The following is a 72,089-nucleotide window of genomic DNA, read 5'->3' as shown; positions in this document are numbered from 1 at the left end:
GGAGAATACATTAAGCAGTAGATCTATTAACTTATAAAACAAACAAAGAGTTTTGAGTAAGATTTCACCTTGTTTGGCATGGTTGAACTTTTTGCAATCACTTCTCTTTTGAGTTTACAGGGTTTATATGCTAAGAAGGGATGGATGGTAAACAAGTTTACACGAGGGAATCGATACTATACCAAGAGGGGTGATAGAAGAGCTTCTAAACTAGATAAAAGATGGCTTTTGTGGGGAATGATCTTGAAAAGGATTGAGATCTGGGTTAATTACAGCTTTTAGATGCAAATCTGGCTTGAGAGCAGAGTTTGTATGTTTGTTTGTTTGATTGGTTGAGTGTCCTTGTCTCTGGGGCCTCTTCTTCTTATTATAGGCAGATTAGCCCGACTGCTGTAGCTTTGCTCTTGGCCGAAAGCATTTGAAGGGTAGTGAGTCATTAGCTTTTTACTTGTATTGCCACTAAAAAAATGCTTTTTGGCTGATTGTGAGTTAGTCCCCATCACTTGACATTTAAATCATAGGCACATGGCCTATGCATTAATGGGAATGCGCCAATTTGTCTTTGGGCTTGATGTTGGGCTTCGGGCAAGTCTTCCTTTAATTGGTGTTTTTGGGCTTCCACACACTTGCAGCCCAAAATTCAAATATTAACCCAAACAGTATACCCAAGATTCTAAGAAATTTGATGCCATGTTGCTCAAACTAAAAATAGAAGAAGACTGTAAAACTTCAATCTTGATGTCTTCTTCTTTCTTCATATGTTAACTTTCATATGTTATTATGGTATTGAGCCAACAATTCTACTATGGTTCGTTGTTTTTTTGGGCTCTCTGATTGATTTCTGGGATTTGTTCTTAGAGTCTGAAAGCTACAATTTGCATCAATGGTGATTGGCGATTAACGATTTGAGTTATGTTTCTGGAGAATTAAAGCTTGGATCAGGTGATATGGCTCTTATATTTCTCGGCTCATTCGTTTCTCTAGTATTTCTCTGTGCTATATGAAATTTTGGTTGTGGGTTTATCCTGAATCTTGTAGTGTAGTCTATGATTTTTGTATCGTTCAATAGTTAAAGATTGAGGCACGAAGCCATTAATAGTTAAAGATTTGTGGGCATAAAGTCATTGATTGATAATCTTGAATTTCTTGTAATTGTTTGGTTGACAAAGCCATTTTGTGAGTTGTCTGTTTGAAGGCACGAAGCCATTTCTGTGATTTTCTGTTCATTGTGAAGATTTGTTGGCACAAAGCCGTTTTTGAGTATTTCTTGATAGTTTGAGTTTTTTGTATAAAGATGGCATCATCATCATCAATGAAAATAGAAGGGCTGTTAGGAATGTTAACTATAAAGTTGACTGATAAGAATTTTTCTAAGTGGGAAATTCAAGTTTGTTGTAAAAGGATACAAACTATTTGATCACTTTGATGGCACTGCTGTTTGTCCACCAAAGTTTGTTATACACACTGAGCATGGGGTTACAAGTGAAGTTACAAATGCTTATCTTGAGTGGGAGTCAACTGATTTGGCACTGTTAAGTTTGCTTATTGCAACATTATCTAATGAAGTTATAGAGCATGTTTTGGGATGTAAAACTGCACATGAGGCATGGACTAGTTTACAAGATAGATATGTTTCCATTTCAAAAGCAAGAGTGAACACACTAAAGGTAGAATTTCAAACTATACAAAAATGAGCTGATTCAATTGAACAATATTTGTCTAGGCTCAAGAATATTAAAGAACAGTTGCTTGTTGCTGGAGAATTTGTGTCAGACAATGACTTTGTTGTTACTGCTTTGTCTGGTTTGCTAAGGGAGTATTCAATTGACCATAAGGACTATCATACTTACAAGGGATACTTCAATTTCCTTAAGAGAGTTTAGGGAACAGTGACTCTGTGCAGAAAGCGAGAATGAGTCTATGGTTAATAGTCTGTCAAATAATTTCTCTGGTTTGTATATGCAAGGGTCTGTTGGTTCATCATTATCATAGGGTTCTAGTATGTCATAAGACTCTGGTATGTCCCATGGATCTTCAAGTCACTCTAATGGTGTACCATTCTCTACTGGTGGTACAATTACAAGAGTTCAAAATGGTATTCCTACCTTTGGGATGTCATCTGTGCCTTATCCACAGCAAGGTCTATATCCTGCTATTCCAAATGTTGCTCCTTAAGCGTATCTTCATATGCCATTTCCATAACAGGGTTATTCTCCATACTTGGGAAATCAATACATGGATGCTCCACCATTTCTTATACCATCAATACCAGATTTTTCAAATAACTATGGCTTTGTTGGACATGCTAGACCACCAAGGCAGTTTCCAAATTCTAATAATGTGAGTTTGAATACTGGATTAAGATAATATTATGGTCCAAAGTCAAATAAGAATGGAACTTACAAGCCACCAAATGGGAGAGGTCAGACTTTTGGCAACAGGCAGTCAACTGGATCATGGTAGACTTGGGGTGGAAATATAGAAGCAAGGGCAAACATTGTACCTGAATGTCAAATATGTTCAAAGATGGGACATACATCACCAAATTGCTAGAAGAGGTCAACTAATCCTAGCTCTATGAGACATGTATTGGAGTGTCAAATTTGTGGAAAAAGAGGTCATAGTGCTCTAGACTGTCATCATAGAAACAATTTTGCGTATCAAGGTTCTGCACCCTAAACCCTAAATGTTCAAAGAGGGGACATACAACACCAAATTCCTAGAAGAGGTAAACTAATCCTAACTCTATGGGACATGTACTAGAGTGTCAAATCTGTGGAAAAAGAGGTTATAGTGCTCTAGACTATCATCATAGAAACAATTTTGTGTATCAAGGTTCTGCACCTGCTCTTTCCTTAAATGCTATGCAAGCTCAAGCTCCATAGTTTCTTCAAGCACCACAAACATTTCAAGCATCACAGTCAGTTCTTCCCAATGATTCTCAGATAGTAGATACTGGAGCATTTCATTACATGATAGCTAATGTACATTCACTGCAAAATGTCACACCTTTTGAAGGCAATGATAAAATCATTATTGGCAATGGTGAAGGTTTGACAATTACACATATTGTTTCTGCAAAATTATACATTATACCAAATTCATTAGTTTTGAGAAATGTTCTACATGTTCTAACCATTGTTGCCAGTTTACTATCAGTAAAACAATTGTGTAAAGACAATTATTGTTGGTTCATCTATGATGAAACTAATTTTTTTGTGCAGGACAAGGTAACCAAAAGTGTAATCTACCAAGGAATGAGTAATGATGGTGAGTTGTTTCAGATACCAACAAAGCTACTTACAAAGGGTCCAGTGTCTACAGCAAAGGATTATATGAGGTTGCTTGGTCAAAAAGGGAAGTCTACATTATGGCATCAAAGGTGTGGTCATTCTAGCAATGTTGAAGAATTCTGATATAGTTAGTTTTGTTGATGATAAACAACATCTGTGTTCAGCTTGTATTTCTAGGAAAATGTCAAGATTACCATTTGTAGATAGAAAAGAGTCTTGTATTTTTCCTTTTCAAAAGATCCATTCTAATCTTTAGGGTCTTTCACCTACAAAGTTCATAGAGGGTTACAAATACAATGTGAGTTTTGTTGATTAGTTTATCAGATATGTATGGATATACGCATTGATCAATAAATCAGAAGTGTTTGATGTCTTTCAGAAATTTTATAATCTTGTTCTTAATCAGTTTGGTACTGGTATTAAATGCCTGCAAACAGATGGTGGGGGAGAATATGTTAGTCACAGATTTGATGAATTTCTCAAAAATAGAGGCATTGTACATATGGTATCATGTCCATATACCCCTAAGCAAAATGGAATAGCTGAGAGGAAGCACATATACATTGTGGAAACTGCAATAACATTGTTAACCACTGCACATATGCCTCAAGAGCTATGGTTTCATGCATATGCTCATTCTGTTTTCGTCATAAATAAAATGCCATATAAGGTTTTAGGAATGCAATCACCCTATCAACAATTATTTGGATGTAAACCACAATTGCAGGGTCTAAAAGTCTTTAGTACTGCAGTATATCCATATATTAGATCTTATATAGAAAACAAATTCCAACCAAAAGCCTCCTTGTGTGTATTTGTTGGATATGTTATAGGTTACAAGGGAGTAGTGTGTTATCACATACCATTTCACAAATTCATTACTTCTCAACATGTAATACATGATGAAGATGCGTTCCCATAGAAGACTCCAATATCTAGTTAAGTTTCAGGTCATGTTCAAGCATCCAAATTATCAAATGATCCATTTATAGTCACTTTACCAGAAGAATCTGTGTCTAGAAGATCAAAATCTCAATCTTTGAATTTGAATCATAGTAGCATGGCTATTACTCCCTCAAACTCTTCAATGGATTCTGATAGAAACTTGTCTGCAACAAGGGGTTCTTCTGCCACATAAGCATCTGAAACAACTCACTCATCAAACTCACCTTCAATTACAGCTCCAATGTTACCTATCCTAGATCCTGCACAATTAGAGGTAATTTTTCCCTTTGATCCTCCTATATCTAGTGATCATGTACATTCTAATATACATACATAGAAGATACAAAAAATGTTGCAGACTGGCACTATCTCAAGAAGAAATTATGCAACTTTCTTAGTAACTTTACCTGAATTGCAATCTCTCAAGCTTGACGCTCAAGATGTCTGTTATAATGGTTTCTGATTCCTGGCATAAGGTAATAATGTAGCAGAACCAACTTCATTTTCAAGTGCAGCAACAAATAGTAATTGGCAAAATACCTTGCAAGAAGAATTTGATGCATTGAAAAATCAAGGTACTTAGGTGTTGGTCCCTCCACCAACTCATAGGTCTGTTATTGGCAGCAAATGTGTGTATAAATTGAAGAAAAATCCTGATGGAACAATTTCAAGGTACAAAGCTCGGTTGGTAGCCCAAGGGTATACTCAAGAACTTGGCTTGGACTATTTTGAAACATTTAGTCCAGTTGTAAGACATACAACTGTCAAGCTTATCATTTCACTTTCAGCAACTCACAATTGGGAATTAAGGTAACTTGATATTAAAAATGCGTTTCTGGATGAAGAGTTAGAAGAAGAGGTGTACATGAAGCAACCTCAGGGGTTTGTGGATCCCATACTTCCAGATTATGTTTGCAAGTTAGTAAAGTCCTTACATGGATTGAAGCAGACACCAAGAGCCTGGAATGTAAAATTCACAGGCTATTTACCTGCTATGGGATTTCAAATGCCACGGTCTAATAATAGTTTGTTTGTGAAGCATGATGGAGTGGATGTGATTGCCCTTTTATTGTATGTGGATGACATTATCTCGACAGGTTCCAATTTTGTGAAAGTTCAAGCTGTTATTCAAGAACTCAATGAAGTTTTTGAACTCAAAGATATGGGAATGTTGTCTTATTTTTTGGGATTATAGATACAATATAAGGAGAACGGCAATATATTCGTCAACCAATCCAAGTATGCACATGACTTAATACATAAAGCTGGAATGAATAGTTGTAAGCCAACTACAATTCCGTGTAAACCACACACTCAAGTCTTAGCATCTGAAGGGACACCTTTATCATATCCAACTATGTCTAGAAGTTTAGTTGGTGCACTTCAATACTTAACCTTTACTCGACCAGATTTGGCTTATGTTGTTAATCTAGCATGTCAATACATGATTACATTTTGGTCTTGTTAAAAGGATCTTGAAATATGTTTAGGGTGCCATTCAATGTGGTTTAACTTTTTCAGCATCAACAGATCAGTCCATAACTACCTTCTCAAGTTCTGATTGGGCAGCTGATCCAAATACAAAGAGATCAGTCACTGGTTTTGTAGTCTATATGGGGAACAATCCAATTTTTTGGCAATCAATGAAACAAGCATCAGTCTCTTGAAGACCTACTGAAGCAGAATACAAAGCATTAGCTTATTGTGTTGCAGATATGGTGTGGATAAGACTTCTGTTGAAAGACTTGCATCAATTCATTCCAGATCCACCATTGTTACATTGCGATAACCTATCAGCTTTAGCCTTGTGTTTAAATATAATGTTTCACACTAGGATCAAGCACCTTGACACATACTTTCACTTTGTAAGAGAGAAAACATAAAGGAAATATCTTATGGTTCAGTACATTTCAACAGAGGACTAAACATTAGATATTTTAACCAAATGATTACAGGACCAACATTTGTCAAACATTGTTGCAATCTCAAACTTGGTTTCCCTAGTTGAGATTGAGGGGGGATGATAAGTGAAGGAATATGAGTGTACAAATGTCACAATTGTATTAGACATTGTCCATGTCAGCTAAAAGCTGTTAGATTGGCTAAAGTTTGTTAGGAGTCAATTAGTTTTGTTAGTTGGTTGTAACGGCTAATAAGCCCTGGGTTTGCTGCTATATATAGCAATGTGTAATCTCTCTCAATGAATCGAAAGCTCAACAGTTTCTTCTTCATTTCTCTCTCTAGTGTTATAGTTCTTTCTCTAAAACTTCAATCTTGACGCCTTCTTTTTCCTTCATCTGTTAACTTTCATTTGTTAATAAGATCATCCATGTTTCTAGATAGCAAAATGTGGCAGCCGATGTCCCTCATGTTGTAGTAACTTGTAAGCCTTGTGGCTGAGGACACTTTGGGTTTGTTAGGCCGAAAAAGGATCCTTTCCGGATCCCTTCCTCTTAATCCACCAAGTCCGAGGATCTAGGCCGTTGAAATTTGATAATAGGGGCCCACTTTAAAAGCTATAATAACTTTAGCCATTAGATCAAATTTCAATGGCCCGGATCCTTGGACTTGGTGGATTAAGAGGAAGGGATCCAGAGAAGATCCCTTTTCTATTTAGGCCTAGGGATATGTCTTCGTACGTGATTTTCTTCCAATACCATTAAGGGTACGCACTTCTCCCTAGTCATTTTCTGTAGTATTTAATTACATTTAAGTAGTGTTTTACAAAGCGTGCCTTGGATACACCTAGGCGGCTTTAGAGGCAGGGCAGTGATGGAAACGCTATGCTTAGTGGGAGAAGGCTTAAACTCACCTAGACGTGATCGAGGAGCGCTAAGGCTTTCAGCTTGGGTTTTTTTTTTTTTTTTTTGTTTTAAAGAAAAAAACTAATAAGAAATTATCCTTTGTTTTCAAACTCCAAGAGAAAAGAATGCATAGCTGCTTTTTGTCGTTCTTGGTTCCAAGGAAGAAGAGAGAAACTCATTTCTCCCTCCAACTTCCATGTGACAAAGTCACATCAACTCCAACTCTTTTTTATTTCCTTTTTTTTTTTTTTTTTTTTTTTTTTTTCACTTGTTGGGCATTCAGATTGCGCCACCTAGTATTTTGATTAACAGAGCTAGTGTGGTGCCTAATTGCCTTCCATGTGGCCCACTCAACCAATACATTTTACACAACATGTTTGATAACTCTTATTTCTCTTGAAATTCCCTTTAATTGCTTACAATCAACCATTTCAGGACCATATGACAATGTGACATAGTCTCCAAGTTCAACTAGACTAGGCAATGAAGAAAATGATATTATCTTTGATTTAGATATACTTACATGTATTGTCATGCCCTAATCCCGAGATACGTCTAAGATCGACACTTGACGTCACCAAATACCTGTTCATGTGTCATGTTCACGCCTCCGAGACATGGTCAAAACACAAATCAATATTTTAACCACGCAGTAACTTTTTTTTATTTTTTAGGCTACATCTAACCTTTGTGTTAGGCTGTCTATGTACCCTAGACAAGATCAAGTCGTTTGTAGTTTACCTTTCATTCAACTCCAATATTTATCAAAGTACGTTCTAACATAAAAGCATTTAATTCCATAATCATTCATTGGTACCCAAAGAGCATTCATTAAGTTGCAGACTACTCAATGCAACCATTTCACGACCAAGATTGTCATTTCGTCATTCACATATATCACAATGTTTTCCAACACAAATTCACAATGACTATAAGTAATCGATTCCATAACTCAAAAATGCATACTATTACGCTAATCAACCAATAGGATCAAGTATCAACTCACAACCTATAATAAAGCAAATCTCTCTAATTCCATACCTGAATTCCAAGTAATAACATTGCAAACACTAGTGTCTTTCCTAAGTAATTTATGTTCACAAGAATCTAGGGTTCTTGAGTAACTCAATGAAACAATACAAGAGCTGGAATTCCAGACCACTCAACGAAATCCAACTAAAAAATGGTCGCCTATCAAAATATACCAAGTGCAACTAATCCTCATAACCCTAGGTAGGCAGTGATCACCTATCGTGGATATACCAAGTAGGACCATATCCTAACTCTAGGTACTGATCACCCATCGCAGATATACCAAGCATGATCACTTCGAGAATGCGTATGGTCTCCCATTGTGGATATACCAAGCAGAACCATATGCATAGTCTAATTGTGCAAGCAGTGGTCATCCATCGATGATATACCAAGCATGATCACCCATGAAAACCATACGCCCCCCATCGCGAATATACCAAGCAAGACCATCCATGGTGAACTCTCAAATGAGGTTGACAAGACCCCTTGTGACTTTTCTTGTGGTTAATCTAATAAGTAAACTGTCCATACCAACCCCAATTTCTGTTGTAGTTTAACCTAACATACTATAAGCAAAAGCCTCGGCTTCACAATTAATTCTACTTCAACTATATCTCAACACACTAGTTCGACAAGAGTTCAAAACAGTCACAATATATCATTTCTTATTAAACATAAGTGTAATAATTGGAAAATGGAACATATATATATATATATATATATATATATATATATATATATATATATATATATATATATCCCCATAAGTACCATTATTACAGTGGAAAAGAATTCACTCATCATGACAATACTTAATATGCATTCCCAAGTTTTGGACCCATATACAAAAAAAGAAGAATGATTCATTTGCTATCTAGACATACATGTAATAATGCCAGCATAATTGAATGTTGCCAACAAGACTACACCCAAACCAATTTAATTCCATTAAAGATATATTTACACACACACACACACACACACACACACACACACACTTAAGTCTACTCTTATGCTTTTCATGTGCACATCGATAAAATGGACATATGGCCTCGAACAATACAAAGGAGCTAATGCAAGTTCTATATTAAAGATGCAAACACATGCTTCATAAAATTCAGTTATCTTTCTTTTGTCAATTAACATAAAATAAGCCAAATAAAATAAATCAACATTCATATAAATAGGCAAATTGAATTGTTCTCATTCATATATTGAACAATCCAAAAACCTAGTATAATGAAAACTGACCAGCATATGTCCAAAACATTTTGCGCGATGGAAAGCTTCGTCCCTTAATGGCCCATCGCACAAAACATCATTGCGTGATGCTTCTTTGTCAACGTCGCGTGAAACGTTTTGGGGGCAAAGTAATATGCTTCGTCGTGCAATTTTCCGTTGGGCAAGTGTGTTTTTGTACTAGTGACCAAGGCCCTAGTGCCTGAGGGGGGAAATAACGTCAGTCTTACGTTAGCCATGTTCTAAACAAATTTGTGTCAAGCGCGTGGGCAACGGGCGTAGGGGCACGTATCCGACATATTTTCAGACAATGGGGCCCACGTGTCAACCCCACTTAGTTACAATTGAATATGGACCATTTGAGTTCTAGATGAACGCTCCAGGTTTTTTGGCTTTAAAAAAATTTAAAAAAAAAGAGAAAAAAATCAGAAATGTTACGGTGGGCCACGTGTCACAATCTAATTTGTTAGATTTCAATTTTTTGTAATATACCGGTTCAAATTAATTAAGTTAATAAAAATTAAAAATCAGAAAAAATTTGAATTAAAAAAAAAAAATTATAATTTTTTTTCTTCTATAAATACCTTACCATTTTCTCCCACCTTATACCACATTTCAATATTTTCAACAATTCTAAACAGGTAAGGACGTCGTGCGATGGAATTGGTTAAAAATCTTATCAAAATCTATCCACAAAAATTGTACTTTCAGATAATGACACGTGACGTGAAGACATCAGTTCAAAATCCTATTCGAAATTAAAAATAAAATTATTTTAAAAATCCTATTCAAAATTAAAAATAAAATTATTTTTATTATTTTATAATAAAAATACTAATATTTTAGTACGAATTGTTTGGGCTATTCAGTAGAGGGGTGGAGATGCAATAGGCAATTACTATTCATTAAAGGTAGTTGCTATTCAGTTGGGGGGATTTAATTGCCTATTGCTAAGGGGAGCCTTTACACATTGGAAGTGCTTTTATAGCACTTCTAACCCTATCATATTCCCTAGAGGAGAGTAGATTAAATCCCCTCCTTCGCCCGCCACACCCCTCACCCCCCTCCCCGAGGGGTGGAGATGCAATAGGCAATTACTATTCATTAAAGGTAGTTGCTATTCAGTTGGGGGGATTTAATTGCCTATTGCTAAGGGGAGCCTTTACACATTGGAAGTGCTCTTATAGCACTTCTAACCTTATCATATTCCCTACAGGAGAGTAGATTAAATCCCCTCATTCGCCCGCCACACCCCCCCCCCCCCCCCACCCCCCCCAAAACACAAAAAAAAACAAGAACTCTTACACCCCATTCCAATCCATTGGGCTCTAGGGGAGCCCAGTTACTCACCAAGGCTAAAATCGACTAGCCAAACCCCTAGGCCTTATGATGCAAAACTGACGTCAGCTGCAATTAATAATACAAAAACTTATAAAAAAATCATAAAAATTAATTGAAAATACAAAAAATATATAAAAAATTTATTTTCTATAATACCTGACCATGTTTTTCCACCTTACACCACATTTCAATATTTTCAAATACTTTCAACCAGTCTTTTATTGTCATCCAAAATTAAAAATAAATTATCTTTTATTATTTTATTAAAAAAAATTAATAATATTTTAATACGAATTGTCTGGGCTATCTAGTTTAGGGGTGGATATGCACTTGGACAATTACTGTTTACTAAAGACAATTAGCATTCACTTTGGGGATTGAATTGCCCATTGTCCGAAGGGCTTTTTAGGGGTGGAAGTGCTCTTAGAGCAACCCCACCCCTAAAAAAATGTGACAGTACTTAGCCCATTTAATCTACTTAGTGAACAATTTTAGACCCAATGAACAGTAATTGGCCAAAAGTATCTCCACCCCTAAAAAATGTGTTGGCACAAACGATCTCCACCCCTACAAAATGTGCTGGCACCCAGCCCATTTAAAATATTATTAATTTTTTTATAAAATAATAAATAAAGAAATTTAGTTTTAATTTTAGATAGGATTTTTAACCAATCTTGTCACGCCACGTGTCATTATTCGAAAGTACTATTTTGTAGATGGATGTTCGATAAGATTTTCAACCAATCTTGACGTGCCACGTGTCACTATTTGTTTACAATAATTTAGCCAAGATTTCGATCAAATTTTCAACTAATCTTGTCATGCCACGTGTTATTATTTGAACGTACTATTTTATGAAAAGATTTTCGATAAGATTTTCAACCAATCCCGACGTGCCACGTGTCACTATCTGTTTACAATAATTTAGCCAAGATTTCAATCAGATTCCCAACAAATCACGTAGTGCCACATGGCATTGTCCAGAACCTCATCCTTTCTTTTTTTTTTGTCCATATAAACCCTACATCCATCCTTATTCATACACCAAACTCAATCCTTCTTTTTTAGCTTAGAATCCTTCTTCATCGTTTTTAAATCTTGAGTTCTTACAATGTCTTCTTCAAGGATATTGTATGAAATCGATGAGCACCAGAAAAAATTGTTGGCATAATAGGAAGAATTGTTCAATGTGGAGGAAGGTGGAGATAAGGCTTTCGCAATGGAAAAGGATGAGGATGATGAAGATAGAACGTGGAGATGAGGTTTTCCCGTCGTGTCATGGAACCTGTGGGTCAGATAGCCAAACCCAGACGTGCCGCAAACTTCTATAGAATGAGGGAAATATGAGCTAAAGATCTCTTGGAAGATTATTTTATCCCCAACAGTGTATTCTCTGATCATATTTTTAGACATCATTTTAGAATGCAACAAAGTTTGTTCGATCATGAGTGCTATTTGCAACCATGATCCATACTTTGTGCAAAAAAAAGATGTTTTTCATGTTCTAGGTCTTTTTTCTGAACAAAAAATTACGGCTACTTTGCGGATGCTTGCATATGGAGCATCTACAGATCAAGTGGATGAGATAACGAGGATGGGAAAAACAATTGTTATGGAGTTCCTGATGCGGTTTTGCTCTGCAATCGAAGCCCTATACACAAATGAGTACCTCCGGAGACCCACGCCAAAGGACATGCAAAGGCTTTTGAAGAATGGTGAGATGCGAGGCTTTCCTGTCATAATTGGAAATATCGACTGCATGCACTAGACTTGGAAAAACTGTCCAAGTGCGTGGCAAGGAGCTTATGGCGACAAAAAATGAGCCAAAAGTATCAATTTGGAAGCAATGGCTTCAGTTGATATATGGATTTGGCATGCTTTTTTTGGTGTTCTAGGAGCTCAAAATGACCTCAATGTCCTGGCCTAATCTCCAATGTTCGACGAGGTTCTGCAAGAAAAAGCACCAAGGGTCGCATATTGGGTGAATGGCCATGCATACGAATGAACATACTACCTAGCAAACATCATTTACCTAAGGTGGTAAACGTTTGTCAAAATAATGCCACATCCACAAGGTAAAATAAAAAAAATAAAAAAAAAACACTTCACAAAATGTCAAGAGAGGTGTAGGAAGGATATGGAGCCTTGTTTTGGTATCCTACAAGCTCGTTGGGCATGACACGCCCCGATCCTGATATTCCACGAACACCAGGATAGGCACATGTTGGCCGACACCTGAGACTTTCCGGAGCCGAAATCCAGCTATCTCCAGCCTTTTCATGGTGTTTGGAAGGTACCACTCTCTTCCCTTTACTTTACACTACTTTTTGGTACTAAGTAAACGCCCTAGATTGTTAGTTTGATGCCCTAGATTGTTAGTTTGATGGTGACTGGAGCTAGGAAGCTCCGACTTCCTTCCCTGGTGATCACAAGCAAAACAAGCCCTTCAAGCCGTTGGTGACTCGGACCCTTAACCCAATACTTAGGCCGGGCCTTAAGCATTAAACCTTCAAACCTAACCCAAAACCCTTTTCTTGTAAGCCTTCAGGCCAGTTGTACCACGGGCCCTTGGCCTTTGGGGTCGGGCCCTAAGCCCAATTCTTTGGGCCCATTTCCTAAAGCCCTAAACCCTTAGACCCAAGAACCTCGGGTCGGGCTTTCAAGCCCAAATCCCTTTGACCTACCAACCCAGGTCCAACCCAAACTCTAACCCAGTTTGACACATTGACCCGATCCGTTGACTTTGACTTTGACAGTTGATTTTTTGACCAGCTTTCGGGTTTTCATCTGGAACCCCTCCTAAGCTAATGTCGACGTCCTGGACCCGTTTCTGATGTTTGTTTTCCCAAATTAAATCATTTGAGTATAGTTTTATTAATTGAACCCTTTATGTGCTTAAGTGCATATCTTACGGCGTTTTGTCTTCGCTAATCTGCGCAGCTTTTCAACGGCGAAGTATTGTGAGTGGACCCTTTCAAAAATGCATGTTTTAATAGTAGAAATGCATACATGAAAAACATGATTTACTAAATATGTTTGTGAATGTTTTATGAGAAATTGATTATCATGTTATACTGAGCTTATTTTCGAATGCCATATTTTCTATCGAACCCATGTTCTTTGTAAGATATCTGATGGATGTCGATATACTATTTAGAACATGTTTTTACACACTTCTTTATAGTATAGATAATGGATGATTTTATACTATGAAGATGCTTTTGAGATATATGTACCTATGTTTGAAAAGTATGTTCAATGATTTTGTGCATATCCAGTGGTCATTGTTCTACCTACGGGCGAGGTATGAAATAAGGCTGAGGGAGATATATGGTTGGTAGGAGGTATATGTGTATATATGGTTGGCAGGAGGTATATGTGTATATGTGTATATGTTTTTACACACTTATACTGATACCACTAGTTAGCACACTTTATATGAGATATGATTTATGATAGTTTTTATGGCATGCTAGGATTTTCGGAAAACCTACTACATATTATGCTATGAGTTTTCATAAAACTTTGGGGGTTAGTATGTTGATAACTGTTTCAGTATTTTATATATATATATATATATATATATATATATATATATATATATATATATATATATATATATCAACTTGGTCCACTCATGTTTGTTTTGTGCCCCCTCAAGATTTAGATTCGAGGTGTACGATCTCAGCGTCAAGGCATTTCCACATCGGCATCTTCGAGTCCTCTCAGTGTAGGACCCATTCCTTTGTTCATTCAATTTTATATCATTTCTTTTTCTAGTGTATAGAATTAGTTGTATGCTCTGAACACATTCCTCATTTGCACATTAATTATATTTAAATTTATAAGTCTTATGTATTCCTTGTTCTCAGCATTTGCATTCAATAAATGGGTTTCGTCACCCTCGTGTGTTGGCTAGCACGTGCCTATCATGGTGTTCGTGGAATATTAGGATTGGGGCGTGTCAGGGCGATTGTCAAGGCTGCTGCCAGAACGTTTACTGTCAAGGATTTTCAATCCATCATGATGACGCGTATCATCCTCCACAACATGACTGTGGAAGATGAGTATGATTATGATGTCGTCGATGAATATGAGCTGGACACGATGAACAACTCAAGAACACGTATCTATTGTGCTTATGACCACACTAAAGATCTCGTGCAACACAAGCCATTGGAACGGGATAGACATTACAATCACTTGATCGTGGAGCGGTACACCAATATGCAACTACCAAATTGGCACTTAACCTATCAAACTAACTTGATTAAGCACCAGTGGAGATTGCAACAAGGTGAAGATTAAAAGGAGCTTGTGGTGGAAGAATAAAGTTATTAGTTTATGTCATTTTAAGTTTATTTTAAAGTTATTCGTGTGTTTTAAGTTTATTTGGTACTAAAAATAAATAAGAAATTACATCTATTACTAAAAATAAATAAGAAATTACATAAAGTACTAAAAATAAATAAGAAACTACATCTAGTACTAAAAATAAATAAGAAATTATACAAAGTCTCATGAGCTAGGAGATGTGGTGCTAGAATCTTTTGCTAGGATATGTGCAGCTAGAACCTCCTCGACTTGTTTCCTCATCTCTTGCACGCCTCCTTCGCACCACATCTTTTTTTCCGATGTCCAAAATATTTAGAATTCGGAGACATTTGTAATACCCTAAAAATTTAAAAATATGGAATAGAATATTCATAATTATGAATATGTGGAGAAAATAAAAAATAAATAGATTTATGGTTATGAAAATTTAATTGAGGAATTTTAAAATTTTGTTACCAAAAATTATTATAATTTACGTATTGGTATTATTGAGATTTTATATTATTTTTCGAGAATTTATATTAATTTATTTGAATTGAGTTTTAAATTAAACTAGTTATGAAGTTTGAAGTTTGGAAATTAATTATCTAAAATATGTAGACCCTTTGCGGTCACAATTCATATGTTTGAATAGAGCTTGATCTCACGAACGTATAGGTGCAAACCGTTAGTGAAACGGAGTTATAACAAAAGTTATTAACGTTGTAAGTCACGTATATTTTTGTAATTTTAACCTTCATCTAGAAGGCTCCAGATTTTTTGGAGCCATGTGATATGCCACGTGTGTGGCTGGGATGAAAGGAAAAGAAAAGAAGAGTGAGAGATGGATGGCTGGGATGAGAAGGAGAGAAGAGAAAGGAGAGAAAGGAGGAATGGGACCGGCCAATTAGAAAGAAATGAAAGGAGGGGAAAAGAAGGAGAAGAGAAAGAGGGAACCGGATCCCTCTTCGAGACCCATCCATATTTTCCGATTCTAGCCATCGTTAACGATGAGACCGGTACCAAAATGATCCTTACTTTAAACCCAGTTGTTCTCTCTTCCATTTCCACTCGAAAACTGATGAAATTGGATTGAATTGGGGAAAACCGCACCAGTGGGTGCGGGAGGGGTTCTTGACGTTGATCCTTCAATTGTAAAATAATTTCCTTCGATCACACCACCTATAGTATCCTCCTAAGGCCTGGAACAAAGACCATGCATTGGTTGGGGCGTCAGAGTTGTTTTGGAGTCGAATCAAGTACACCCAATTTCGAGGGTTTCCGGCAGTTTGAGGGTGATTTGAGGTGTTTCCTGGCCGAATTAGACTTCGGCCTAGGTATGAAAGTTGTTCCTCTCATTGAACTCTACTTGCCTGTAAAATTTGGTAATTTTTAGAGTTAGTCAGAATTTGGGGTTTCCGTTCGCCGGAAACCGCCACGTGTGGCAACGCGTGGCCAGTGGACCGATACTGGCAATTTGTGAAAATTTTAATATTCTAAATATGAATTTGGTATCCATTTGATGTGTTTCGTTATTAAAGCTAATGTTGGTTATTTCGGTTATTTGAATATAATTGAATATGGATTGGAAATGAAATGTGAACCCACACGTGGTCAGTGGGCCAATGCTACCAATTTGTGCAAATTTTAGTATTCTAAATATGAATTTGGTATCCATTTTATGTGTTTCATTATTAAAGCTAATGTTGGTTATTTGAATATAATTGAATATGGATTGTAAACGAAATGTGAACCCGCACGTGGCCAGTGGGTCGATGCTGCCAATTTGTGCAAATTTTAATATTCTAAATATGAATTTGGTATTCATTTGATGTGTTTCGTTATTAAAGCTAATGTTGGTTATTTCGGTTATTTGAATATAATTGAATATGGATTGGAAATTAAATGTGAACTACGAAAGGCTTTATCCCGATCAAGGGTACGTAGGCAATCTAACAAGGTTAGATGCAACCTTAAATAATCGAGAATTATATTTGTTGGGAAGTTGATTTAAGAAAATTAAAGCTAGTGTCTCCAACACTTTTTCAGGTGTCCCTTTTGTCTCTTCAAATGTGTCGTCTTCCTGTTCCGCCGGGTGTGCTTCTGGGGAATTATGTAGAGGAGTGTCGTGCATGACAACTTCTGGACCGGTTGGCACAATTTTGTATCTGGGACAATGTTTGACAATTTCCCAGCATTCCCATTTGTTGAATGATTTGTTGCTGTTCTTCGCATTGTAGAATGCTTGTGCTTGTAATGTCTACAAAATGTGGGTGTAACACAAATAAATAAATTAAAATATACATAATTAAAAATATTGTCACCCTGTTTCGCTAAACTTGTCCCACTACGTAGATTAGTGGACGCATGAGAGATAGTGTTTTTCCAACAAGTAAACGCTATGTTGAGTTTTTTTTCAACGACCTTGAAGACCTTGACTACTTCTTGTGCAATCTCCAAGCTTCTCACAAAACTCTTCCCTAATTCTACTCCATATTTCTCGTAACTCCATCTCATTACTCGTAAGTGGGTCATGAGTAATGTGAACCCAACATTGAAACAAAGTAACATCTTCAATGAGTTTCCACGTAGCTATTTTTCCACAAAAATATTATGAAAGCTTTGGTTGAAAGTGTTGAAAATATTGAAACGTGGTGTAAGGTGGAAGATGATGGTTAGATATTTATAGAAAAAAATAATAAATTTTTTTTCTATATTTTTAAACAATTTTTTATTAACTTAATTAATCTGGACCGTTGGATTTGAAAAAGATTCAAATCCAACAACCCAGATGTTGACATCTGGGCCAACGGTCATAATTCTGACCATTTGTTTTTTGTTTTTTTTAATTTTTTTGGAACGAAAATCGTTGATTGTTGATCTTGGATAGAACGGTCTAGAAATCACCACGTCAACTAGCCGTTAGGTTTAAAATTGAATTTTTTTTTACCATTGGAAATCAAACGGCCCAGAAAACTAGCAATTCGAAATCCAATGGCCCATAACAAGCCACGTGGTCACTCATGGATGCAAATTGGTGCGCTGCAATGGCAGGCCCCACCACCTATTTTTGTCGGGGACGCGCCCCCACTCGTGTGTGTTTCACACGCGCCCGATGAAAAAAAAAATTCAATGGGCTTTGACATTAGGCTGACGCAAGCTTGACGTCAGATGGCCCGTCCCATAGCTCAACACATTTTGGGCTGGCCTAGATAAGAAAAAGACGAGGCTGCCCTATTTGTGTGTTGTGAGCCGGCCTACCCACAAGGGGTGGACTTGCTCTTAGAGAGCGACCAAAACATTTTGTAGCTCAATCAATATGCACAAATATTTTGACTACAATCCATAAAGGAAAAACATGAGAATTCTTAAACCATCCGCCTCACCAATTTAACCACCCAAATAATTGTCTTGCCTTTATGATCACAGATTTAGTGTTAGAGAAATTCCCCAAACCAAGTAACAACTCTATCCCAAATTAACCACCCAAATAATTGTCTTGCCTTTATGATCACAGATTTAGTGTTAGAGAAATTCCCCAAACCAAGTAACAAACCAAGTAATAACACAATCAAAAGAAGAGAAAAAGAAGAAACTCGTAAGTAATAACCAAATGTCCAGGTTTCATATGTGGATTGGTTTACTAAATAGTTGGTTAGACAAGTGTAATGTGGTGTATGGGTTAAGCCTCACAAAGTCTTGGTAGTTAGGCTGCTGCTATAACTACAAATATTCTGTTGTAACCTTTCACATTCATTCATTACAAACTATTCATATTTCTCTCTCTCCCTCTAGTTTTCTTCCGTTGTTCATCTCTCTGAGATTTCTGCGACCTTTACATTTATTCTAGTTTCAATTCAATACTGTTAATGTGGTATCCAACCAGAGATCTTCTGTGGGATTGTAGCTCATGGATTGGAAGCTTTCGAAGTTGACATCTTTGGGGATATGGATTCGTCTGGAGTGTTTCTGCATCTGGGTTTCGAGTTCAAGAATTGAAGTTTTTTTGGGTTTTTCTGCAATGTTTCCTGCAAACTGTATGGCTTTCTCATCCATTTCGGCGACTGTGACCACCATTGCAATCTATGCTACAAAAGTGAGATTTGAAGAAATGTCAGGTTCAATGTTCGAAGTCTTACACCATATCATTCTTTCTTGATTTGGGGTACTTTTTCTTGCTGCAAAGTAGATTCATTCATATGAATTTCTTTTGAAATGTTGGTTAAAAGTAGATAATATTGTGAAGGCCAATGCCATTGTCTGATTAATTGCAGTTGATATTGTGATTTGAGTTTGTCAAAAAGGCCAAAGCCGACAACCCTTTTGGATTGAATCTCAAGGCCAAAGCCATTAGATTCTGAAGTTTATCTGATAGTTGTAGTCAGTTTCTTTCTTTGGTTGAAGAAGTTAGTCTCTTGAATGAAGAAGTGATTTCTAGTTAATCTTGGAAAAATGGGGTCTTCTGTGATTAAAATTGAAGGAGTACTTTGAATGTTAACAATAACACTCAATAATAGCAATTATACTAAGTGGTCCTTTCAGTTCAAACTTGTGTTGAAAGGGTATAAATTGTTTGACCACTTTGATGGATTTGCAGTTTGTCCTCCTAAATTTGTTCTAAATACTGAAATTGGTGTCACTAAGGAAGTCACAACAGCTTTTCAAGACAGGGAAACAACATATATGGAATTGTTGAGTCTATTGATTGCAACTTTGACAGATGATATAATTGAACATTTTATTGGATGCAAAACAGCTGATGGAGTGTGGACCAATCTTGAAGAAAGATATGCCTCGGTTTATAAAATGGAAATCATCTCAAGACTGAGTTACATACAATGCAAAAATGAGGGGATTCAATGGATAAGTACTTGCTAAGAATCAAGTCTATAAGGGATCAGCTGACTACTGCAGGAGAATACATCTCTGATAATGATGTGATGACTGCTACATTGGCAGGATTACTAATGGTATATGCAACTATATGAATTGTGATTCTTGCAAGAGAGTATACTATTTCAATGATGGAGTTCAGGGCACTTCTTTTAGGAGCTGAAAGAGAAAATGATGTGGTGGGTTTGACTCATAATATGTCTGCTCTATACATGTAAAGATCTTCTGCAAATTCTCATTATCAAAAGGGAGCATCTAGTTCGGATTCTTCTGGTGTGGAATCATCAAGTACAGTAGGCAAAATAACTTTAACTCCATTGCCTGCATTTGGTTCTCAACAATCTGTGAACCATCAGCCATATTTTCCTGATTCCTCAACACGTTTTGCTGGAATAATGGAACCTCCCAATGATGGGTTTTCTAAGCAATCTTCTGCACCATCAAACTACAATGGCAGTCAATAAAGATACTACAATGGTAATCACCAGAGAGGAGGTGGCAACTTTAAGTCCGGATATAGAGGAAATGGGTCTAACAACAATAGGCATAATGATTGGTCTAGTAACACTGGTTTCAGAACTAATCAACAACTTGAATGCCAGATATGTCAGAGAAGAGTACACACTGCTCCAAACTGTTTCTTCAGAAATTCTCAAGGTCCTCCACAGGGATATTACACTTAATGTCAAATTTGTGGCAAAAGAGGGCACACTGCTCTAGAATGTTTTCACAGAGGCAATTATTCATATCAGCCTTCTGGACCTCCACCATATATGACTCATTCCTTTCAAAATCAATTTCCTCCAACTATTCCAAATCCACCCAACTTTGCTGTTCATTATTCAAATTAGGTTCCTCCACAGCAAATTCATATGCCAGAGGTTCCATATCAAGTTCCACCTTCAATGCATGGGTTCGCTGCTCAAGGATCAACATCACATTCCAATCAACCATCTTGGATTTTGGACACAGCAGCTTCACATCACATGACAGCTGATCTTGCAAGCCTTAATCAAGTTTCATCTTTTGAAGGTTCTGAGAAGATAAAAATAGGCAATGGTCAAGGTTTACCTATTAAGAATATTGGTTCCATAGTTGTTAAAACACCATCACATTCTTTGGTTTTAAAGAAAGTGTTGCAAGTACCATCAATCACAGTTAATCTCGTGTTTGTGCAACAATTATGTGGAGATAAAACTGCTTGTTTATCTGTCATGACACTAATTTCTTTGTGCAAGACAAGGTGCCAAAGGTGATCTTGTACAAAGGAAGGAGTAGACCTCAGCAACTGTGTCAGATTCCTGTATCTATAAGATAGTGTTCAAGTGCATTTGTGGGATAATTGGTAAAGTCTTTAGTTTGACACCACAGATTGGGGCATCCAGCTAATGAAATAATGTCAGTCATGCTAGTTAAATCTCAAATTACTGGTTCTATAGATGATAGTCACTCAATATGTTCTGATTGTATCTATGGAAAAATAACTAGGAAACCCTTCCCTAGTGACTCTTCTAGGTGTGTTTTACCATTTGATAGAATTCACTTAGATGTATGGGGTCTTTCCTCTGGTCTATAGAAGGTTACAGATACTATGTTGTATTTGTGGATCATAGTACAAGATTTCTGTGGTTATTTCCACTTTTCAATAAATCAGAGGCTTTCTCCACTTTTATTAAGTTCTACAAGTTTGTTAAAGTACAATTTGGAATCAAATATTAAATCTCTACAATCTGATGGAGGTGGTGAATTTACATGTAATGCTTTTAAAGAATTCTTGCAAGATAAATGAATGGTTCCCAGAATATCATGCCCTTGCACTCCTTAGTAGAATAGTTTAGCTGAGAGAAGATATCGTCATATAGTTGAGATTGCAATTACACTGATGAATGCTGCAGAATTGTCACAACAATGGTTATATTCATGTGCTCATGTTGTGTATCTAATCAATAGAATGCCATGTAAAGCTTTGCATATGAATTCACCTTTCTATGCATTTTTTGATAAACATCCAATGTTGAGAGACTTGAACATATTTGCTTTAGCCATATACCCTTACCTTAAGCATTACAATGACGATAAGTTCCAATCTAGGGCATCTATGTGTATATTTATGGGATATGCTGCAGGGTACAAAGGTGCAATTTGTTACCTCACTGCTGTAGGACCCTTAGGAACCAGTCCGTTTCAAATGGGTCGGGTTAGGTCCGGGTCACATTTTGAAAAATCCAAAACCTGCCCTGCCCCTCCCCGTTTTATTTACAAACAGTTTCGGTCTGGTCCCTTCAATTTTGGGCCCGACGCGGCCGTGCCCAACCCTATTTTTCCTGATGAGTCATTATTTCCTGCAAAATACAGGTCTTCAACAACATCAGTTATGCCTCAATGTATATCTTTAGCATCATCTCCAATTGCTGCTGTTCATATTCAACCACACAGTACAGAACCACATAGTAATACAGAAAATGTCACATTGATCATTCTGTACAGGATCATGACAGTTTTGCTTCTGATAACTCAATGAGTTCTACAAGTACAACTAGTTCAGCACAAGACCAATTACAGGAATTCGAAACACTACCCTCAAGCTCATCTACTCCAAGATCAATCCCAACCCTTGTCTGTCCTTGATCGTGCACAACTCTTGTATTACTTTCGATCTCAGCTTTTGATAACGAGGAGTTTACTATTATTTCAAATTCTGCAAATCACAAGGAGCATAATATGAGAACTAGATTGCAATCAGGTGTTATAAGTAGAAGAGATTATACTGCATGTTATGCTGAATTACCTAAGTTAAAGTCACTTCAATTAGATGATGATTACATGTGTTATTCTGGTTTTTCATTCTTGGCTGAGGTTGTCGACTGTGAAGAACCTATTGGACCAAGCAATGCAAGAGGAGTATGATGCATTGAAAGCTCAGGGGACATGGACTTTTGTGCCTCCACCTTGAGATAGATATGTTGTTGGAAGCAAATGTGTTTATAAGGTTAAAAAAATCCAGATGGCAGCGTTGCAAGGTACAAAGCTCGACTAGTTGCTTAGGGGTATACACAGGAACATAGATTGGATTATTCTGAGAAATTCAGTCTAGTGGTTAGGCACACTACAGTAAGGCTAACTCTTGCACTTACAACTTGTCACAAGTGGGAACTCAGACAACTGGATATCAAGAATGCTTTTCTGCATGGTGAGTTACAGGAAGAAATATTCATGAAACAACCACAAGGTTTTGTTGATCAAAAGTGTCCAGATTATGTATGTTGGTGAAGTCACTATATGGACTTAAACAAGCTCCAAGCGTTTGGAACTCAAAGTTTACAGGAGTGTTTCCTTCCTTAGGATTTGTTGTTTCTCAATCTGATATAAGCTTATTTGTAAAACATGTTGGGGTTGATATTATCATTCTACTTCTCTATGTAAATGATATTATATTGACAGGCTCAAATTCAACAAAGGTCTAAACAGTCATAACACAACCCAGTGAGATCTTTGATTTGAAAGATACGGGAATGTTGACTTATTTCTTGTGATTACAGATGGAGTACAAAGAAAATGGAGATCTGTTTGTGAGTCGAACCAAGTATGTAAAGGAGCTGCTCAAAAAGGCTGGTACGAAGACATGTAAACGAGCACCTACACTAGCAAAACCTCATACACAACTTCTTATGTCTGAAGGAGAACCATTACATGATCCTAGTTTTTACATGAGTTTGGTTGGGGCACTTCAGCACTTCAGTACTTAAATGTTTTTATTACATGATCCTAGCTTTTACATGAGTTTGGTTGGGGTACTTCAGTACAAATGGGAGGTACTTCAGCAAGAGGACGTTGTGCTTTGTAGTTTCTGAGAGGCAGAATGGAAGAGATTTCTGCTGGCTTGGTAGTTTTTGAGCAATAGAGTATTGTTGGGGATTTCTGAGAGAGAGGGTGAAGTTTCTGAGAGAAAGAAATGGAGATGAAAGCAGAAGTCGAGGCTTTGTCGAAGCAGAATTGCTGCCTTCCACATTAAACAAAAACATTTTATCACTCACTGGATGTATGTGACCCATGAGGTTTTGAATCATGCCTAAACTTCTAATAACAATGGGTAAAGCATTTAATGAAAAAAGCGTGTCATAATATTAGATATATATTGATTAACCTGTAAGTGAGGTTTCGATAAGAAACAATAAAATTTGGATATGTGAAATTTCATTATTACTCATCATTATTCTTGTGTGATAGAAGATTAAATAGTCTTTTCACTATTTTTTTATTGACAAACAGGAATATATTAATACGTAGTTTACATAAAAATTTAAAATTAGCCCTTCCTTTCCTTCCCTAGTAAAAACCTAAAAAACCGGCCTCCCAGTTCCACGTCCCATTTCAACGTTTGCTGCCTTTCCAATTTATTTATTTTTAAAAGAAAACTTTAGAAAAAAACAAATAACGTATTTAAAACAAACCTTCAACCATTAAGTATCTGATGATATTTCTTTTTACTTAAAATAAGAGATCTTAGGTTCGAATCTCGTGGATCGTGAATTCGATATCAAATGAGGCTGTCCATTATGCGGTTTAGCTGAACCCTTCTTCCTCTGGTGTAAAAATATTAATTTGCAAAAAAATAAAAAATAAACCGAACGTCACACAGCCTGTCCACCTCTCCCCCTTCTCTCCACCATTAACTCTCAACTTATTGCAGGAGCAAAAGAACAACAACCAGTCACTGCCAACCCCAAAAACAAAAGATAAAATCTCAGATTTTTTTTCTGGGTTTTTTTGTTCCTTTCGACTTTTAATTTTCTAGCTATTGCAATCCATCAAGAACACCACCAACAACTACTTTTAATTTTCACCCAAGGGCCATGCTCATGGATTGAACCCATTTGCTATAGTTGTCTTCCACCAAGGGCTATGGCACAAGGATTGCGCCAGGCTGGTCCAAATGATGAAGGTAGAGAGGATGATTAGGATTTTCCCATTTAGGGTTTGAAGTCATGCCTGGTTTGGTTGGCTTCTCTCCTTCGTTGTCTCCCATGGTTATATGTAGGCTAGGGTTTGTGTTTGTGTTTCGTATTTTCCCAAGTCAATGCTCTGGTGCCATCAAGAGAAACGTGATATGATAGGAATAATATTCATAGTATATTCACACAGCTAGGATCACATATTTACACTTACATATCAAGATCCTACTCTAGTACCAATAATTGTGCATAGATGTATACGAAGTAAGGAAACAAACAAATAACTACTAATCAATCACAAGACACTTATCTTGTGGAATTCTTTCCTTTAACAAAGAGAAATATAACTAAACTATTATAGTGTTTTTTTTTTTTTTTTTAAACAAACGATATTATCTATTTTAAAGGAAGAGGTGGGCTTAGCCTCACAATGGACAAACAATAATGTGGTTCAATTTCACATTTGGTGAGAATCGAACCTAAGACTTCTCACTTACAAGTAAAGAGGATTACCATTAGATCGTAATATTACATAGCTAAACTATTATAGTGTTTGGTTGCAACATATGTAGATGTTTGTTTGTGCATATTTGAGTACAAGAATTTTTAATTGTTATTATAAAATATTGGGGATAAACTAAGTAAAAAAGGAAATTCAAGAAAAAGATTAGTAAGTTGCGAGTCAATAGTCTATACAAACTGGCTACAAAATGACGAGATCATGTAAAAAATTCAAAACTTGTTCTAGTTATCAATGTTTTATTAAGTTGAAAAAAAAAATTTAACATGTCACTTAATACTATAATTTAGTGATTTTTTTTTACTTGTAAGTGTAATGTTGTAAATAACGAATTTCATACCAATTCGTCCTCTTATTTTTGCTTTTGACATTTTAAATCAAACAATCCTTTACCTTTTCTAATTGAGCCATTTTGCTTTTGACATTTTAAATCAAACAATCCTTTACCTTTTCTAATTGAGCCATGAGCCATTGACAAAGAATTAAGTTGTACAATGAACCAAAATCAAAAATTTTCATCAAATTTTAGAGGACAGTACGATTGTGACCACTACCTCCTCATGTTTCTTAGTTCAAAGTTAACACTGATTGTGCGGCTCATGGTGGCAGAGATTGAGGGTATTATTCAAGATCATTTTGGCAGTTGTTTAGGCTGTTGCATCTTCAATTGGAATTGCTTATTGTTTAGAAGCGAAGTTGCATGCGGTTATTCATGAAATGGATATAGTTTCGGCAAACTGTTAGAATTTTTTGTAGATTGAATGTGATTCTTCTTTAGTGGTCCTTTTTCTTTCTTCTACTTTTTGCAAGATTTCTTGGAGTTTGCATGTTTGTTGGATTAATTGTCTTGCTCTTCTCTCCTGTATGCATGTTCGTGTCACTCATATTTTTGGAGAGGGTAATGCAGTTGCTAATTGTTTGGCTAGTTTCGGTGTGGATCATTCTAGGAGTTTATATTGGGATTCTTTTCCTCCTTTTGCGATGTCAAGCACCTTCATATAACCTTTCTTCACGGCCTAATTTTAGGTTTTGCTAGTTTGGTCCTAGATTTAGTTGTGTGAAGCAAAAAAGGTTGGTTTTCCTTTTTCTTCTCTTTTTATTGTTGAATTACTTCTTTCATTGTCAAATAATTTAAGATGAAATGTCTCATATCTTATCAAAAATTGATGTTTTTGGAATGATTTTCCGAAATACTCTGTTTCTTCGGCGAACTCAACGTGGCATTGATTTAGTTGCCCCAAGAGTTTTAGCAGTGATTATTTTAGTCCTTGCGTTTTAAGTGCTTAGTTTAATAATTGTAATTTTTTTTTATTTTTCTTTTTTCGTATCTATGCATGATAAACGTGACATTGACACCACCAAAATATCTAAAAGTAAAAGACAAAATATGTTAGTGGCGTCTTATAGTCAATGACATATTTCATTATAAATCATACATGATGATCATTGATGAATAAGAAGTTTCCCTTAGTTCTTCTTTAATTAATTTGATATGTCATATGCTCCAGTTTAAGGCGGGCGAGGTTTGAGTTAAATTATACAGGTTGACTATAGCAGAGTATATCAAACTCGTTGTTCTTGTGAGGTGAACACAAAACTAAAACTTTCATTTACTAGTTGAGAGAATACTGTCTCTTAGACCGTACTGGCTTAATGAGCTCTATTTTTCTATGAAGGTAAGGTTCTTGTCCTCGCGCCTTGTTTGTATTTTTTCTCTATTTAATAAATTTATTCACAACATTGTCTTTCCATAATAACTATGTTGGAGTGGATTTGACATTATGGTTTAGTTAAAAATAAAAAATAAAACCTGGCCACATGCCATTGACTCATTAACCGCATTGATAAACCCTTTTTGTCTCTAATCATTACATATATTTTAATGAAATATTTTATTATTTGCTAATATGAACAAATAAAATAATTTATAATCTCCTAATATGAACAATAAAATTTTTACCTTTTCTTTTTATTATTTTATGTAAATTATTTGGATGTATAACTCCAACAATTTCACATAGAAATAAACTACACACACTCATTTTTATTTTTCACATATTTTTTTCATTTAGTTGTTCGGTTGAACACATAAAAAAATAATTAAGTTGAGGTGTTCAAAATGTGAAAAAGATGTACAAAATCACTCTCTTTTCGAATAGAGATATATAAAACAACTTTACAACAACTTTTGGAAGTGTTAAAATTCTTACCCAAGCCATCAATACAAATTTTACATTCCATTTGCACGTTCCTTACTTTAAAACAATGCAACGTGTAAAAAACGACAATATAATAACCCTTTCAATAAAATTTGATGGTACATCTACCTATTTAATCTAACAAGTCCACTTTTAATAATGAAAAATTTGACATTATCAAAGACGACAATATAATAACCCTTTCAATAAAATTTGATGGTTTAATTCACTGCATGTTGATCATATGTATTTTAATTGATTGGGCGGTTGTTGAAAATAGTATTTAAATGAAGAGAGAGTGGAAGAACGGCGAAAATGAGCATGGAAGTGAGAGAATTGATGCGTTGTTTTACACAGAGAGCACTCTAAACGGGTGTTTTACGTTTTGGTTTCCCTTCCTTTGTCCTAATTCCCATGTCCCATTCCAACATTTACTGCCTTTCAATTTATTTATTCAACAACTGTCGACCCTAAAAATTATCAAACCTACGTGGCGCGCAGGCCGAGTAATTAATAAGCTAACTACATCCTTCGATTGTATGTAGGGCGTTGCGTTGAGCGCGCTGCTAACTTCTTAATCTTACGACTGTGGCTGAGGAAGGAACACGTCTCGGCCTTCGGGTTCTAGAGCCTGAAGACAAGGATGCTAGTCTTGCGAAGTTCACGAATTGTCGGCCCCAGGTTCGATCACGATGATTATATTCGTAAGAGTATAAGCATGCCGAACTGGCACCAAACTATACAGATACAAGTACTCAAAAGAGATGTATGTCTTGATGGTGAATGTCATTCGGCCGTCAGAATGCCGAACTCTAAAACTTACTTGTGAAGATCCAATCATAAACAACTCAGCGTTCAATGTGTCGAGCCCAATAACTTGTAACACCTCATTTCGTCGAGAAGGCTCATGAGATGACCTCTACCAACAAAGACTCGAAAATCCTTGTCGGCCTCAACACAATGCTGTTTATCCAAACTGAAGGTGCTCCGTAGTCGGTTGATTCTACAACAACAATGTTGTTTATCCAAATTGAAGATGTTTGCTGGTTGCCTTCACAGTGTTGTTTATCCAAACTGAGGATGTGTTGGCAAAAAAAGAAAATAAGAATCTCAAGATTGTTGAGAGGTTTCGCGTAGAACGAGAGTTTGCACAGGACAGTTTGTGTATTGAATTGGAAGGGCTTCGAATAATGCACTTCCCTTTATATATAGCAGGGAACCTACTCCTAGCCGAACCAGAAATGTATCTGGACTAAAACTCCCAAATCTAATCTGATTAGAATTCGGCCAATCCTAGTTTCAATAGGTCTCTGAACCAAGCTCTATAATGAATCAGATTCATTCTCGAATTCCCAACGCCTTTAGCTTTGAGACTCCTTATTATGCGAGGACTCGACTTTTTCACTTTTATTCGAAATAATCCTCCTCGTAGCAGGATTCGGCCAACCTCGACAGGGCTGGCCCATGTCAAGATTCTAAATAAGCATTATCGGGCCGAGAATATTTCTGACCTTGGCCCAAAATAACATTTTGGGTCCAAACATTGTCCCCTCGCTTCTAAGGTCTTCGGCCTAAAACTCCTGGGCAAGCATCGACCTTGAAGAAGTGAAACAAATCTTTCAGCATATCCCTAAAACACCTTGAAAATCCCAACCACTTAGACACATTTATGAGGCATGACTGCACGATATCAAACTCGTCAAACTTCCTACCACACGGCATCTCCTTGGCATGTTTCTCTTCAATGATGACATTTTGTAACACCCCGGCCCTGAAATATTTATTTTCGGGAATTAAATTTGTGGGTAGGCCCAAAATATTTAATGTAGTTTAGTTAACTATCTACAATTACAATCTCTACTTAAGTTTCACTAACGCTCCATAATTATAATTCCATACCAAATGTACGACACTATCTTCATATTTTAATGACATTTCCCTTTATGGACCAATTTCCATTTTAGCAACCTTTAATCTTGAATTTATTTAACCTCACATATTTTATGGCTGCATCTAACGTCTCATTAGACTGCCTACATACCCTTGAGCGGGATCAAACCTTTCGTAGTTCACATATCCACTTCCAAATTCATTAACTTCGACTTTTTAGTGACTAACTACCACAAAATCAGTCCAAATAATTGAATCACACCATATTTACATTAAATATAGATTCAGAATATCAAAAATAGTGTGAAAGAGGCAGAGACGGCCCACTGGCCACGCGCCGCCGCGGGTGGCAGTAGGCCGCCCCGACTCGCCTGAAAATTCAACTATTTCTAAAAATTCTCAAAAATTACAGAAATGAAGATCTCTAAGAGTAGCGCAAGCTTTATACATGTGGCCAAGTCCAATTTGGCCGGGAAAAGCTCCAATTTCCCTCAAACCCACATGAACCCTAGAAATGGGTGTTCTTGATTCGACTCCAAACAAACTCCGACGCCTCAACCATTGCTTGAGCTTTGTTCCTGGGGTTAAGAGGAGTCTATTGGTAGTGGTGGTTGACATGATAACATTCAGAAATGGTAGAATTTGCCGTCGCACCCCTACGAACCCGACGGTGGGTTTATCTCGAAATCAAACCCATTTAACTCGGTGTTTTGATGAAATTGGAAGAGGAATGTATGCTAGGTCACTTCCAGGTGATGTGGGGCTTCTAATCAATGGAGAAATTGCATGAAAAGGTATTGGAACTCATCAATTCCGTCAGGTCGAGCCGCGGGTTACGGGATGACCCGGTTTAGCTGGGTGATTTCCCCTTGTTCCTCTCCTTTTCTTCCCTCTCCTTTCTCTCATTTCTCTTGGTATCATTGGTCAGTTACCTCCTCTTTCCTTTTTCTTTTCTCGCCACTTCTCTGGCCGTTTTTCTTTCATCCTTTCATTTTTTTTATCTTCTTTTCCTCGACAAGCTCCCAAAATTATGGAGCCTTCTAGATTCATAGCAAAATGACCATTCTACCCTTACACTTGTTCATTTCTATTTCATTCGTTATAACTTCGTTTCACAAACGGTTTTCGCCCACACGCTTGTGAGATCAAACTCTATCCAAATATGCCAAGAAAACGATAATATGTACGGGGATAGGATACATCCTCGTATATTTCAATTTATCCAACTAGGGCATTTTCTCCATTTCACTTATCGACAAGGAAAAACCGACGTAAATTATAAAAATTCCCAGACATAAAACTTAAACGTTTTCTCAATTCAATTTTTCATAATCATAAATCGGTTTATTTTCGATTTTCCCCACATATTAATAATTATGAATATCTAATTCATATATTTAAAATTTCAGGGTATTACATATTTGTTACTGAAACGCCCCCTCATAACTGGACTTTCTTCCATACGTCATCATTGCAACCTTGATCCGCGAGTTTTTTGGCCTTTTTGAGACGTGTAGACACTCAGGTGTCTTTTTACCATTAAATTCACCGTCACACGCCATCATGCGGTCTCGATCGTGAATTTTCCAGTCCTTTGATTCTTTGAATATCCATCATGATTTCCAAATCCTCCGGTCGATTTCATCACCAATTAAAACAAAATTGTTGATCTTCCTCCAAAAATGCCTATAAGTATCCAACTCTCCTTCATTCAAACTTTACACTTTCAAAATTTTTGAATCCTTATTGCCATTTGCTCTCACAGCCCAAAAGATTTCGAAACCCAGAAAACTACCACAGTCCCAGAAAATTCCTCAAATCTTCAACAATGGCCTCCAACACCTTTATTACCAAGCTTTCTGATAAGTGCGCCAAATGCAATGACTTCATCGATCGAAATGCCATTAAGACCCTAAGGTTTGAAGGCAACTCAAATGCCACCAATCAGATATTAGGACTGTTTTTCAAGGACGTCATCCCAAAAGCCATTACCGAAATGCTCATGACCCACTGCTTAAAACCTTTACTCCAAGGGCATGATTGGTCAAAGTGGGATTCGGCCAGGCCTCAAAGAGCTTGGCCTTCGACCACTGCAGCCTGGGCAGCTTAGGTCGAACGAATGGACAAGTTTTTTAGCAAGGAGTGGAAAACTCTCGGCATTTATGATGCCATTAAGCTCTCGACTGTTGAAATTGTCATGGACCAAGAGCTTTTCACGGCAGCCTTGAGTTTTTGGTGCTCGGCCACCAACACAATGGTACTCCTTCTCGGCCCCATTGGCCAGACCGTGCTCGACATATCTGTCATCTTTGGCACTTCTCCATCTGGTCTTCCAGTTGATGTCGTTCTTCTTGGGTACCAATTTGACTTAGACCTTAAATCATTATTCAACGAACATGTCGCCGAGGCCCCAAAAAAAGAAGTTCAGAAGCTACACAAGAACTTCTTCAACTATAACACTTTCATCTAACACTTTGTTGGTCGAGGGGAGGAAGACTTATGAAAGGGGAAACATGAAGCCTTCTTATTTTATTGGTACAACAAATTTATTATTTATGCCAAGTCAAATAAGTGTTTGATTGAAAACATGCCAGTGGCTGAAGCCCTAGCCAGTGGTCACACCCTAGCTCTTAGTTTGGCCATCCTCGCCAACCTCATGCACTGCCTGGCCAAGACGACTGTTACCAAAATTGATCCGCATCAAAACGGCCCAATCTGGGTTTTCTAAATTTGGTTGCAAGTCTACTTCGCCAGCCTGAGGCCATAAATCCCCAATTTCAAATCCTCCGAAGCGCTAGGCCTCCAATTGGTCTCTAGACCAATTCCTCCTCACTCGGACGAATAAGTTTTTAAGTACTTCTTTGGCCCAGAAGATCTTCTGACGCCGAATTCTTTATTTGTCGTCGTCATGAGTACCCTTATTTTATCAAGCTTCCATCCTCGGTATGGGATGAGACTGAAGACGCCGATCTTCGACAAAACTAGGGGCGATCGTGCTAACTCGTGACCTTTCTCTCGATTGTGATGCTCGACGCGCGAGTTGGGAAATCTACGACCCCCACTTTACCGCTTGGCAACTCGGCTACCTTCAACGCTGCCTTGTGCCTCTACTTACTTCTCAATCTCTTCTAAGTTGAGAACACCTCTCTGGTTCATTAGAGAGAGTGTGTAAAGAGGCCGACCAAGAATTTCAAGAAAGATGCACGAAATTCCGCCTTCAGCCGAACGTCCTTGAAACTCACAGCACTAGCGCATTTGCTGATTGGTGTGACGCATACATCCAAGAGTTCTTTGGCATACCGGTCGAAGATATTGTCAAAAAAGTGTTCGGCGACCGTCCCAAGAAAGCTCCCGCCCCAAAATCCAAAGAAGCAGCCCAAGGTATACGTCCTTTATTTATTTATATTTCTTGCTCAAAAACTTTCAACCTCACTTAAGTTTAATTTCAGTGAGTCATCCAACAAAGCGGGCTGACAGGGCCACGACAGTTACAACCAAAAAGAAGCTTGCTCTTCCAAAGAAGGCTGCAACTGTTCGAGCTTCAATGACCTCTCCTACTCCAATGGCGGCCACTACTATACCAGCCACACCAAGCAAACGGCCTTACCCAGAGATAGGAGCGGCTAGTAATGTTGCCCCACCCCCAAAAACGCATCAAAAAGAAGGCAAAGAAATGGGAGTGAGGGATTCTTATGATCTCAAGTCAAACAACAAGGACAACTGCTCATAGCGTATCTCTCCCTCTTTCTGCCATCGAGGTCTTGGCGAGAAGGCCGCGAAATCCTCCGATGGCTCAAACGACTAAAGTTCCCCTAATTGTTCCGGCCATTGTCGAACCAGTAGCCGTTCTATTAGTCGAGGGTTCTGTAATTCCGGGGCCAGTTGTTACTCCCGCAGTCGGCCCAGTAGCTGCTGCTGTAGGGAAATTGGCCACTCTGGCTGAGAATAACCCATCCCCAAATCCAAAAAAGAAACTAATAATCGTTGTCGAAGAAGAGGTACGATCATTTTTATTAGTAATTTTCTATTTAATTGGATCTCTCAACTAATGAACAACCTTTTTCTGTCTAGGAGGACGAGAGCGAAGAACCTTTGTTAGTGAAGTGCCCCCGACCGGCCGAGCTGCCACCCATCATTCCTCAGTCGGTGATCGAAACTGCTAGCTAAGTCAACTCTCCTGCTGCCGAAGCAAACGTGAGGCATGAAGCAATACCCACTGTCAAGACAAAAACTACAACAGAGACGCCGATTCATCCCCAATATCAGAATCTCGGCAATCCTCCACAAGAGGTTACTTCGGCCTTTGTAAGAACCTTCATTATCCATCTATTAACTTCTTGGTTTTGAATTCTAAACCAAAAAATGTTAAATGTCAAGTGCCCAATTACTCGTTTCATCAAAAATTCTATGTGCCGAAGGGTGTTATGTATATTTCCTAGCCACCTCAGTGGCCGTCGAACGTAGATAACCTTCATCGGCCGCGTGAATTGAGAAGCAGTCTTAAACACTGGGCTTGGCCATTAAGCTCTCTAGGTTTGAGCAATGAACGAGGGAATATGGCCAAAGTCTCATCTCGGCAGGTCTAAAACAAATTCTCTTTACTATCTTCTTTACGATTTTCCTTTTTTTTTTCTAAAATTTTTTCATGTGCAGCCTTCATGGGAAGTCGAGCTCGATGCTTTCCTCTCGGGTACTTCTAGAATAGCCACATTGGCCGAGCCTTCCACGACCGCGGTTGAATCCAATGCCTTCACCAAGTTGCAGGAACTCCTATCCCTTTTGGCCTTACAAGTCCTTCAAAGTAAAGGCTTTGACTTTGTAAGAAAGTGCCTGAACGATCTTGCAGCCAGTGGCTTGCTAAGCACCGAAAGTGTCGTCCACTTATCCAATATCCTGGAGTGGACCCGACAGTACTTTACTACCATTAAAAAGAGTCTCTAGGCCAAGGACAACCTAAAGGCTGCAAATATCACTTAAGAAGCCAATCGGCCAGAGGTTGAGGCCATAAAAGTAAAGAAAACGCAGCTGGCTGGCCTTGATCATCAAATTGCCGAACTTCAACGTCAAACTACCGAGCTTCAATGGTAAAGGTTGGATGTTGCTTTAGAACTCAAAAAAGATTTTAAAGCGAATAGGGCTCGACTGACAGACTTCGTAGCTGACGCAAAACAGATACAACAACTTTAGCTTAATAAAAGAACAAGGCAAGCCAAAGTCACAATGAGTGAAGTAAGATGGTTGAAATTGAAGGCTACTCTTGAAGTCTTCCTTCCTTAGACCTCTTAGGATTTTGGCTTTAGGAATCCTTTGTAACTTCACTTGTACGTCATTTTGCAAAATTAATGAAATAAACTTTTTATTCTCGCATCTCCTATGTGACTGGATAGTATTTCTTTAAAAATTTCCCATTGATTGGTAGTTTATAAATTAGACCAGTTTAGTCTTTGAGATGGTATGCCCCCTTGCCGAGAACTTTGTGGACGATGAACGATCCTTCCCAATTCGGCGACCATTTTCCAAATCTAGGATCTTTGATTCCTACAGGCAACATGGTTTGCCAAACTAACTCTCATTCGCCGAACATTTTTTGTTCAACTCGTTGATTATAGGCTCGCTCGGTGATTTTTTTATGTACTACTAATAAATTGTAAGCATCAAGCCGAGCTTTCTCTAAATCCTCCAACTCTTGCCTCATGGCCTGATTATATTTGGCACTGAACAAACTACTTTGCTCAATTACTAGCAACGAGTTTATACTCAGCTCGGCTGATAACATCACGTCGTGCCCATACATCAACGCATATGGGGTTGTCCTGGTTGCTGATCGGAGTGAGGTCCGATATGCACATAAAGCCTCGTTTAACTTCAAATGCCACATACCAGGTTTTTCTTTTATCATTCTTTCAAGAATGCCGATCAAAACTTTATTACTTGCTTCGGCTTGTCCATTTTCTTGTGGGTAATACGGTGTGGATTATTCGAGTCGGATTTTCAAGTTCGCCGTATATTCTTTCAACCTTTCAGCAGTGAAGATCGTGCCGTTGTCAGTCATGATCGTTTTTGGTACGCCGAATTTAGTCACGATGTTTTCTTCTACAAAATTGAAAACTTCATTGGATGTCAATTCAGCGTATGATTTTGCTTCGACCCATTTAGTGAAGTAATCGGTTGCTACAAGTATCCATGCATGTTTTGCTACTCCAGAAGATGGTGTAATTTTACTGATTACATCTATGGCCCATCCTCTGAACGGCCACGATTTGGTAACCCAGTGGAGTAATTCGGCTGGGACTCTTTGTATATGCCCATAAATTTAACAATGTACACATCCATTTGCATACTCGATACAATCCTTCAATATACTAGGCCAGAAATAGCCATGTCAGCGAATCAGCCAACGCATCTTACTTCCAGATTGATGAGCCCCGCAAATTCTTTCGTGTACATCTGTAATTGCTTGGGTAGCCTCCTGCGGGCCGAGGCATAGTAACAATAAACCATCCTCACCTTTTCGATATAACTCATTCTGGTATGACACGTAATTTGTGGCATAGACCTTTGTCCGTCGATCGTGTTTATCACTAGGGTTATCGAATATTTGACCTTCTTCAATCATTTGGTAATATCTCGACAGCGCAGACATCTGCAGAAACTTTTCGTTCCAACAACAAAGGTAGAGACATGACTCGTGTACGGATCACGTGGTCGTGTTAGAGAAATTGTTGATGAACCAAGGCCAGGTGTGATCGTCGTACTACAGGTATCGCCTGGCCTAGCTCACCCCCTATGAGTTGTGCTCCAGAGGCTATTTGAGCCAGTTCGTCTGCATCGATGTTTCGAACTTGGGAGATGTGCTTGAACATGATACCGTCGAACAACTCGGCCAAATAGCTGGCAACCATGTGATAGGGCGCCCGAGTACAACTCATGCAATGGAAAGTTCCATTGAGTTGGTTAATTACAAGTTCTAAATCGCCGAGGACGAGTACACAAGCTACCCTCAAGTCATGAAGGATGTTGAAGTCGATGATAAGAGCTTCATATTCGGCCTGATTATTTGTACAGTCAAAATCAAGCTTGAGAGAAAAATACCAGCGGTGTTGATCTAGGGATTAAATAACGATCCCTACACCGGCCAAGGCTAAAGTACTTGAGCCATCAAAATACATCGTCCAATAATTATCACGCATTTCCACCATGCCGATTTCAATGTCGTTGCCCCCGAAACCATATGGAGAAGGAATTTAAGCTAAGAAATCGGCTAGCGCTTGTCCTTTGACAGCTTTATGTGGCACGTATTGCAAACTAAATTCGAACAGTGCCATTGGTCAGGTGAGCGTATACCGAATAACATCGGTTTGCGCGATGACCTAAGTGATGGAAGGGAGCATGTAATTCTGAAGTTTAGACGCAGCAAAAAACAAAGCCAGGCAGAGTTTTTCTACGGCTGAATAATTGATCGCGCCACTCGAACTTGTCGAATCCTTGAGTTTCAAAAGCATAAAAAACGCATTGATTTTTCCCACTTAATTAGCTATGAAACGGCGAAGAAAATTTATCTTGTCAAATAAAGATTGGAGTTGCTTCTTGGTCGTTGGGGTGGAGCGTCGATGATTGCGCAAGCCTTATTTATGTCCACCTCGATACCACGATGGTGTATAAGAAAACCCAAGAAGTTACTGGTTGATACACCGAATCTGCATTTGGCTGGGTTCATTTTAAGATTATGTTGACGCATACAAAGGAAAGCTTGCCAAATATCATCTAGATGCGTTCGGTAACTCTTCGATTTAACTACCACATCGTCGATATGTACTTCTATAATCGTACCAATCAGGTCATGAAATATGGTGTTCATAGCACATTGATATGTGGCACCAACATTTTTAAGGTCGAATGGCATGATTACCCATTTGTAAGTCCCGAGTGCCCCTGGGCAACGATAGGCAGTTTTGTGAACATCGGCTTCGGTGATAAAGTTCTGGTTGTAGCCAACATGGCCGTCCATGAAGGACAACATTTCATGACTGACTACGGTGTCAATTAACAAATCTAAGATTGGCATCAGATATTCATCTTTGGGGGTTGCCAAATTCAAATTACGAAAATCGATGCAGATGCGTAGAGCCCTGCTTTTCTTTAACACGGGTACGATATTCGCTAACCATTCGACGTATCGAGCGGTTTAAATAAACCCGGCTTTTAAAAGTCAAACTAGTTTGTTTTTTATGCAAAGTTGTACTTTGGTCGAGAATTGCCGAAGGGGTTGGTGAAAAGGTTTATAACCAACTTTGATACGTAATTCATGCTCAACTAGAGTTCGGTCTAGACCAGGCATCTCATGATAACTCCAAGCAAAACAATCTTTAAATTCGTTTAGTAACTTACAAAGGTCAGTTTTCATGGGTTAGGGTAACAAAGCACTAATAAATAATGGCCAAGGGTCATTGGCCGTTGCAACATTTATTTCCTCTAATAGGTCTTTGACTTGGGGCCGACTGTCTTTGAGCTCAGCCGGGGTAGCTTGGACTTTGTCAAAGGAAATGACAGGGCCATTATCTGATCTAGTGAGAAACTCCACATGGTTTACGCCTGAATTCGGTTGTTTGGAAATAGTATACCAGTGAGCTAGCAATCATTCCATGGTAGATGAAAACGCGGCTCGTCGCTCAACCTGTTTAGTGTTAGACATCAGGCTCGGTAATGAGGCCAGCCAACCCGAGTCTCGTCGAATCCTGATGTACAGTCTAGGTGCCAACCTCGATGGCTTTCTAAATTGAAATTTGTGTCGGTCGTCCTTCATCGTTGAAATAGTGCAAGGTGATGTAGCTGACGTGGTCATCATAGTGACGTGCTTGGATCATGTTAGCTTCAAACGGCCGATTGTCGGTCAGATGAACCACGACAGATTTACTGTCCCAGAAAATGAGGACTTGATATAAAGATGATGAAATATAGCCTGTTTGGTGGATCCAGTCCCGTTCGAGCAATGCGTTATATTCAGTCTTTGAATCGACTATGAAGAACGCGGTCATATGATTGCTACCTGCAATATTTACTTCTAACGGATGTACCCCCTTGGTCTGGGACTTGCCACCGACGAAACTACTCATGGTGATCCCCAATGGAATAAGTTCGCCGCTAGAGCGACGTAATGCCTTCATGATGGAGACGGGCATGATATTAACTGTCGTGCTGTAGTTGACAAAGATTTTGGAAACTGGATACCCCTCGATGTGAGCTGTAACATACAACGACTTCAAATGATGGAGATTAACTGATGACGAGCGAGGAAATAATTCGATGAGAGCCACTTTGAGCTTATTTTCCTTCGTTGCGAGCTCGATTTCCTCAACAGCCACAAAGTTAACTTGCGTGGCTTCCTCAACAACTACATCAACATCCAAGGAATTAGGTTGGGACGTAATTGGCTGAAAATCGACAAATAAGACATGGACCATACTGATTTCCATGTTGTCGAGGACAAAATGGCCCATCGGGTTATGATCTTCTTCTTCTTCTAGATCCTCTTCTTAGGGATCTTCTTCTTCTGGATTTGCATGGGAAGTATCAGTTTCTCCTTCGTCGGTTGTCGCTGGAGTATGTTCCTGTGATATGTCTACAGGAGTTTTCTCCTTCCGTTCATCGATCTCGGGTTCATCTGAAATCAGAACTGTGTCCAGGATTTGTGTCGTGACACGAGCATGCTAATACATGATACATACATCTCTGGTGTTAAGGTAAGCATCTAATCGGGCAACACGTTCTGTTTCATCGGTCGTAAAGCTGAAAAGGAAAACGGCTTGAAATGGTATCACAAATATCCAAGGTCCTCGAGAGAGAATGGAAGCTCGGCTACGTCAATATCAGTATATGGATCGACATCAAAGCCGAGGACTCGGGCCTCGCGTATATGTTAGAACCTAGATTTTAACCCTGAATCCGAAGTTTTTTGGATGATTTGTTCAGCATTTGGACAAGTTAGAACGAGATCAATAGTATCTTGACATGCTTTCGGTAAACCAGATAAATCATTAGCCGAGTGCTTTTAGTGAAACTCTCGCATGTTCTCTAAAGCCTCCCCGAGGAACGGCGGATGTAGATTTCGTTTCACTTTGATCAACGGTTCCGATATGGGTGGTGGAAAAAGTTTGTTCTCGACTTCCTTCCAGAAGTATTCGAGGTGAGCTTCCATTTCCCCAGGCCGAAGAAAGAGTTTGATCCGGTTTTCAAATTCCTCAATTGTGGTTTCAAAATCATAATTAATCACCTGTTTTCCTTGAAGCAACTTTATCATAATAGTCGGAGGTTGTCTTTTATCGTCATTATGGATTTTTCTTTCGGCTGCCACTTGGGGGCCGAAGTTTCTTGGGTTGCTTATTGGCGGGCCATACAATCTATTCTTTGACGCCGATGTTTCTGTGACTTAGACAGCGTGGTGTATACACCATTAGGGGAATGATAGGTATACAAACGTTGGTCACGTGGCTCAGGGGGCTTGAAAGTGCGTTGGTTCACGGGTGAACTTGAACTACCAGAGCTGCGCGCGTAATAATCTTCGTTATAAAACGGCGCTTCGAAATCAAGGTGTCGTCTAGCCAAAGATGGCTTGGTATCTTGCGTTTGGGGACCAAGCCTATTGAAGACCTTATGACGTTGGCATGTTCCAAACGTTTTTTGGGATGTCACCACGGTTGTGGGCGTTTGCAGTACTGCTATCCGCCATGGCTCTTTTTTTAACTCAGCTAAAATGACGTTTGCTTTGCAACGACTACATAGGACTGTCAGCTTGTTAGCTTCCTCGACGTTGGAGCTTGACATTGATTCGATAATGGCTGGTCCGATTAAATCTTGAGGTGGCTTATTTGAGAACAAATCGATTTTTAATCGTGGCCGACGGTTCTATTTTCGGACGTGTCGCATTGGAATGAACTCGGCCTTTTCTTTTCCTTTATCTCTAAGTAGACAAGCATCTACCATGCTTACCATCATTGTAGAAAATGGATCAATGTCGACACCCATTTTCTTTTCTGGAAACTTAAGTTTACCGTTGTCAATTCAGCTTTGGATGGCGTCTCGAAATACGACGCAGTTGTTTGTTGTGTGTTTTTCTCGAGTTATGGTATTTGCAATACATTTTTCCCTTTAGTTCTTCGGCCTCAGGGATATTATGCCCTGGCAAAAGTTTGATAACTTTAGCAAGTAGGAATTGATTGAAAATGGCGTCGGCCTTAGTAATGTCGAAAGTATAAACTTTTGGCGTTTTGACGGTAGACTCTTCAAGGGCCAAGTGAGTTTTGGCTCCTTTGGGATTGGTGTGAGCTAACGCCTTGCATATGTATGGTTTATCGATTACTATCTCGGCCGCGTCTATACTGGCATACTCTTCAACTTTGGCTAATGCATAACTAACTGTGGGGTTTTTGTAAATTGTTCCTCTGGACGAGGACTTCGAAACCTTCTCATCTCGGAGTAAATAGTTGTATTACTCGACATGTTAAGCTAGTTTGTACATGTCACAGAAGTTCGCCCCCAGGAATTTCTTTTTGTATTCTACATTGAGGCTGTTTAGAGTGATCCTAACGAACTCGACTTCAGGAAGAGGTACTTGGCACCAATTTCTGGCTGATTTAAACCTTGTAAGATATTCCATCGATGATTCGTCAGAGGCCTGAGCCATTATGGCTAAAAAGGACACTGATACATCCATCCCTGACGGATAGAATTGCTCATAAAATTTCTCGACTAATTCCTCCCAACTTTGGATAGAGTTGGGTGGGAGATTGATATACCATGCGAAAGCTGAGTCGGTTAGCGAAAAATTGAACAAACGTAGCTTATGAAAATCGCTATTAACATCCCTACATTGAGCAGCGAAACGAGCTACGTGTTATAATGATGATAGGGATACTTCTCTGACGAAAAGGCTGAAGTCCGGAATTTTTAAGCCTTTAGGATACTCGAATTTCTCCACGAATGCGAGATATGGATGAATGAACTTTGGAAACTTTGGCCCCTTCTTTAAGGCCGAATCAATCATTCTTTGGACTTCGGTCATATCGATGGATGTTGTTTCCGTGCTCTGGTTAAATCCATCTGATTTACTGCTTGATCCCCCTCTTTTCTCCAAGTCGGTCATTTTGAGCCAAGCAAATCCTGGCTCGGCTTGTACTGTTAGTAAAGGGTTATTCCTTGATGGAAATTGTCGGGAATGATCGACAGGTCCACCTTCATAGGCTTTATTAACTAATAGTTCGAGCAATCTGGTGTATGTATCACCATTATTGTGTATCACCTCAAGTAAATTGTCTACTTCTCGGCTAATTGTCTTTTCAACCTGCCAGGATTGCTCGTCAAGTCGTCTTTGAAGAAACGACCTAATCGGTGGATCAGAGCCTTCACCACCATCTTCATCGCAGTCTTCCACTATCCCTTCAATGAAAATGCCTGTGGTTTTGTTAGGGACTTCTGTATTGCGAGGCTGTCTGCCGAGACAAACTTCCTTTTCCCAGCGCGATGCTCTTGTAGCCTCAAGTGTCACAATAGCAAGAGGATTTTGTGCCTGTGGCAAATTTTGTCCTGGACTCTGGACTAGTAGGTCGGTCATTGATTTTTCCATGACTGCTTTCTTTTTTACTTACTGTGTCTCAATTGGAATGAACTTCATAGTTTTAGCACTTGGTCCTACTGGACGTGCTAAAATGTTGATCCTAAATCGGATTGTTTGATGAAAATAATTAGGTGGAAGGAATCCAAAGAGAACCTCTTTCCCCAAATAAAAACCCACGTCCCAATTCCGAGAAAAACTTGTATGGGGCTTGGCTTGCCACTAGACTTCGCTGAATGGCACTACAATCCACTTAAAACTTGCCACATGGCAAGTCTTAAATATATTCTTTTATCATTCTTTTATATTTAAAATTTTTATAATAATTTTTTTAACTAATTAATATATTATATATATTAATGTTATGTTTCCTTTTTTATTTCTTTCCCCCTATTTTTTTTTTCTTCCCAAATCCCCCCTTCCCACACTTTAGTTTTGCCGTAGGTCATAGGACTCCCTCCCCTTTCTTTCTTTCCCAGTTTCATTTCTTTCTTTCTTTAAATAAAATAAAAAAAAAAGGTATGCACCCACTCCAAGTTTATCATGGAAAGCAACCAAGTATCTGTAAGCTTCAGGGTCTGAATGCACCACCATTCCGATACCCTAATTCATATTATAAATATAAAAAATCCAAAAAACCTCACCCGAACCCAAAAATCCCCAATTAAAAGAAAACAAAATAACCCTACTACATCTATATATGTGGATTATTCATGTCACATGATCAAAGCAACTATTGTATAAAGAAAGAAAAAAAAAACTTACAGATTCTTAATTGCTTTCCATGATAAAATTGGAGTGGGTGTAGAACTTTTTTTTTTTTTTTTTTAAATAAAGAAAGAAACGAAACTGGGAAAAAAAGAAAGGGGGGAGAGTATTGAAACCTAAGATCTACGGCAAAATCGGAATGGTGGTGCATTCAGACGCTGAAGTTTATAGATACTTGGTTGCTTTCCATGATAAACTTGGAGTGGGTGCATAACTTTTTTTTATTTTATTTAAAGAAAGAAAGAAATGAAAATGGGAAAGAAAGAAAGGGGAGAGAGTCCTATGACCTACGGCAAAACAAAAGTGTGGGAAGGGGGGATTTGGGAAGAAAAAAAATAGGGGGAAAGAAATAAAAAAGGAAACATAACATTAATATATATAATATATTAATTAGTTAAAAAAATAATTATAAAAATTTTAAATATAAAAGAATGATAAAAAAATATATTTAAAACTTGACACGTGGCAAGTTTTAAATGGATTATAGTGTCATTCAGCGAAATCTAGTAGCAAGTCAAGCCCTATACAAGTTTTCCCATGTCCTCATTCAACATTTGCAGCCTTTCCAATTTATTTATTGGATACAAAAGAATTAAAAATAAAAACAAATAACGTATTTAAAACGAACATCCGACCCAGCCTGTCGAAAACCAATCCCCACGCCTCCTCCTCCTCCTCCTCCTCCTCCTCCCCTCTCTCTCTCTCTCTCTCTCTCTCTCTCTCTCTCTCTCTCTCTCTATAACTTTTCTCAACTTATTGCAGAAGCAAAAGAGCAACAGCCCCAGCAACAAAAGATAAAAATTCAGATTTTTTTTCTGGGTGTTTTGTTTTTTCTTACTTTTAACACCGCCAACAACAATGAGCTACTACAACCAGCAGCAGCCCCCTGTTGGTGTTCCTCCACCTCAGGGTAAGTAGATTTCCATGTTTGGGATTTTTCTTAATGTTGTTTAGATCTGTATAAAGAGTCGAAGTAGTTTGATGAAGTTTTGAATTTTGTGACTTGGTTTTTGTTCTGATTTGTGTTTTTGCCACTTTTGTTTGGAATTGGAATAGGTTATCCACCGGAAGGATATCCTAAAGACGCTTATCCGCCGCCGGGATATGCACCGCAGGGATACCCTCCACCTCAGGGGTACCCCCAAGGGTACCCTCCTCCCTACGCCCCTCAGTATGCCCAGCCTCCCCCACAACAACAAAGCAGCAGCAGCAGTGGTTGTATGGAGGGCTGGTATGTAATTTCCTTCTCACTCTTCTTCTTCTTCTACTTCTTTTACTTTCTGTATTTCGTTTTGTAAAATCTGTGAAACTGAGTTGTCTTGACTCAGATCTGGGTTGGTCTTGTTGAGTTTGGCACAACTCGGTCCCGGGTGGTTGTCCTTTAGTCAATCCTGGTTTACACCCTTTTTCTTGAAAGGTGGGTTCACATGAATAGTCCTGGTGTTGGCCGGAGGGCGATGACTTTTGTTCCCAAATTACCCTTTTTCGTGGAGAGGTACTTACCCAACGGAAGAAGATTCTAGATCTAGTCAAACTAAGATTTTAAAGAATTTTAAAGAATTTTAAAAGTGATAGATTTGATAGAATTTAGGAGGATTTAAGATTCTTACAAAATTCATATGAATTTTAAAGAATTTGAATGAATTTAGTTTGTAGATTTTGGTGGATTGTGATAGATTTTCATAAAATTTTTTTATTAAAAAAATAAAAATAAAAATCTTTCCCCTTGTCTAATGTACTCAACAGCCACTTTATCCCCTCTTTTTTCGGGTCCCCTTTCACACAATCACGGCTCCATCTCTTTCTCAATTGATAGATCAACATAACTTTGGTGAGCTTTTGAGAGCACTACACCATCAACAACCATCACCACCGACTGCCTTTTTGCCACAAACATACTTTGTGGTACTTCAGGAGTGCTTGTAGTACTACATACATTAAAAAATCAGAATGGCTAGAGCATAGTATTAACCAAAATCCTAGATCGATCATGTCCTTCGATGATCATACATGCCTAATTAAGGTCTAGGGGTCATAATAACATATTCCACCAAAGTATATGGTGGTTACCTATGTGTGGCTGGGGTTAGTAGAGATTTGAGGATCATCCAGATGGAAAATGATTTGAAATCCTAGGGGGTGAGATTGAATTCTCTTTAGTCTTTGTTATATATACTTCTTACTCTCAAATCCCACAAAATCCACAACTTATTAAAATCCTTCAAAATCTTAATTTTTTTAATACTTAGATTTGGATGGATTTTAAAATCCTTTAAAATCTTTTGATTAACTACACCTAGATTTGAATGGATTCCAAAATCCTTTAAAATCTTTTAATTAACTACATTAAGATTTTAAAAGATTTTAAAGTAACGACCTAATTTTAAAGTTTTTTAAAGATTCCAAAATCCTTTAAAATCTTTTAATTAACTACACCTAGATTTGCCAAATGTAAATCTTAATGTAGTTAATTAAAAGATTTTAAAGTTTTTTAAAATCTTATTAAATTCGAGTTTGACTACATAATCTCTCATTTTCTTTTTTTTTTTCTTACTTGAACGATTACGATTAAGTTACATCAACATTTTATATTGATTTTTTATAAAAATAAAAAAAAGGGACAAAAAGCATGCGCGGCGAATCCGCTGTGACATTGTAAACTAATAATATGATCTGTATGAAAAAATTAAAACACGTAAGATTACATTCTTTGCTTAGAAGAATGCATTCCATTAATCAGTCATTTTTGTCTATTTATTAGATCATTCTCGAAATTGAAACTCATGCTATGTTATGTCATCAGAGTCAAGGGCAACCCAGTCATTTAAGCGGTGTTTGATGTTTTTGAGGTTGTAATACGACAATAATCTTCTGTAGTACACCTATATAATGTTGTCGTTTCTAGACAGGGGAAGTACGTCACTGTTCTTTCTTTTTAAGGTGCACTGCATTTCCCAATGTGTAACACTTTTCCCAACTTGTTATCCGATTTTATGAATGTTGCAGTTTGGCTGCTCTGTGCTGTTGCTGTCTGCTCGATGCCTGCTTTTGATTGGAGTTCTGGATCAAAAATATGAAGTGAAAAGTGAAGTCCATTTGATTGGATTGTGAACAAAATTTGATTCCCTGATTTGGGCTGTCAGATTTTTCTCTGTTATTTTGTCTATTTTTCCTTTTTTTCCTTTTCGGTTGTGAACAAAATTCGATCCCCTGAATTTTATATATAATATGAACTTCTGCTTGAATGTTACATTGGTTGATATTTTCTATGCGCTTATCTTATTTCATTTGAGTTCTCAACTCGAGTTGTGCTAGCTTCGTGCATGTGCGGCTAATGCTAGCATAATTCTTATCAAGATGGACAAAAAATTTGGACGTTGTTTACAGGAGTACAACATTGGACAACTATGATTTTTTGGAAGCTTATAGGTTTATGACTTTGTTGGGTTTTATTGAGGTGATGGGTTGGATTTTGTTTTTGGGGATAAAAACAGCTGGAGGAATATTTCCTTTGAGCTGGAGAAACTTTGTGGTGATGCTTTGGAAAATGGGAATAGCATTCTATTCGAATCCTTTTTGTGAGAATCCTAGGATCAGTTCATTATATCCGTCCATCAATCATTCTGTTATTAGAAATCATTTTGAATTTTTTTATTTAAAATTGAACACAAACAATACCTGATGAAAATTAGTTGCACGATGTATGATGAACGGTATATCCGTCCATCAATCATCCTACAACCATAAATCATTTTGAATTTTTTATTAAAAATTTGAATACAAATAGTATCTAACAAAAGCTGGTTACATGATGTATGATGAACATTTAAGACGAATTGATCCCTAGAATCCTCACAACGAGTATCCGGAAAGGATTCTCATCATGAAAAATGCTTCTACTTTGAGGTGGCTGTCATGCAATCTTACATCAAAGCAAGGAAATGTGAAGATTTGAATAAAAAAGGAGCAAGGTTGGAATAAAGTACAACCTATGACATGGGAAAAGGCTTTATATTCAGAATTATTTAGATAATGAATTAGAAACATCCGGAATATGATACCATATTTGCTCACCGTTCAAGTATCCATTATGAGTTTAATGGACAAGTCGTTTGTAGCTTAGTTGATTAAGAGCATTCACTCTTGCACGCCTAAAGTCTTGAGTTTATTCCCCTTCCCCATTATCACTTACAGAGTTGTCCTTATTCAAATTGAAGCCTAAGACGAAAATGAAGACCTTTCGAATTTTGACCTGAATTTGAATTTTTCTTTTCACAACAATATGAATTTGAGATTCATCATATTTGGTTTATGAGAAAATAAGAGATTTTTTTTCCTTCTTTCGAATCAAGAATACAATGAATGATGAAAATTTTAAGATATGTAATAAGATTATGAAGAAAATATGAGGAATTATAAGACATATAATAAGAGTCTGAATAGGTCCTCTTATGTGCTGTTATTCATGGAATCACTCTCCACCACGACTTGTTGAAACCTTGCTCTCGGTCAATTGCAATCCGTACCTCACAACAAATAACTCCAGGAGCGGCACATAAGTGATGCATGGGTATTGATGCTGTTGGAACTTGTGTTATGTGGGACTGTCAGTCCCACGTCGCCCAAACAACTTTAACACTACATCTTTATAAGTGAGTTCACTCACTTATAGTTTGAAATGAATTGGGTCAAAGTCATGGACCTTGGGCCTTAGACTTGGAGGGTTTAGGTGTATATATTAAATGTCAAAGATGGGCGTTGGCCCTTGGGGCTCTTGGGCCTGGATGGACGAAAAACCCAAGTATCATTTTTACGTTTTTGATTTTTGCATTCAATTTTTTCCGAAAGAATAAAACTGATCACATGAACGGTTACAACCGTTCTTAAAGATAAATATGAACGGTTTTAACTGCTCATTTACGCCATTATATATATGGCTGTCGAATCAGAAACAAAGACAACAATTTCCATCTGAATTCTTCATACTTCTCATAGAAACACTACAACCAATTCGCCAAGAATCCAAGTTCGAGTGCAAGAACTTGGATTAGATAGTTGTATCCTGCAAGATAGACGTCCATTGAACTGCTGCATTGGTGTAGGGACGAATTTCTATCTTAGGAGATTGCTTCTGCAAGCCTCTATCTTCAAGAAACAAGTCAGTGATTTGTGATTTTATATACAATTTCATTAAGTGTTTATGTTTTGATATATTGTATTTGTCGTTGAGTTTTTTTTTTTCATTTGAAATAAAAACTGTGCAATTGTTATATATTATAAACTAGACATTTGATTGGTTCTAACAGATGCTCCCCTGCCGCCAAGAAACCACCCCTCCAGTCTCGTATCACCACTCCAACACCACCCAGCTTGGTATTGACATTCAACGCTCCATCCGCATAAATCGAAGAAATCTTTAACAATTAGCCATATGTCAATAATTATTTTTTTGTTTTAGACCTAGTCAATAGGCTTATATTTATAATAATAAAAAAAAAATTAACAAACGATACGTTCTATACTACGAGGGAGGGGGATAGCTTAGCCTTACAATGGGCTAGCAATAATGTGGTTCAAATTCACATTTGGCAATAATCAAACCTAAGACCTATCTCTTATAAGTAAAGAAGAATATCACTAGATCATAGTACTAAGTGACGGCTTATATTTATTATTAGGTATAGGTCAACGAAGCAAGCCCATGATTTTCAAGCCTTTATAATTAAGTAGAAAAATTACATTTACCCCTTATTAAGCAGGAAGAATAAAAACTCAAACTGCACGTCCTTGAAGCTCATACGTTTTACGGATTCAGACTATTAGTTGCAATTTTCAGTTTTTTTTTTAAATTAAATTTGATATTGTTGTAGGCCTAATTTATTAAATAATTATAAGGAACGGAGAGGGGATGGCCGGTGGCAAAGAGAGAGAAGAGAGAGATGTATAACTCAAAAGAGTCATTACTCCCTAAAACTCAAAATTCTCTTCACTTTGCCCCTGAAACTCAATTTTGAGTTTGCCCCCTTAAATTTAAAATTTGTCTCTATGAAACTAAAAATTCACTCCATAATTGATCGAAAACGATTCCTTGTGCTATTTTGATCCTAGTTTACCCCCTTATCTTAGTTTCTTATGTGGGTTTTTTTATTATTTCTTTATCTCTTCAATTCCTTTTAAGCTTAATATTCTTTTATTGTTAAATGTTGATAAATAGAGACTTATAATTAAATTTATTATACATGTGTTATAGTCTTATTAGATGTTGAGTCTCATTATTTGTTATAGGATGCGACCTATAAGTTTCAAAGAGAATAAATAGTCCATAAGCCAAAGTGGAACGAATTTTGAGTTTTATGAAATAAAATAGTGACTTTTAAGTTATATGGAACAAATTGAAATCAAAATAGAAGGCGTAACTAAAAATGAGTCTTAACTTTCTTGGTGAATAATAAACTTTTGAGAAATTTAATTTGATTTCATCTTTAATAGCCCGTTTGTCCCTTAATGTAAAAATATCGATGTACTAAAAAAATAGCCCATTTGAAAATGCTTCTTTAAAAAGTATTTCTGTTCAAAAGTGCTTCTATTTGAATTACACTAAAATTTAAAAATCAAGTACTTTCCAGAACAACACTTGAAGTGTTTCATGAAGGAAGCTCATAGCAAAAACACTTCAAATATTTATCAACCCAAAAACAGTTTTACCTTTTACCTTTTTCTATCAAATACTTTTAAAAGAATTTTTGGTGATTTGAGATCATCTCCAGCCATAAAGCTAAATGTAGAGGGGGCTATTCGGGCTAAGAGCAACTCCACCCGTATCCAGGGTCAAAAACAGTTGGGGGCCCTAAAGTTATTAAGGCAGTATATTCATATATGTTTTTATAAGAATATAAATTTTTAAAATTGGTCACATGATAAAAAAATTTAACTAGAAGTAGTGGTGTTTCTTGTTTGACATTAAAGAGGAGGTCTTGCCTTCGAAACACTATGTGTGTCTATTTACCTTCCAATTTGTACAAATTTCTTTTCATAAAAGTATAAATTTATAAAATTTGGCCAAATGATTAGGGGTGGGCACTTGAAACCAAAACAGGAACCAAATCGGACTACACCGAACGGTTCAGTTTTGCAGTTTTGAAACCGAACCGCAGTGTTAGAAACATTTTGGTTTCGATTTTGGCTTTTGAAAACCGCACCCAAACTGAAATCACACCTCAAATTAGATGTCATGTTTTAATTGATTATTTGTTAAACTCCATACATTTAGTATGAACTCAACCACATTAGAATGTCATCCCTTTCCACCCCCATTCAAGAGATATTATCACTCATCAGTCTCTCTCTCTCTCTCTCTCTTACCTAGCTCTGCATGCTTAGGAGAAATTATAAAAAATAAAAAATAAAAAGTAAAAATTGTGTATATTTTACCACCAGGGCCGGCCCAGGCCCAGTGCAGGCAGGGCGACCGTCCGGGGCCCAATATCTCTCTCTCTCTCTCTCTCCCTTTCCTATTCTTTTTGTACGGACGTCACCCAAAACCATTAAAACCTTCACAGATTGAGGAAACAAATTACATATTCGTGCTCGTGAGGTCCTTAGGAGTTCAACCATACCCATTTCAGGTAAGGATACCTTCGTTTTCACGTCGAACTCGGGATCCCCCGATTTGGTCACTGTTCATGCACACGTTAATTCTTGTGTTTTTGGGAATTTCAAGCTTGTAGGAAGCTTGGTGAGGTCCTTAGGAGGCTCAGGGTGGTTCGTTTGAAGGTTTTGGACGTCGGGATCGTGAGTTACAAGTTTGGCCAGAGTTGGTGGTGTTTTCCCGGCGAGATTCCGTGGGTTTTAGTGCTTGAAAGTGGTATGGATTTGTTCCTCTTGTTGTAAGCTTCATTTTGGTACCAATTTTGTGAAATTTGGTTGAAAAACGAAGAAGATACAAAGTTTTAAAAATTTCCCGGTTTTTCGGCGCCGTCAGTTTGGCCGGAGAAGATGACGGAATATTCTGTCAGTTTGGACGGAATATTCCTAACGGCGTTAACGACATCAGTTAGATTTAATGGAATATTCCTAACGGGGTTAACTGACGCCGTCAGTGTGCCAGGCACGTGCCTACGCATGGGAGGCACGTGTGGCCGTGCCTTGGCTGGCGTGTGGGGGCGCATGCGGCGTCGGAAAATTTTTCTAAAAATATGGGGATGTTCCTGAGGTTGAGTAAATCACGTTGGTGTATTCATACACCCCATTTGAGCTTTGTATGAGAAGTTATTTCGTAAGGTTGGTTATGTGCTTTAAAATTAACGTTTTTATAGTTGTTTTGCATATAGGTGAGACTTATCCCGAGGACGAGTGCGGTCACTCGAGGCAAGGGGGTTACGACCCTTCTACATACTAGTGAGTGGGTTTTTGGTTTTCCGTATATACCTATATACTTATGTTTTTCCCAGAAAGTGAAATGAAACGTTTATACGTTTATATGCCATGCATTATATTTGCCCATTTAATTATGCATTATTAGTCTCATATGTATATATGTTTGGTGCTGCGAACGCACAGGTAAGTGTCATGTGAGTTATGATTTATGTTTATGTTCAGTAATGATTTGAGATGCATAGAGAGCTCATAACCTGCACCCCCGATGTTAGTGCTCCCGCCCAGAGTTGGGCACAGTCCTTCACGTGATGTTCACCTCCCGCACCGCACGCTCATCTTGGATCCAAGTTAGGTGCACAGTCCTATCGTACAGACCACTTTAGGTGGTTTCGACTCGTAGGTGACCCGCAATTATTCGCCCAGCCTTCACGTGATCGTAGCACTTGAGCGTACTTATTATACACCCAGTCCTTTCGTACAGACCACTTTAGGTGGTTCCGACTCGTATGCAAGTATAGTTAGTGAGATGGAGATTTGAGCTCTATATTCAGCCGTACAGGTCACGTTAGGTGACTCGGCTGACAAATTACATGGCATTGTTTTGGCGTTACCTGAGTACTTGCATTTTGTTTCGAGACATTTGGCATGGCATATTTTTTAGCATGACTTATATATATATATATATATATATATATATATATATGTATGTATATGTATATTCTATTTTCTGGGAAGTATACAGGTTTTACGGTGAGGGGTTAGAACTTTGTTTATGAAATGGTTTTTGAAAAGCTTTGTTTTTGCCACTCACACTTTCTGTTTTGCGCCCCTTCAGGTTCTAGTTGGCTAGCACTTGTGGTGGCTCCCCAGAGGATTTTCCCGGCATATCTGACAGATTATCACTAGTGTAGGACCACCTTTGGGTGTGTTTATGTAGTGTTGTTTCTCCCGAACTGCATTAGGTCTTCCGTGCTCTGAACTTTGTTTTTCACACTTACGCTTGCACATGTATGTTCTTATTTTGTGTATAGCTGGTTTTTATTTATTCATACTTTTATTATTATTTATTAGCTTCCGCACTGTGCACATGGTTACGTCACTTCCACATGACGGCCAGCATGCCCCGATCTCGGTCGGGTTGTGTCAATAAGAGTATAAATTCATAAAATTTGGTTCAATGACAAAGAAGTTTAACTAGAATTGGTGGTTTTGTCATTTGGAATTAATGAGGAGGTCTTGGGTTCAAAACAGGATGTGTGCTTATTTGTTTTTTAATTTTTACAAATTTCGTTTCATAAGAGTATAAATATATAAAATTTGGCTAAATGATCAAGAAGTTTAATTAGAATCAATGGTTTTTGTTGTTTAAAATTACCTAAGTAAAATGCTAAGTGCATGTTTATTCTTTTCAATTTTTACGAATTTTTGTTTGGTTGTTAATTTATTTTTAATTAATAGCTAGTAGCTATGTGGGTTGTTATTTTTAAATATTTGTTCCTAATCTTCCACAAAGAGTAAAGCGTTGACCAAATTTACAAATCATATAACGTGTCATCAAAAAGTTTAATTTATTACCAATTTATTACTTATACATATCAATTAAAGACTCAAAAATATCATTATTTTTTTAGTCCCATATTGAAAAGGTTAGTAAATAAGAAAAAAAAACATCACGATTTATACAAAAACACTTTAAAAGTTCAGATGAAAAACAAAACTCATATCTATCTACTTGTAAACCCAGAGTTTTTTTGTTTTTTCTCACGATACAAAATAAATTAGTTTTTCCTTGTTTCTAAATTATTAAGTTTAAAGTGTTTTTCTAAGTTTAATTTTATCGATGTTTGACGTGTGAAAACAAATAATTTTCTTATATAAAATGAGGGCACATTATTTGACATCGCCCCGGGCCTAAAAAATCTCTAAACCGGCCCTGTTTACCACTCCTGTGGACCATATGAAATGTGATTTTATATGTTCATATAAAAAAAATGAAATGATCAGCCATTGGCGTGCATGAATCCCTACAAAATGTTAGCTTTGATTTCTCATATGGCGCAGATTATGGAAGAATTTGCTATTGTTTTGTTGCAGGTTTGAATCCACCTTTGATGCAGTTTTGTGCAATTTTAAACGGTAATTTTTTTTTCTCAAAAACAGAATTGAAACCGCACCGAACCGAATCAAACAGTTTGGTTTCATTTTGATTTTGACTTCAAAACCGCACTAAACCGAACCAAACCGAATTGAAACCGCACCAAACCGTACTCACCCCTACAAATGATAAAGAAGTTAGACTACAAGGAGGTCTCGGGTTTGAAACACTATATGTGCTTTTTTACTTTCCAACTTTTACAAATTTCTTTTCATATGAGTTTAAACTTATGAAATACAACTAAAAGATCAAGAGGTTTAATCAGAAGCAATGTTTTTGTTGTTTAAAATTAAGGAACTTTAATTTTTGGTTCCCATCTCTTGATATAAAATAAATTAGTTTTTCCTTGTTTCTAAATTATTAAGTTTGAAATGCTTTTTAAAATGATTTTATCGAAGTCTTACGTGTGAAAACAAATAATTTTCTTTTATGAAGTTAAGGCACATTTTTTGGTGTTACCCCAGGTCTCAAAAATCTTAGGACCGGCCCTGCCCCTACCAAATTGCCCAAGCAATTACTGCCCAGTCTATTAAGCTAAGGTAATTCTATCTTAGTTAACAATAATTGCCCAAGTGCATCTCCACCTCTAAAATGAATTGTCCAAGCGATTTGTATTAAAATATTATTTTAATGAATAATAAAAATAATTTAATGTTTAATTTCGGATATGATTTTTAACCAATCTTGTCCGTTACGTGTTATTATCCGAAAATACAATTTATCTGGATACATTTTCAACCAATCTCAGAGGCCCAAGTGTCATGATCTTGTATTTTTTTTTTTAATTTCTAAGTTTATTTTCTGAACTTTTTTTATATCTTTTATTTTATCAAACTTCATTAATATAGACTGTTGGATTGTGCCATCACCCATAGTAACTTTGAATTTTTTTTCTGATTTTTCTTTTATTTTTAAAATTTTTAAAGTTGGAAATACTTGGACCGTTGATTATAAATCTTACGACCCAAGTTTGGACACATGCCCTAGTCGTTGGCATGGAATTGAGTGCGGCTGCAAGTGGGCCCCGCCATCTGCTTTTGGTTGGCTCACTCTCCTTCTTTTGTGCATGAAAGCCATGTGCTTGACAGAGAAAAAAAAAAAAAAATTAAAAACGTGATTGACGTCAGCCTGATGTAAGATCACTTCAGTTAGTGGGCTAGGCAATTCTAGCCCGTGTGGTTTGTCAGGCTCCACTAGAGCCCAGTTGATTGGGTAGGGCTGTAGTGATTTTGGGGAGGTTGGGAGAATAGGTTGCCTAATCTTAAGCTATTTTCTTGGAGTGAGGTTGCTCTAAACACAAACATTTGGCCCGTGGCTAGCCTGATGGCCTATTTTAAAGGTACTGCATCCCACTCAAATTTTTAATGTAAATTTTTTATTCAAGCTCTCCAATGATTTCATGTTCCCACACAAGAAAATAAAAACAACAGTCATTGAGGGCCTCCAGTCTAAAGATAAAAATTTGTTTAACAAAATAAATATATGAGTGTAGACAGTAGAACGAACATTACTTGCCACTGTGTTCGAATAAAGTTTCTCTAAACTCTCTTAGGATGAGCGTTTTTATACTTCAAAAGATGAAAGCACTTGTGCGAGGTCATTCACCAATTCAAGATGATGTATTTAATTAGAATTGTCACTTACTACTGTAGTCTAGTGGTGTTTCTGTTTTCTTATAAGAGAGAGGTCTTAGTTTTGATTTTCACTAAAGACGAATTTGAACCATATTATTACTGGCACATTGTGAGGATAAGCCTATCCCCCTCCGCTTTAGTGTAAATGATACCATTTGTTCAAAAAAAAAAAAAAAAAATTAATACGAGAGACAAACTCAATTACCCAAGGAATGAAGGACGAGGAGAGATTTTGCACTTATTTCTCAATCTCTTTCAGTTTGCTGCTTGCTCCTTGTTTCACGTTTTCTTTTCAGTTGGTAATAACCAACATGAAAATCATTTACTTTTCATTCTTTTCTTCGACTTGCCATCTCTACAAATCCAAAAAACCAAATTCAAAAAACAAGTAATTACAAGCAAAAATGGAGATGATGATCAGGTTAAAGAGAGAGAGATAAGAGAGAGAGACGAACCGGAAAGAGTGATGCTTGGAAGGTTTAGGGGTTCTCTTTGCCGTTCGTCGTGCAGGGTTTGTGAGAGAGGTTTTTTTACAAGGAAGGAGAAAATGCTAACTTAGTATTTGCAATAACCCATTTATACGGGAGGGTAATTTGGTCATTTTAAGTTTCAAGAAAATTTATGTGCACATCATTTGCGTAGTCTGTGCATATCTCAAAAATCCTATTTTAGTCTCAAGATATGGAAATGGCCCATTTCTGTCAATTTCTCTATATTATATTCCAACCGTATTTGCCGGCAATCATCCTAATAACATAAATATAAGCTCAAAACAAAGAGGACAAAACTATATCATTGAGACTAAGCAGTAGGATCCAAAGCATATACATATTGTTGCTGTATGAATGAACTAACTCAACCTATGACAGTATATGCCCTCAGCCCTCTCTGGTTAGTAGGCAAGACCCCACTCTAAACGCGCAGGGCAGGGCGGAGCGTGGCGGGTAGCAAAAATCACCTTCAAAGACGAAGATGACAGCCGCCTCCGCTTCTATCTTGAAGACCAAGAAAAACAAGGAAAAGAAAAAATAACAAGACAATTACAACAACAAAAGAGATGCTGTTAAATTAACTTTTCTATCCCACTGTGAGTCCTAATTTTCTGCATTTTGACGCAGCTTCATAGTTTGCAAAAGGAAATGAAAACTGCAGCGAACCAGACTTTCCTACATTGAAACTAATCATAATACAAATCACCCGTCTCTGTGTAGGTGAATTTGGTAACATAGTTTAATTACAATAAAACATGTGTCCGGTCTCAAGAAACTTATCTTTCGTTGCCCTTGCATGTTTCGAACTTCATTCAGGGACGATTCATCTGCATATATTGACAGTAAAATGAAATTTAATTCAAAAGCTTGGGAAAGATAATCAAAGTTATAATCCAATTACCCTAAACCCTATCTACAATAATCAAAATTAGAACACAGAGAGAGAGAGTAGGCATGTATGGCCTCATCATAATCATTAAACAAAAAAATAAATGCCAAACTAGACTGAACGCCAGATATATCCACAACTACTACAATGACAGTTTAAATATATATTAGAACGATCTACAAATTCAGAATACGTGTGTTCGTTGGAGTGCAGTTGCAAAGAGAGGTTCTGGGCAGGGATAAACATAACTTGTGTTTAACAACAAAGGGGATTTCTCTAATGATGGTAAAGTAAATAAACTCATTAAGCAAGCATTCAGCCCATTTGCACAGGCAGACTTTCAATTGTCAGAATAATTACTGACTTTTTGCTAAAAGCAAACATAAACTCAAGCCAAGATTATAAACTCACTACTTTAGCATTTCAAACCAAGCCGAATCAATAAATTCAACGTAAAAAGGAAAATATGCTATGTGAACCTCACCATCTTCGTAGCATTTCTTCCTTTTAGTGTCTTCATTGCTGCTTCTGCATCAGCTTCAGCAGCCTCAGCTTCCCTGGCTGCCTCTTCGGCTTCAGCAATGGCAGCTTCTGCCTCTTTCACTGCTTGAGCAGCAGCTAAAGTAGCTTCCCTGGGGGTCATAGTCCTCATCTTCGCAAGCTCCAAATCAATTTGGGCTTTCATCAGGATGGTACCCTCATCATTTTCTAATTTTGGAGACGCCATATACCTTCCCTCAAAAGGAGACAGCATTGGTCTTCCCTCAAAAGGAGATGCCATACGTCTTCCCTCAAAAGCAGATGCCATCTGTCTTCCCTCAAAAGGATACATTGAGGTATTTCTTCTTTTTTCAGATAACGCTGGAGTAGGTGCAATCCTGTATCTGCGTTTTACCTGTCAAAACAAAAACACAAACTAGTAAGATCAAACTCTAATCAACTCTAACCATATCCAATTCCAGGGTTAACATCCCTTGAGGAATATCAAATCATAAACTAGCGTCCTTTCTTTTTTTCACAAAGAAAATCCCAATTGAAGCACATGGACAAGCCAGTATTGTAGACCAAGTAAATTATATATCCAAGTACCAGCAAGCATTAGATATCATAATATCCTCGATATCAATATTTTCTTGATTTCATCAACATTTCCATACTTTTACGTAGTAAATATGTGCATCAATACCCCATTATTTAAATAAAAAATAACCATATATAAAAACGTATTTAAAAGCAGAATATGGCATTACATTTCCATTTTTTGTCCAAGATAAAAAACCAATGTGATCAAAGATTCTCAAGCCTTAGACAAAGTCTCTTGAAGCTGTGATTCATAAATCATGTCTTAACACTTCCATTTACTTATGTAAAAGTTGGTTTAGTATAGTATTGTATCAGATAAGAAGATGTAGGTGGATGATTTCATTAAACTTTTAATATGTGAGTAAATTAAAATTTTACAACAGTTCAATCACCCATATCTTCACTGCATTCAAAGTTTGGGGAACAATAAGCCGTCAAAAGAACGCAGTTTTTTTTTTTTTGTTTATCTACCAAATCTAAGAAAAACTAAGGTAAAATTCTCAGTCAATCATTCTACTACCATGGAAAAATCAAAGCCCAACTCTTGTCAACATGCAAACATGGACCACGAAAGAAAGTAATAAACATAAAAGTAAACCAATCATATCAGAGTCCGACAAATTAAGCCCCCGCTAAACCTATATCATGGGACCACTACAGAAACACTGAGATCGGACAGAAATGCTTATCTTGAAGCCCTAAGCCCTAATATAAAGGGGGAAAATCGAAGTGGGCAACAGAAGGAAAGAGAGAGTCGAATGCAGGGAAAAGAAAAATACCGACTTGAACCTCTGCATCCTTCGCCACAAAGCAAGAGTATTGTGTTCTCTCTCGCCCTTTGTTTTTGGCCTTATCCCCAAAGCCAACAATGAAAACAAAAAAGGGAGGGATACTACTAGGTAAAAAGAGGAAAGGTGGACTGAGAGAAGCAGGAAAACCAAGGAGAGATAATATACCCGTTTAGATACCTACCTGTTGCCTTAAACGGTAAAGTTCTTTTCAATTCAAGATATCCAGATACCGATTTATTCAAATAAAGAAAAAGTTCGGGAGATTTATGGAAAATACAACGCGTAAAACTATTTTTATTGAATTTAGAGAGCATAAAAGAAGAATAGACCTACGCTCGTACAAATGGAGTGTTTAGCAGTCTGACCAGATTGGTGGAACCAAGGGAAAAGGCACTACATGGGCCATAGAAAAGTGCAATTTATCGTGTGATCAATCAGATCTCAAATGATTAAAAATAGAGAAAATCTAGGATGAAAAAACCTGCAAGACTGTTTAAATAGTTGATCTCCTAAACCTCATTAATTAATTCCGGAAATTACCATGTACAGGAATTTCAATCAGAACAAGCATAAAGTTGCCAATCACCTATGAAAATTTCTTCCTTTCATGTGTAGAGTAAATTGACATAGTTATTAAAATTATTCTTGTCATGTGGCACGTGTAATGAACATATGCTCCCACACCCAAATCGACAGTTTGATCTCCCTACCCCTTTGGCCCCATTATTATCAACCAGAACTTTCTAGTATGCGGCATATTCCCAAATGATCCTTTTTTTTGGAGTACATTTTCCAATATGATGACAAACCTCGGAAAACCTAACCTTTTTATACATGTGTACATCGTTTGATTACTTGCCATACAACAATCAAAAACCACATTGCATGCGACAATTCTGACCTTTTAAGTCCAACTTACTTGTAAGTGTATAAAAATGACAACTCCATGCACATTAAGTAATCATTAATTGTTTGTTCCACAAAAACCACATAATCTAACACCAATAAAAAACCCACAAAAGCTATACATATAGGACAACGTTTTGAGATTATTAGACCACAATATATTTACCTTAATCAATTTACGGCTTGCTGTCAGGTATTTTAATTTTTCAGATAATAGCCTCTTGAAATCTTGAGGAGCCAAATATTCGTCCTACAAAATAAAATCTCTGAAAGTGAGCTGATTACACAAAATGACAGCAAGAAAATAATGCTAGCATATTACACAACTCGATAGCATAAAATGACAAATAGATGTAGCCTTACGTAGCATAATTATTGTTAAAATTATTGTAGATCTTATTCAGCTTATTCAGCGGTATGAACAAATTGAACTATAACCTATCTGAAGTATCTGATTTCGTGTACTTAACCTTGGGAGGATATACAAGTTCGTATCAGTGAACCCAGAGTAGATGTCATTTGTGCAGTGTTGCAAAATGTCAGTTTATTTTTTAAGTTTAAGAGAGGGAGGGGCTTGCCTTGCAATAGAGGCATTGTTTTCATAACCACTCTTCTTGACAAGGGTAGGCTATCATACACGGGGTTTACTTTACAACTTACGTTACACTAGGAGATGAAACCGGACATTCAAAGTTAACGAGACTTGTGCAAGAACTCATTTCTCTTGGAAAAGGTGTATGGACTAAACACAGGTCCAACCACTCTTTTAAACTTTTTTTTTCTTTTTAATTTCTTAAACTTTAATGAATTTGAAACCCAAGAGAGCAATTCATGACAATGTCAATAACAATGTCCACTTGTCTTGAACCATGATATGACTGAAGGCTATTTCATTACCAAATATTGCCAATCTCCAAGCTTATTAATCAGTGGATCCTTGGATTAAATTACATTCACACTTCACTACCTTTTGCATAATTCTTGAAAGCAAAAAAGGAGACAAAATATCCTCAAGGAATCCAAACAAAGAGTAATAGAGAAAGCAACGCGTAATATAAAATTTAAAGCGAAATATCCGCAACCAAAAAACTGATGTGTGTAATCAAGGATGTCTGAATATTATACAGAGCCTCCCTGCAAGGGGCAATGAAGAGAGGGTTCCACATGCACCGTCAGCTTAATATATGTTCCTTTTTTACTTTTTCTTTTTTTTTTCTTTTTTTTTTTTTTATGTGGCTGGCAATTGTTCTTATATTCCCAACCCTGATGCTTTCTAGAACAGCAGTGAGAAGCCCCATATAATCGAAATGCAATAAACTCCTTTATTTATTCACTATGAAAATATTAGCTGAGTGAGCACACTGAACTACATCACTAGCTCGTGATATTTTTCAACTTCATGAAACATTTAATAAATGGTTTGATATAATCAACCAATTTATGACCACATACTAATGAAGTGGGATGTGCCATAGAAAATTGCAAATACCATATATAATTTTTGTCAGACATAGAGGCTACCTCTATATATCCAGCAATAGTCGTTTTATTAGATCCACCAGGCTCCTTCAACCTAGTTATAGCTTCCATGATAAGATTGTCCAGCCTACAAGCATTAACAACAACAATTAAGCATCAAAGTTACAGCAGAATTTAAAATTTTGAAGTATGACTAGAAAAAAAAAAATTGAATAATAGCTAGTAGGCTGATTTAATTGAATAATAACTAACTTATAGTCTATAATTGTAAATGATAAAATAGCAGCAACACCTATGATAATTGCAAATAACAAAGACACCAGAAATTTTTATCTTTAATACCACGATTATTTCAGTGCTGAACAAAAGGAATGAAACATTTGTAAGTATCCCCCAATCTAATGTTATTGCTTAACTATAGAGATTATATAGTCAACTTGGGAAAAGAAGTTATGAATTCAAAAAGATGACCGCTGTCCTTTTGCTTTTGTGCCCCTTACAAATTAAATATGTTCATTACTATTGTTCAAACAACCAGTTCTCTATTGTTTTATAATATATAATTGTTTGTTCAAGTTAAGGGGCCACCATGTACTTGCAACAGTAAAGATCAGTCCAGTTCACAAGGAAATAGAAAAACCAGGTAAGTGTCTACAAATCATGGAATAAGAGCAAGCATCTCTCTAGTGAAATCGATCAAGAGGCCATAACATACCTACTGAAGGAGTACATGTATGATACATTAAATTCAATACACAAAATGCTCGTGTACATGTCAATGACAGTGATTTAACACTCTGGAAGATTTTAGACACCCCATTTGATTTTGTATATCTTCTCAATTTAATCAGAACCCTAACACCCTTAAAAATGAAGTAACTAGTTGGACAATTGATTGATCCAAGAAGCATTGATGGAGGGTGGACGGAACAACAAACCCGCCTTCAGCCTATCACAAACCACAGTAAACTACAAATAAACAAATAAGCCATGCAACAAAGATTACTGGTCCACAACATTTAGCATGTCAAATTATGAAAAATTTGGACAGAGAACTCAACTAGTGAACTTCTGAATCATAATAAGAGTCACACACAAAATACTCCTACATGTCAACAAGAGAGATGCAATGCTGGGTACATTTCAGTTTTAATATTTTATTTAGAGTTCAATCAGTTCTCCCAAAATGAAGCCACTAATCTCGCACAACTAACCAATCTAAACCCTTCAAGATGTCATGAATGACATTAACAAACAAATCAACCTGCTGAATTGCACAAGAGTTATTGGTCCTCAAAAACTGAATAGAAAATATATCAGATGGGCAATATTTAATTGCGAGATTTGGCAGTGACTTTTAAAAACAAGAATTCGAAAGTCAAGAAATCTGTCTAACCTCACAATAGATTTTCTGGGGCCAGAAATCTGCTGGGTCTCACTGGAAACTGAAATAGGCTTAGCATCCATCATTTCATCATCGCTTTGAACAGTAGTACTGAGAGGAATAGAGCTATCATCCTGTTTAGAAATCGGGTGTATTCTTCTAAGTGCTGTCTTCGCTTTCTCTCGAGAGCCCCATCCACTTGCCATGACACTCATATTTCTCCACTTATCCTACCCACGACGATACAAAATAAAATTAAATACTCCATACGAACACAGGCCAGCAAATAGTTTCAAAAATGTATTGAAGACTTGATAAAAGCATCGGTACACTTCATGTCCAACAAAATGAGTAGTACAACAAGTATATAGTGTTAAAAGAACCCTACCTTAAGATCTACATTTGAGCGAGTATACAGAACGCCACTAAATTCTGGATCTTTAAGTATGGTCCGCCATTTTCCTGCGCCATGTTTGATAACTCCAGCTTTAAGGGCTGATTCTTCTTCGGCCGTCCATTTCTGCTTAGGAGCACCCATATGGGGTAACACAGAGGAACTCCGCCACAGAATCAATCTGCAAATCGACATAAGTAAACACATCAAAAATCGAAAAACAAACACCACTAAACGTTCAAAACTGAAAAGCAGTGTAAACGAACACCAGTAATTATTATTATTATTATTATTCATACGCTAAAAGGCTAAAAGCATCCATAGCAAAATACAACAGCCGAACGTGAAATTTCCATACCACAGAAACACAACAAAACCTAAATTCCCAGCATTTATTCAAAAGGGAAACCCAATACATTTCAATTTCCCAATCAAATGTCACGAATTTGTTCAAATCACCTCGAAAACTCAAGAATCCAGACAATAAGAATCGAAATTACACGAAGCAATACGGAAAGTTACCAGAAATCGGCGTCTGATTCATCGAATTTCAATATGAATTCGATTGCCAAGTTTAAATTCAATTCGGTGGTCAGGGCTCTGTGATTTGATATGAATTCAGTTTAGAGGGTCCGGGGAAGTTGAACCGGTTGGTCGCAGCTCTCTAGCGTCCACTTGGGATTTTTGCGGATCGACACGAAAAATCCGTTTCAGGCCTTGCTGGCCAAGAGTGACATGCAATTTCCGTTGTGCTCTGATATGGCAGTGACGTGTACAAAGGGCACTCATGTGTGGGGCTCCGGAGCTATTTATCTGTTACACGAAAATTTTGGCACACCATATTTTTCAAGTTGTGATTTTTTTATTTTTTTTATTTTTTATTTTAAGTGGAGAAGGATGATTCGAACTTAAATATGTTGAAATATTATTAAAAAGTTGAACTAGTTCGAGATATGCTCTAATTTTGATATTTATATTATTGCGAGTTTAAATTACGGATGTGATGTGTTGCAATTTATATAAGTCGTCGGATTATTATTTTGAAATTTCGTTAATTTAGTTAATTTTTAATTACTGTTTTAACAACAACAAGGAAGAAACGGTGCTAGCGGGGATAGCGGGCAGAAGGCGTGAATGACAATTTGTTTCTTATATGCTTAGAATAAAAAATTATAAAATGAAACAACGAGGACAATGAGATGCCAGAATCATCATCATCATCATCTAGTGGATCGAACTAGAACCTTTTCTTTAAAGAGCTATTCATGAATAAATAAGTCTCAATCTTTCCTATTCTTCTACTTGTTCATTTCTTCACAAGGTGTAAAAGTATTTTGAAAAATCATGAAACTTTTTCGTTTTTGCCAACATTCAAATGTATTTGATAAAGAATTACAAATATGAAATCTTAACCATAAATTTCCAATTATAAGATTGAGGATAAAATCAAACTTCTTAGGTTAGAATCAAATCAATTGACACGGTTAATTGAATGACGTTAAACTTAGGAATGTACAAATATTGAATCTTTGGGGGTGTATTCAATTATGATTCTTAGAGAGTTTCAGGGAATTTAAATCTATAGAATTTGAGAGAGTTTGAGAGAGAAAAAAAAATGAATTCCCATACATTTTGAGTGAATTAATTATAACTTCCAGAGAATTCACATAAATTGTGAGATAATTCTTTACATGGGGTTAGAGAATTGTAAAGAATTTGATCAACACTTTCCTTCTCATTACGAGCCAAAATTGTCATCCTACTAATACCAAATCGCAATACTAAGTTTACATCCAATATTTTCAACTAGGTATCAAAGGTGACAACAAGTCTATATAGATATACAACCTTGACCCAATTTGGCCCTACTTCCATATTAGCTGTCACCGTGCCATGTAATTTCATACACACATTAAGCAACTTACGTCATGTGAAGTCCGAGGTTATATCGCTGCTCTCAAGGTGTTTGCATACTCCAATTCGTAAAAACAATTAATTCTCTATTTCTCATCTTTGAATGCTATCATTCACAGCATCTGTCCACATATTTGTAGCTATGCCAGCTCTCCATGCATTAGCAATCTGTCGTTGTTGCTCTTGAGTTTGATTACCTAGTTCATCATCATTTTCTTCATCTTCAGATTCATCATCTTCTAGTTCGATTGGAAATTCATCAGAACGACACTCCTTACGAAGAAAGTTATGCAACCCTGCACAAGCTAACACTAACTCTGCTTGTGTTTTAATTGGAAATGGAGGTGCAGACTTAAAAATTGTGAATCGAGATTTGAATACACCAAATATCCTCTCCACTACATTTCTCAAGGAAGCATGTCGAAGATTGAACAACTCATTCGCATTTACAGGGTCACGATCATTACCAGCAAAATCTTGGAGATAATATCGAACACCTCGAAACGGTGCTAAAATTTGACGACGATTTGCAAATCCACAATCCACTAGAAAAAATTTACCTAAAATTAAAACACATAAAGTTATTATTTATGGTACATCCTAGTGTAAATAAATAAATAAATGAATGAATACAAACCTTCTGGCATTTTAAGTCCATTCCTCCTTGATACAGCATCATGTAATAGTTTGGAGTCATGAGTTGAACCCTCCCATCCGCTAAGAATATATATGAATTCCAAATCAAAGTTACAAGCAGCTAATACATTTTGTGATATTTTACCATGACGATCACAATAGCTTGCTACTTCCGGTCCCAATACCATTGCTGGTATATGTGTTCCATCAATAGCTCCAACACAATCCTAAAATAATTATAAGAGTCAATACATAGCTAAGAATATGTTTATGAAACCAGTTTAACCAGGACATGGTTAAGATAAGTACTAATTACTAACCTTAAAATAAGGGTAAAATCTTGTACTTTCTCTTATTTTAGTAGGCACCGTGGATCTAGGTTGGACCATCAAATCTGGTGCAATTGTGTTCAAGGCCTTCAAAACGTTGTTGAAATTTTTGCTGCTTGTAAAATGTGACCGCCGAAATGCGTCCCGAGTTTGGCAATATCAAGAATTTTGACCAATAGTGAGTAGAAATGTAGCAACCATTTCTTCAATACAAATAAATCTTGTACCCTTCAAATGCACCTTTTCCGTAAGGACGTCACATAGCTTTAAGAAAACATCCGGATACATCCTATATAGCACTCGAAATTCTTGAGGATCCCCATTCAATACCTTGTTAATATAATCGTATCCAGTTCTACTAATAGGTCGTCGAGCCAATGGACGTTCAATATGATCATCATGTATAATAACCATTAACGCATTTAGCACTTGAACTATTGCTTGTACTGCCATCAATAGTAACTTAATGGCTTCATGATATTCTTCATCTTCTCTTTCCATTTCCTCTTCAGACATGTTTTCAGACATTATATAAAGAATCACCTAAAAAAACAAAACTATATCCATTAGAACATAATAGAGAGAAAGGTAAAGAAACAAACTACTTCTCATGCAAATAACTCATTCCTCTGCAGGATATCAAAAGATAAGTAGTGGGGAAATATCGAAGCACAATACATGATTTTGCTTTCACAACATGAATCAAGCAACCAACTGTTCAACATCGTAGCTTTTAATGGTCGATTATTCATTTAGTATATAGTCTCTGTTCATTTGTTAGCTAAGGAAATACAGAACGAGATAATCAAAGCCAATTCAAACTAGTACCACACCTTGCAATTCGAAATACAGAAAAATAAGAACTCAGGAAATAACCGAAACTTATACAAACCATGGCATTAATATTCCATGTTAAGAAGACCAATGGAATGGGAAAATACCTTGGGCAAATAAACAAACTACTTCTTCTATCATTTAAACCAAAGTCAACGTATTATCAAAAAAATTAGATACTCCAAGATCAAATTTGAAATAACCAAACCAAAGTCAACATGTTATCAAACAAAAGTAAATACTCCAAGATGTAAACAAATCTAAAATAACCGCATTCACTCCATACTGTATTTTATCCATTATGAGCGTTCTTCTGGTGTCATTTTCAAGAACTCTTTTTTCATTCCTAATTTTTGAACCAACGCAACTGCTTTGTAACGACTACGAGAATCCAAATTTGGAGTCTCTTTGATAGCATCCCACACATTGTTGTTTTTCTCCTCTTCTTTTTTCTCCATTTCTTTTTTTTTTTCTCTATCTTTTTCTCTTTTCGCCATTATGCAATGAATTCCTTGAATTTCAGTGGCAATTGCAGCAATCGAATCCATTCCAACAAAAACTTTTTCCATTAGAAAGATATGAGAGGTAGTCCCATTTAATTTTGGTTCAGACTCAGGTCGAGATCTTTTCCTTGGAAGTAGCTTTGGTACGAGTGTAGCAGCGGGAGCCTCAGAATTTGCATCTAGGAAAGATGATGCATAGGACGGCGTTTGGAATAATGGATCAAGTTGCTCGACGTTCTCATCAAAGGGAGGAAATTCGTCTACTCTGACTGGCCTACTTTCTTCAACTCTATATGTTGTGGCATCAGTATCATTGCCCAATCCAATCGAGTTATTTCCTTTAGCTGTTCCGTCACCAAAAGCAGTCATCAAATCTTCATAGTCTGCAAATGTCTCTTTGCGAATACCTTGACTCTTTGGGTGAGACTAGCAAAAATAAAAACATAATAAAATTGTTAAATAAAAAATGTATAAACATGAACGATCATCATGTGTAAATAATATATTCTTTAAAGAAAAAGAAAGAAAAAAAAACTCACCCTAAGGAAACCTTCCCATACTTCATCACTAGCTGTGAACTTCTTTGTGACAGGGTCCCAACCAAATCCAGAACTATGTCTAAAAAGCTGCAAATTGATTGAAATCGACCCTTCAATGTTTTCATACGGTTCGTAACATGATCTTCAGTTTTTTTACACCCAAGTTTTTCATTGAGCGCGGGAACAATTTTGGCTTCTATGGTTTGCTTACTTATTATGCCATTAGCATCATGCCATCCATTGTTTACGGCCTCAACATGTTGTTCTCTTGAACGGACCACTGATTATAGTTTCCTTTTTTCTTTTCTTGTTGTGAATCTCCCATTTATAATCTTACTAGATGATGCATTACAATAAAACAATGAGACATGACAATAAAAGCATAACATGATAATAGGGATTACAAGTATAAATGACTATAAAAAGGATTGGGACAACAGATTGACATATTATTAACGCAACAAGTATAATGACCATAAAAAAGCATAACATGATAATAACAGATTGATTAATAGGGATTACAAGCATAGTATAAACAACAGATTGACATATAACAAAAAGACTAAAAGATAAACAAATCGCTGGAGAAAAAAAAAATAAAAAAACCCCACAGAACATATAACAATGCCAACCAAATAAACCCCTAAAAATAAACAAATCGTTGAAAAAAAAAAAAAACCCAAAAAAATAGAAACAAAACCCATAATCCTATACCACAAACGAGCACAAAAGTAATATTACACAACAAGGACACCCTAGAATCGAAGCAGGTGAAGAACAACAGGAGGCTTACAATATTCGAAACAATGGGAAGAAGTTGCAGAGGAAGAAAGATTGTACCTTCGCAAAGAATTTGAAATGACGGGACGGAGACCGGAGAAAACATTCTCTGGAGCAGAGAGCAGCATGCTCAAAATCTCTCAAAGTTTCTAGGGTTGAGGTGAGATTTGCCAATCTCTTTGGTATTTATACATATCACCTTGAAATCCTCCAAAATCCACCAAATCACAAATCCACTCAAATCCAATTCCTTTTTCAATACACCTAAACTTTTAGAGACTTTCAAAAAGTAACAGTTGAATACACCTAAATTTATAGGGAATTGTAAGAAATCTTTAAGAATCTCAATTGAATACACCAAAATTTTTATAAAATCTTTTAAATTTCTAATTGAATAGCCCTAGAATTATTAATTCTCTAAACTCTCTCAGAATCCTAATTGAATACACCCCCTTAATGATAAATTCCCAATTATAAGATGGTTTTTTTTTATTAGCACCCCACAAATTGCTATTTACACCTCACATACTGGAAAAAAAAAAAAAAAAACCCCACACTTACTTTTTAAACTAAACATTATCTTAATATATCTCATTTACTCACACAAATTACCCTCACACCCCGCTTGCTATCATACCAGAGCATATCCGAGGAGAAACCAATTTCGAAACTAGAAATGCAACTCTTAAATTGTGACTCTTAGGAGGCAATGCACTAAGAAGCTGCTCATCTCAAGGCCTCCTGAAAACCCCTTCTCTGAGAAAAGCAGCTTTCTGGGAAGAAAAATTGAGGCTTGTCTTTTTTGTATGCATGAATGCTCCATTAACATGGTCCAATACATAGTGCTTGCAACAACCCCAAATTTTCTGTCACCATTTTTGACAGCACCCCACATATTCAAACACCAAAATTTCCCAAAAATTAAATAGGTCTTTTAATCAACTTGAACAAAACCCGGATGAAATTGTTGGCAAATTTTTAGAACTGGATGATTAGAATAACCCAAAAATCAAAGTGGTGAGAGAAATAAGAATTAGGGTATGTAAGTCATTTCATATTAGAGCATACAAGGCATTTGATATTTAAATTTTATGTGGGGTGTATTCATCAATATATGGGGTGCCAATAAAACAACCCTTATAAGATATAAGGATAAACTCAATCATTTTAGGTTAGTGTATTGAATTGATAAGAAATGTACAAAAGTTGAATCTTAATCATAAATTTCCAATTATAAATGCAAGGATAAACTCAAAATTTTAGGTTAATGTCATGTCATTTGACACGATTAATTTGAATGACATAATCAAATTGATAAAAAAAAAAAATGTACAAATATTGATCCTTCATCATAAAATTTCAATTATAAGACACAAGGATAAACTCAAACATCTTAAGTTCATGTCAAGTCATTTGACATGGTCAATTTGAATGACATTCAACTGAATCAAACTAATAGGACGAAAACTAGGGCATCCAAAGTTATTTTTTATTTTTTTTTTCCCAATTGAGGAGAGGAGGGCGATTCGAACTTGGGACGTATTTAACTATCATTTGTGATCGCTTGAGTCCCTCCTCCATCAATAGGAACCCCCATCCTTGACCACACGCTCTAGCACAGCCTTTCTCGCGTGAACATCCACAATGAATTTAGTGTGTTTTTGCAAAACTCATAGAAATCAAAAGTCGTTTGGTTATTTAATTGTGACTTAATAAATAGACAAACATTGTGTTATTAATAAAAACAAGAAATTTTCACAATAATAAATATAGTAACAAACAATTTTCGATTTAAGTGAATAATTCTTACAAGGATGACCTATGATTAATAATGACCTAAAAACAATATTACAGATTACAAGAAGCATTGTGGAGCATGCCCAAGCAAGTGGTTAATGTCGTATGAATTAAATCACTAATTAGCTTTTGAGCACTCCTGTGTTATTATTTTTATCTTTCATTTCTTCACAAGGAATGAAAAGCATTTTGAAAAATTCAAGTATAATTTATGGGAGGCTACAATACTTACATGTATTGTATACAATCAGCATTTGAAGGTTAATATATACACATATGAATATATGTATTTAATACAATCACCATCTGAAAGTTGAGATGGTGATGGTTAAATATACGTAAGTATTGTAACAAAATCCATAATTTATAAGGTATGGAAGCAAATACAATCTTGATCACAAATTTCCAATTATAAAATATGAGGATAAACTCAAACATTTTAAGTTAGTGTCAAGTCATTTGGCTCGAGTAATTTGATTGACATTCAACTGAATCAAGTTAATAGGATGAGAATTAGGGCTTCTCCAATTTTCAAAATTTCTATCTTTTTTAACTAACGAGAGAAGGTGATTCAAATTTAGGACTTATTATTCATTCTAAAACCCAAGCATCTATTTCAAAGTCTCAACTAACATTATAAAATCCTCAAACAATCAACACCAATCCTAAAAGTATAAAATTTATTAATTAATATTTAGAATTATGATCAATGTACTAAAACACCTAATTCCAAGTTATTGTGTCAATAAACCAATATTTAACAACCATCCCACTAAAATTCAATATATGTTGCAGTCCTATTTGTTTAGAAATATGATCGTGTAAATTCTATCATATCTCTTAGACTAGATATTAACCTGTTAGAATTGTAATCCTAGTGGGTAAGGAATTTAGCTTCCCTAGTACTATCTGATGATACTTTATGGACATTTCACATGTTAAACTAATCTGGTTTAATATAAAGGGCAAAGATTATTGTTTAAAGCCGTCACATGTAAATGTTATATGCTTAAACGATAAGTCTAAGGAATATATAATTGGGAGAATGTGATTTAAAGAAGTTAGATTCATGAGACCATTCTCTTTCGTATACATATCCTAAATGTTCCTAATCATAGGATTGCCAATTGGGCATTAACAGTCCGTTAAGATCAGTATGTGTTATGCCTTCTCTTAGGTGACTGGTCTCGAGTCATTGATGTGACTAACACTAAGACGAGCATGTAGGTGCTCAATAGAGAATAAGTCCACTGAACACGATCAACAAGGAGTTCTCATACTCATGTCACATGAAAACTCATGGTTGGGATAATGCAAAGTAGTCATTTGACCTGAGGCATCATAGTTGTCTTATGGTTAGGTCCTTGATCTTTGACTATGTCAAGGTCAATCCATCAAAGGATGTCCACGGTATAGTTGGGGTTAAGCTACTTAGCCATGAAGGCAAGTGAATGCACAACAAGAGATCTCTAACCTTTAAACCGTTTGAGGGAAAATACTCTATGATATGATGAAGAATCTCTGGCTAAAGTATGAATGGGATTTAGGAATTCGTTCCAAATCACGTTGAAGGTAATCATATAAGTAAGAGAATCACATTGGATAGTATACATGAATAAACTATCAAACCAAACAATGTGGTCAAGAGTATTGTATTAGAGAAAGACGGTATTGCATTGTAATCCCAAACTGAATAGGTTCTCCACCTCTTTTGATTAGCTTAGGTAGCCATGACCTACTACTAGGTGTCACTCATGGTTTGTGGAAGCCCTAAATGTGTATAATCACTAAAGGGAGAATTGAAAAGCAAGTTTCAATTCATAATCGTTTTGAAGAGTTCTAATCGCCCACTACCTCGCTAAAAGGAACTTAATGGATCGTACACCGTGTAAGCTAGAGATTGAAGAAACAACGGAGACGAGTAAGGATAATTAAATGGTTTAATTATTTATGGCTAGGATTAATTAATATGTTAATTAATCAAATGAATAAGTTCGTTTTAGACCTTGGGTTAATTTTGGGCCTCAAGGCCCAATGGGTTTGAATGTTAAGTCCAATAACTCAAGTTGTATGACAACTTGAAAACACAAAGGGCATGAAAGTCTAATGAACCCACATGGCCAACCATAGAGAGTGTGAGGGAGAATTGGTTTTAATTTCAATTATGCCACTCAATGTAAGTGGCTATAGAAAGGAAATTATAACCCATTCCCTCACATAGGTGAATATCCTTTGCTAAGCAAAGAGGTGATTCAAAGGTATAAAAGTTTCTCAACTCTTTTCATTAAGATTTGAGTTGAATCTTGGTTCACCACAACTACTAGGCCTTGAATTTTATGGGTAAAGTTTTGTTTTTGAGTGCATACAAGCATGATT

At 36.8% G+C, this 72,089-nt stretch overlaps 3 protein-coding genes, 1 long non-coding RNA gene and 1 pseudogene across 4 annotated transcripts; 1 reads left to right on the top strand and 4 right to left on the bottom strand.

Moving 5' to 3' along the window:
* The first annotated feature begins 43,497 nt into the window (after nucleotides 1-43,497).
* Nucleotides 43,498-46,049, top strand: LOC137730079 (cysteine-rich and transmembrane domain-containing protein WIH2-like). Its single transcript, XM_068469145.1, has 3 exons — nucleotides 43,498-43,709; nucleotides 43,856-44,030; nucleotides 45,806-46,049. The coding sequence occupies exons 1-3, from the start codon at nucleotides 43,658-43,660 to the stop codon at nucleotides 45,849-45,851; spliced, it is 273 nt and encodes a 90-aa protein (XP_068325246.1). The 5' UTR covers nucleotides 43,498-43,657; the 3' UTR covers nucleotides 45,852-46,049.
* A 10,065-nt stretch (nucleotides 46,050-56,114) lies between these two features.
* On the bottom strand, nucleotides 56,115-63,146 carry LOC137730230 (telomere repeat-binding factor 1-like). Its single transcript, XM_068469298.1, has 7 exons — nucleotides 62,904-63,146; nucleotides 62,376-62,562; nucleotides 62,000-62,217; nucleotides 60,646-60,730; nucleotides 59,291-59,374; nucleotides 56,829-57,239; nucleotides 56,115-56,282 (listed from the first exon to the last, which is right to left on the bottom strand). Exons 2-7 carry the CDS (start codon nucleotides 62,523-62,525, stop codon nucleotides 56,268-56,270), a joined length of 963 nt encoding a protein of 320 aa, XP_068325399.1. The 5' UTR covers nucleotides 62,526-62,562; nucleotides 62,904-63,146; the 3' UTR covers nucleotides 56,115-56,267.
* A 1,242-nt stretch (nucleotides 63,147-64,388) lies between these two features.
* LOC137728193 (uncharacterized) lies at nucleotides 64,389-64,942 on the bottom strand. The gene is made up of 2 exons (XM_068467055.1): nucleotides 64,933-64,942; nucleotides 64,389-64,855 (listed from the first exon to the last, which is right to left on the bottom strand). Exons 1-2 carry the CDS (start codon nucleotides 64,940-64,942, stop codon nucleotides 64,389-64,391), a joined length of 477 nt encoding a protein of 158 aa, XP_068323156.1.
* A 60-nt stretch (nucleotides 64,943-65,002) lies between these two features.
* On the bottom strand, nucleotides 65,003-68,187 carry LOC137730173 (uncharacterized). The gene is made up of 3 exons (XR_011068095.1): nucleotides 67,977-68,187; nucleotides 65,252-65,803; nucleotides 65,003-65,158 (listed from the first exon to the last, which is right to left on the bottom strand). It is a non-coding gene; the product is annotated as an uncharacterized lncRNA (long non-coding RNA).
* Nucleotides 65,874-67,714, bottom strand: LOC137730172 (uncharacterized protein At2g29880-like; annotated as a pseudogene).
* Nucleotides 68,188-72,089: the final 3,902 nt, after the last annotated feature.

The sequence above is a fragment of the Pyrus communis genome, chromosome 3 (genome assembly GCF_963583255.1).
Source record: "Pyrus communis chromosome 3, drPyrComm1.1, whole genome shotgun sequence".
NCBI classification, from domain to species: Eukaryota; Viridiplantae; Streptophyta; class Magnoliopsida; order Rosales; family Rosaceae; genus Pyrus; species Pyrus communis.
This window is presented reverse-complemented; position numbering and strand designations above follow the sequence as displayed.

Coding starts and splice junctions, on each gene's coding strand:
- LOC137730079 (XM_068469145.1), top strand. CDS start 43,658: ATGAGCTACTACAACCAGCAGCAGCCCCCTGTTGGTGTTCCTCCACCT. Junction 43,710..43,855: donor TGGTGTTCCTCCACCTCAGG/GTAAGTAGATTT, acceptor GAATTGGAATAG/GTTATCCACCGGAAGGATAT. Junction 44,031..45,805: donor AGTGGTTGTATGGAGGGCTG/GTATGTAATTTC, acceptor TGAATGTTGCAG/TTTGGCTGCTCTGTGCTGTT.
- LOC137730230 (XM_068469298.1), bottom strand. CDS start 62,525: ATGGGTGCTCCTAAGCAGAAATGGACGGCCGAAGAAGAATCAGCCCTT. Junction 62,218..62,375: donor GCTCAAATGTAGATCTTAAG/GTAGGGTTCTTT, acceptor CGTCGTGGGTAG/GATAAGTGGAGAAATATGAG. Junction 59,375..60,645: donor CTATTGCTGGATATATAGAG/GTAGCCTCTATG, acceptor TTTATTTTGTAG/GACGAATATTTGGCTCCTCA.